This window comes from Pantherophis guttatus, chromosome 1, assembly GCF_059756535.1.
Source record: "Pantherophis guttatus breed Tessera chromosome 1, ASM5975653v1, whole genome shotgun sequence".
Taxonomy (NCBI): domain Eukaryota; kingdom Metazoa; phylum Chordata; class Lepidosauria; order Squamata; family Colubridae; genus Pantherophis; species Pantherophis guttatus.
In genome coordinates, this window is record NC_142063.1 from 20688800 (window position 1) to 20752686 (window position 63887).

At 39.5% G+C, this 63887-nt stretch overlaps 1 protein-coding gene across 3 annotated transcripts; it reads right to left on the bottom strand.

Moving 5' to 3' along the window:
• Positions 1–1592: 1592 nt before the first annotated feature.
• Positions 1593–42684, bottom strand: PTBP1 (polypyrimidine tract binding protein 1). 3 transcript variants are annotated; one of them, XM_034437652.3, is made up of 15 exons: positions 42230–42684; positions 36109–36139; positions 28786–28861; positions 26000–26172; positions 25654–25800; positions 20433–20603; positions 19143–19253; positions 17869–18043; positions 15518–15595; positions 13814–13962; positions 10230–10263; positions 9671–9763; positions 7367–7583; positions 5996–6073; positions 1593–4965 (listed from the first exon to the last, which is right to left on the bottom strand). In XM_034437652.3, the coding sequence occupies exons 1-15, from the start codon at positions 42235–42237 to the stop codon at positions 4833–4835; spliced, it is 1674 nt and encodes a 557-aa protein (XP_034293543.1). In that variant the 5' UTR covers positions 42238–42684; the 3' UTR covers positions 1593–4832. The 3 variants fall into 3 exon arrangements, with proteins under 3 accessions (XP_034293543.1, XP_034293544.1, XP_087750427.1); XM_034437653.3 differs by lacking the exon at positions 28786–28861 and having other exon boundaries at positions 42230–42346; XM_087894301.1 differs by lacking the exons at positions 10230–10263; positions 13814–13962 and having other exon boundaries at positions 42230–42367.
• Between the last annotated feature and the right edge of the window lie 21203 nt (positions 42685–63887).

Here is a 63887-nt window from a genome sequence, read left to right on the forward strand (position 1 = left end):
GCTACCATAGGTAGGGAAGAATGGGATTGTCAGATAATACACCTTTTCTGTAGCTACACCTGCTCTCTTGTGCCACCTGAGGTTCAGCTGACCTCAATTCTGCAAGCCCACACTATTGGTGAATGGTGAATCCAATTTGTATCAACAAGTTGAAAACGGTGTATTTTTAAAAAATGTGTGGTTTGACCAGGGGTGCCTACATTTTTGGATAGAACTGCAAATGTATGAGTGACAATGTAATAGGACTTTTCAGACAAATATCTTTAGTATCTTCTGAAGCTTTCTTTTCTACTGGGTTTCCTAATTTTGGTAAATATTACCTACATAGTTTAGTTTATTGTCAATTGCACATGGTACAATGAAATTAAATGCCATCTTCAGTGTACATTATAAAAATAAAAACATTTTTTTGGGTTAACAAAATTTATTTTCTAGCGAATTTATTTTGTGGCATTTATTTTCCAGCAAAACCCCAAATACCATAAAAAGTCATCAGGATTAGGCATATTATAGAGTACCCGCACTTTCAATTTCTCCATTAAGTTTCTCAATTAAAGAAGATACACCAGAAAATAATCAAAACTAAAAGGGCAGATTATTAAAATTTAATCTTATTCTGTTCAGACTAGAATGAGAAATGAGGCTCAGTCTGAAGGAGTTTGAAAGATTTATACCAGGCAGCAGCAGTAAATGCAATGGGATTGTTCCCCACCCCCAACTCTTCTAGAAATGTCGTTCTTTTTCTCTGTTGTTGTGCTAGGCAACTGGTCAATTTTCCCACTAAGACCCAGACTGCCTTCCTATCTGGGCAGGCTTGTGTCAAATTCCGCACACATATTCAGAAGCCAAGACATGTGTAGACAAAATTCCACCTTAAGAATACACAGAGGAAGCTGCATTTTTAATAGGATGATGTCATTTCATAAATCAAGTTAGAGTGTAAGAAATTCAGTGAGGAGATTTGGGTCTAAAAGAGCTCATGCAGGCAGTCCTTGACTAACCATAATTGACCCTGCAATTTCAGATGTTAAGTTATGATGGTCATAAAATTGGTTACCACAGGACAGAACCTGATTTTATGATCCTATTTTGCCAAGTGGAAGTAAACACCAGCTTCCGAACCAGAAAGCCATACTGCAGCCACATGATGTGGGGCATCGCAAACAGCTATAAATGCAGGCTGGTTGCCAAGCACCCAAAATGCAGTCATGTGACGGGTTTGTGTTGGAACACAGAAACTGGGCAGTAAGTACCTTTCAGGAGGTCCTAAGTGACAGGTTGTAAGTTGAGGACTACCGGTACACATCATCATTGGAAGGGACATAATATAGCTTGCTACAGGTCGCAAAACCATATTTGTTAGAGAGGCTTAGTTCAAATCATCTTATTGGCATTTTTTTGCCATATTCCAAAGGAGGATCTACGTGTTAAGAGTACAGATCCCTACATCACTAGATGTAGACAATGCATACCATATGGGAGAAAAAAGATTGCATAAAATGGGAGGCAGCTAGAGTCACATTACAGGAGGAAGGGGTGTTAAGCCAAAACAAAAATAGCACAATAATATAGGTAGGAAAAAAACAGAAGCAAAGAATACAGAAGACATTTATTGAAAGCCAAAATAAAAAGTAGTACAGATAGGCCATTGACTGCTTTCTACAATCCAAACAAGCAAATAGCTAAACACTACAGAAAAGGGTACTACGTTTTGTTATAAAATACTTTTAATTTCAATTTTTTTTTTGCATTACATTTTTTAAGCCAGGCAATCAAATTTGTGGTGTGTTTGGTAGCCCTCCCATCCCAACCCCAATACTGAACCTTTAATAGTTGGTTATCAAAATATACAATACATTTGTTTTGCTGTAAAAACTCGAGTTCTGCCATCCCCTCATGTCTTACAACAGGTATAAAAAATTATAAATATTTACACCTTTTTTTCTCATTACTCACATTTACATGCAAAAAAAAAAAAAAAACACAGGATCAGGGGGGAAAAAAGATGAAGCCCCTCTTCCCAATTAACTACAATAAGATTTGTGTGCTTCTTGGAAAAACACACAAAGAAAAATCTTAATGTCTTGCCGACTGATTCAAGTGATCGAAGAGGTCAGCAAGGAGCCTGCGTTCTGAGGACAAGAGAGGCTTATGGAACACTTAGAAAGTTAAAGTTCAGACAATTCTAACCAAGGTTCTGCTAGGATCTAGTGTTACTTCTGAGTGCCACTGGTGGCTGAATCATTGTGAAGGCCTAAATCCGAAAGGATCTTTAGCACTTGTCCCTTTAATTTTTAATATTGTTCTGGTGAATGTCAAAAAGTATTAGCTGTGAGCTTGCAGCCACTGGGAAATTATTTTCTGTCCCCCCCCGCCCCCCCTTCTAATGCCCCTCATCCTTGTTCTGGGCATTTAGAATGGAGTTAGATACACAGGAAAGACTCTATTCCTCCACTGCCTGCAAGGCTCTCTAAATCCTCCAAGAATGGCTACTGCCAATCTTGCCTGCCGGCCCAGTACTGCAGAGGGAAATAGAGGCTTTTACTGTCCATTCCCAACAACTGATTTGAAACTATGGCTTAATTGGGGCAAGTTGGCCAAGAACACATTCAACTTTTTACACAGACATAATATTCTCCAACAGCACTGCATAAAGACATCTTAGTGGCAAACTTCTTGCTCTGGGCCAGCCTCTGGCTATCTCTATCTGTGGCTGCAGAGGTTTGGAATGGAGCTGCCCTGTGCATGTGGTCAGACACCCCTCCAAGTTCTGCCATGCTACCCTTTACCCCAAAGTTAGCACCCTCTTATTGTGTGAATCAATATTTGTGATGAGAAACTCTAATAGGGGAATTGTTTAGCAGATAGTGTTATTCTAACTTTCTGAGATGGTACTGTTTGGCCAAAAGAGGACAGTTGTTAAATAGCTCAAATCTGTATTATATGCTGGCAATCCAAGCAGAACCTTACTCAAAATATCACACATTCCTCCAGCATAGTTCGGTTCCCCATAATTTTGGGGAGGATTTTTTTTTTTTTTTAAAGTTAAGACTTTCCCAAAAGCAATGACAAAAGCACATCAACAGCTCATGTGAAACAGCAGGGAACACAGTGACTTGAGACAACATCACATACATTGAAAAAAAATAACTTTGGTCCACAATTTGAGTAAGTAACCCTGATATTAAGTATAAGATTCTGGTTTATCTTTAAAAATCTTACATGAGTTGGAACGCAATGTAAGGCAACACTGGAATACAAAGAAGGTAGATCAGCATGGAAAAGTTGGAGGCCACTAAGGATGGCATTTTAGGTGCTACTCTGAAAAAGATGTTAAGTTTATATTCTTTAAATAAAAGCATGGTTATTAAACTAAAATGACCCTTTAAACGTGGATCTCTTTTTTCAAAACGAGTGGCGGTCGCTACTTTAAATATTGTTCAAAGTATAACATTAATTTTCAGCCATGAAATCACCTTGATAAACTAAATTCCTGCACTAGTTTTCCAGCTTACAAACAAAAATACAAGAGTACAGGATACAAGGGTAATAGAAAAGCAAGTCAGATATATTCATACCATCTTATCTATAAAAGAAAATATACTATTGCCTTTTTATATATGAATTAATTAGAATATTTGGTCAACTGGAAAGTATTGCTAGGCAAAAACAGATCGTATGTAAAAAAAATTATAATAAAAGGAATTAAAACAAGAAGTTGAAGCTATTACTATGAGAGGTCTTGCTGTAAGGGGTGAATCTAGGAGTGGGGTTTAAACGGCATCTTAATCCTTTAAGAGCCCAAAATATATTAATCTCAAACTCAAGTTCATGGAGTTTGATACTCCAAACAGATCTGTTCTTGGATTTCAATTTATGAAGTCTGGGACTACTTGTATCAAACAGAACTTTGAAACTTATTGCAGACAATGAAATGTTGACGAGCAGGATAAGGAAACTTCCCTCTTCCTCCATCCCCCCATCAATCTGAGCTTCAATAGACTAGAAATGAAGGATTTATTTTTAATCAGCCTTCACCATGAGAAACATTGTGGGCATGGAAATTAACACAATCTGCAAGTTAAAGACATTTTAGGCAGAAATGTCTAGATTGCTTAACTGAGAAAGGTATCTGTCTTGTCTCCTCCTCTGTGGAAGACAGTAACCTTCAACTTCCCAGTTATCTACTGTTCCTTCTACCTCAGGTAAAAAAAATTTCTAAGGCACCAGAGGATAATCAATGAAAGGCTGAGGAAAAAGGCATCCCTCTCCCCTTCCCAAGGCATCTGTGTTTGGGGAATAATAAAAAAAGATGCTAAAGCTAACTGCACAGTTTGGGGGTCTCTTCCAGAGCTCATGGATAAAGGCATCACTGTGAAGTTGATAAGCTGTTTGGGGGAGGGGAGGGACTCTTTTGTTTTAAGTATGGGAGAAAAGGTAAAAGACTCCCAGAGAGGCTTCCAAAAAAGAATGTAAACGTTTAAGCTTCTGATTTTTTTTTCCTGGTCAAAGATTGTTATCTCATTCTCTGCAAGAAAGATTATAGCAATGTGAATTAAGATTTACTCATTGTTTTGTTTTGTTTTTTTTTTAAAAAAACAGTAAACTGTTTTCTTCCTTAAAAAAATAAAATCTGTTTAAGGTCACTTCAGTTGCATTCTCTCTCTCTCTTATAAAGTGGCTTCTTTTTGTTTCTGGAATGATGGAAGTTGTCCCACCCCATGCTGGTGGTCCAGCCGTTGAAAAAAAAATGCAAGGCTGAGCCTATTAAGAAGAGTGGTGATTTGTTTTTTTCAGTCAGGTCCATCTTGCTGCATGCTTTCCCAAAGCACTTAAATTGTGGATTTTGAAAAGGAGACACGCAAGTGGTGGTTCTCACCAAGGTCGTGGTTATGGAGGTCGATGAGTGACTGAATGGCTTCTTCCACGGTTCCCATCTGGATGAGAGCCATCTTGCGGTCTCTCCTGCCAAAAACAACTTCGGTCAGAGGAACAAGCAAATGTGTCCTAGACAAAATTAAGTTCATTTCAAACATTAGAGTCTAGCATCAGCCAACTGTCATGGATAGTAATCCCTTACATTCCGATGCGAGGTGATTTCATGGAGAATTTTTTATGAAAAAATAAGCTAACACTTATTTTCAAGGGCTTTAGAGAAATGCTAAATGTCGGATACAAAATCCAACAGATAATCCTCGACCTATGGCCATAATTGGGATTGGAATTTCTGTTGTAACTCCTTGCAGTCATAAGTCGAGTCAGACCTGATTTTGTGACAATTTTTACAGCAGTCATTTAAGGAAATCACTATGGTCATTAAGCAAGTACAATGGGCTTCCCCAATGGGCTTTTTTTTAAACTGAAAATTTGCCAAATTGTTGCGAATTGCAATCACGTGACTGCAGGATGCTGCAACTGGTTATAAATGTGAGCCAACTGCCAAGTGCCCAAATTGCAATTACATGACCATAGGTGAGACCAAAGCGGTTGTAACTTAGAACCAATGTTAAACAGTTGTAAGTTGAGGACTACCTGTACTAATTTATATAGAACCAGTCATTCTTGAATTGTTTGACCTAATTACTCCCTTTCTCAGCCTTGAATATTATTCCGACCAAAAAAGATAAAAAGGCTGCGATTTTGGGGAAGGGAGGGAGAAAGGGGGGGGGGACTCTGTTGTTTGGCACAAACATTTTGGTGGTGGCAGCAGCCCCAAACTGAGTCTTCGGAGAGGGGCGGCATACAAATTGAATTAATAAATAATAATAAACTGTATCCTCAACTCACAAATGAGCAATTATTCACAGGATATACCCAAAGTGCCCCCAGTTTAAGAAAGACTGCTCCACCTATTGCCTATAGAAAGCTAGACGTTCCCACGTAGCAAACAGAAACCTTCAGAGGAACAGGCAATCCTCAAGCATGAAGCAGAAAAGCATTCAAGGAAACCACTGACTGTCCTCCTCCCTTCTCCAGGGAAACTAAGGCCACTTACTGGAAGAATTTGAAGCCTTTCACCATCCCACCGTTGCTTGAGAAGAGCAGCTTGAGATCGTCTTCTATTATTGAAGGCCTGGAGCAGGAGGAACAATTGGGCACAAATTGAACAATGGGAGACTGGGATTTCAGATTCTCTCCCCCCCACCCAATGTGGAATCCTTGCTTCATTTCTGCAAACATCAACAAGTATCATTCCAACATCATTTATTTCTAATCACAATTCTATGATTTATAGAATCATCAGTCATTAACAGAAAAAGGTATCCAATTAATTTTCCCACTCTGATATAGACCAATGATATCGGCAAGCTACATACAAACAAGGCAATTTACCAGTTATCATGACCAAGGAGGAGGTATCTTCCACCTTCCGGTCATATGCCAACTGCTCCAAGGCAAATTCAGAGTGCGATCACCTGGATGTGGTGACCCTGTTCCAAGTGGGACAAGCTCACAGGCATCATGGAGGCCATTAATTTCTGAGCTATCCTGAACTTTGTCACATTGCATTTTTTTTGTAAAGTTTTTTTTTTACTTTTTAAACACACAAACACACATATAATACATCTTTTCTGAACAGAATATTGGCCCGGTCTTAAATTTGTACAAATTTTTGTTCTTCTTTAACACAATTTTATATGTTCCATTTTTATCATAGCATTTATTCTCTCTAATTTTAAAAAACCAAGTACTACCCTTCAGTCACATTGCATTTGAGGTACATGACAAACTCACATAATAAGGATACCCAAAAATAAAAAATACAGGGCTACTTGTTACTTAAGGTATTTAGGTACTATACTAAGCCTGTTTTAATTAAGGAATCTCATTTCCCCTAAATGATCTGTGTGAAGGCTACAGCACTGGGCAAAGCTAGAATACGAAGTATTAACGGCCCATTTCTTCTCTCCTTGTCTCTGAAGCTGACACCTTTCTCTCAAACAGCAAACTATTATAGAAAGATTAGATAATCCTTGCTAGGGGACTGAACTGATTACTTATACATTGCATCTGAAACTGTTGCTCTTGCCCCAAATACAGGGCCTCAGGGATCTGATCTTATCAGCCACCACTGCGTGAGCACAAAATCTCATCTGAGATTCAGTATATCTGAGATCAATGGAAGAGTAGACAAGGGAGAGCTGAATAAATGGAGAACATGTAGGATCTTCTCTGCTGATAGAAATCCACGTATCAAGTTGATATGCTTGAAGCCCTAAAAAAAACGTATTATATGATAAAAGTCATGACATAACTGTGAGTATTGTTGGTATGAGTTGCTCTTAGACCTGAAAACAAACAAGCAAATTAACCGAACTACTGTTACCTTAGGACAGTACTTCTTGAACACAAGAAGACTACTTACGGAATATTGGAGAGGTGAAGAGTGGCAGAAGGGGGAAAGATGTTTTGAAAGTTCTTGGAACCCGGTTTCTTAAAGCGATGAAGAGGGGAGTTGCCATAATCCTTGGTCAGCCCTTGGTCTTCCTGTCCTTCACGGGGCAACTGCACTGTCTGATGTTTTGACAGAGTTATGCGGATGGGCTTCCCGTGAAGCTTTTGACCATTGAGATGGCTCATGGCTGCCAAAAATGGAGAAAAAGGAGAATAACCTATAGTAGTTTGGCTTCCAGTGCAGATTCAAATGCATTATTTAATGGACTTGTACAAAAGTCTCCACCACCAGGTACAAAAGTTCCACTTTCAATACAGCATAGCACTTAATTTGTCAAGAAATAAAACTCTGCTGACTTAAACCTCATTGCATAAGACCTTGGTTCAGACAGTGCCAAAATCCCTTAGCTGTGCTATTCTCATAGGACAGTCAAAGGGTTCTTGAAAGTCATACATAGACACAAAACTTGAGGAATGGGTTTAATAAGAAAATACAAGTTGTCCTTAACTTACAACCATTCACTGAACATCCAAAATTACAGCGGTGCTTATGATTTTTGCAGCTTCCCTAGTCACATGATTAAAATTCAGCTCTTGGCAACTGGCCATGTATTTATATCAGCTGCAATGGCCCAGGGTCATGTGACTGCTGTTTGTGATCTTCCTGGCCAGCTTCTGGCAGGCAAAGTCAATGGGGAAGCCAGATTTGCTTAATAACTGCACAATTCACTTAACAACTACAGTGATTTGCTTAACAACTGTGGCAAAAAAGTCAATTGAATGTGACTCATTTAACAACCACTTTGCTTAGTAACAGAAATTCTAGTCCCAATTGTGGTTATAAGTTAAAGACTACTGTATTCTGTCCACTATAAATGCCCCTTGGAGAAAGAAATTATTTTTAAAAAAATAGCAATAAGGAATGCCATCTTCCCTTTCTGTGGCTTTCACCATATGATTTGGGATCCTTCTGCCCCTCTTTTTTTCTCTTAAAAATCTTTTTTTAAAATATATATTTAGGCAGTAACCTTAAGAATGATTAAGCCATCCTGAGAGCCTATAGTTGAAGAGGAGAAGAATAAAAATGCTTTAGGTAATGAAAAAATTCTAAGTGGTATTCTCTCAAGGATAAGCAATAAGGTTCATTGTTGAATTCAGAGCTAAGTCTATTTTTCTGCCATCAAGACAAGAGGATAAATTGGTACGGATGGAACATAGCTTACGTAGTACACTGCTCTAGGCTAAAAGGATGACATTTTTCGCATGTCGTTATTTGCAGTGTTAACCTGATTCTTGGGGTGGAATAATCAATAGGATTAGATTCCTAGCTGAAAAACCTGTTCATGGAAGAATGAAGAGAATCGGTTCCTACATTTCCATCACTCAACTGAAAGATGTGAGTTTCAAAATGTATGTTAACAAATCTAATTTCTGATCTGGACAGGTAACAGCTTACATAATGCTCTGCAATTCTTAAGACGAAAAAATATATGTTACAGCTATGTATTGCCACAAGGCTTAATGATATAAAAGGCACAGAAAAACCCTGAAAAGCTTCAAAAGGGAAACCTTTCAGGATTATGTGATGCTTTTTATGATTTATGTGCAAGACTGTTGCCAGTCAGATAATGTCAGTACACTAGATTTAATAGAAATTAATTTTCTGTGCTATTACTGTATTTCTTCACTGAGGTGTTATCGCTAATGTTTAAGAAGGTCCAAAGTAAAACACATCCTTTGGACCCAGCTCAGTCAAAGCCTTGCTGTTGCCAGTGGGAACCATGACAGCTTTGCAAGACAAAGAAAAGGCATGACATTTTACAGATGCACCTGACAAACAGGGTGGAGGATGGGAATGTAAGACCAAAGCACTTTCTCACTTTGGTCCTGAATACCTGCACCTCCTTAAATATGCCTGATGCACAAGACTATTTCAACCTCAAAAAACATATGCATGCCAAAACATAGAAAGACTGCAGAATTATTTTGGTCAACTAAGAAAAAAATACCCCACTAACCATAATGCATTAAAGAAAAATATGCATACAAGTGTATCCTCTCTGGGAAAAGTACTTCTTAACTTCTTTAAACATTAAGGTTGATTAAGGAAACACAACATTTAGTTGGAGAAGCATAAAGATTTCTATGTATTATATATAAAATGTATGATAATCTGCTTTTAATAAAATGAGTTTCAGCAAAAACAAAAAACCCACAAAACAATAGATCCACTTTATTCACCACAGGAAAAAATAATTAAAAAGTGTATATTTACCCAGTTGAGATTGATTGCCATCTGCCATTTGAACCAAGGCATTCTCCTTTTTATTGAACAAAATCTTCACTCTTTGTACATCACCATATACCCCTTAGGGAAGTCAGGTCAGAAAAAAAAAAAAAAAAAAGCAAGTATTCAGAAAGAAACTTTACTTATCTCAAATTCATCCAAGACCCATTCAAACCCCAGACTGTTTTCACTTCACTTAAAAGTTGCTTTATTCTGCTGAGGATAAATCTGATCAGCAACAGAAAACTGGAGCAATTCTTTGGAGTACTGTATTTATAAGCATACTGGGGAGCACCCAACGAAATGCCAACTGCCGACAGCAGAGCTGAGATGAACCATTTCACATGCTATCTGTTCCTAAACTGCCCAACTGACATGCAAAGCAATCAAAACCATGCACAACAGGTAAAATGAAACTAAACCAGCACAAATTTCATAACTGGAGCATTCAACTAACGGCAAACCCTCCCTCAACCACACTTGCTTTCCCCAAAGTAAAATCTCAAAATGAAAAAAGGTAATAAAAAAAGTGTGAATGATAACATACCGAAAAGAATAAAGAGGCATTGGGGTGTAACTCTCTTTAGAGAACAGCAGAGCAAGGCAGCGGAGGGACAGGGAAGAGGTAAGGAATCGGAGGGGAGAGTGAAGGTTGCGCAAATCGTCGACAACGAAGGAAAGGTAGAGTCCCCGCAGGAAATGGCGAAATTGGTTGATGGATGATGAAGTTTTCAAGATGGTTAATATTGAAGGGCAAGTTGGTTTCCGAAGAGCAGGAAGGTTTTTTTTTTTTTGAGGGGGGCATTTTTATATATATGTATATATATTTGTTTCAAGCAACAACAGGAAGCAGAAGTACCGTGCAGTCAGTTGGCAAAGAAATTCCGGATCAGGGAGAAGGGGAGGAAAAAAAATATTGAGGGATGGGGTGGAGAGAAAAGAAAAAAAGTAGCAAAAAACAGGTCAGTAAATACATAAAAGAAATATGTCGTGTTCCATCAGTAAAGATTTATAGATTTCTAAAACATACAACACTTTCAACAGAAAAAAAAAACTAGTTAATAGGTTTTTTTTAACCTAGTGGAACACAACAATAAAAGAAGAGCACTTTACTTAAGTAAGATATAACTAAGAAGGAGAGGCAGTATTGCAACAGAGTGACTAAAGGGCATGATGGCAAGGTTCAGGACAGTGCCAAGAAACAGAGGCAGAGGCCCATTTAAAGCTCCGAAGAAAAACCTGCCAAGGACTCCCATCAGCTTTCTAAAGCAGAAGTGTTTACTTAGTTCTACCTTTAAACAACCCTGGAGAGGTTTTCAAGCAACGGGTGAAAGGGTTCTCTCTTCAATCTCAAGTTTTAAGCTTCTCTCCAAAATCTGGTGGGAACTGATTATTGTGAGAAATGTTAAGGCCCCAAGGAGTCATTGGTTTTAAATCTTTATCTTTCTCTTAAGATAATTATCATCTGCTGAAAGTTAAAACAATCTGGCTTTAAATTCAGACTAATCTGGCATCAAATTTATACCAAACTGAAGAAAAATCCAGCTTTAACCTGGGCGAGGGCTGGATTCTTCTTTCCCCACCAGATATTTAGGGTAAAGCTCCAGCTATGACAACGTTGCTGCCGAACTAAATCTAGCCCAATTTCTCCTTGTAGATTCTTCTACCTGAGAAATAGTGTCTCAAGAACACCCTATATTCATAATAAAGTAAATGGGTGGCACAAAGGTGCCTTGAGTGGTCTTTCTAAAACCCAAAGTGTGAAGCAGCATTGTGCACGCTGCATTTGAGATATACAACCTTGATACCCTAAAATGTCGATATACCAACTGACAGGCACACTTTGGTAGCACTTTAGCTTGAGACTGCAGGCAACATTTATAAATCAAGAGTGATCAATAAAAAACCCGACAAAAGTCTGAGAATCCATACTAGTCTACATCTCCTCGGCCACAATAGTTTGCCAGTCTCCTGTCTCTTATATATAGTTTCCAAAACTGGCGAAAGGGGGGGGGGAGGAGAGGGAGAGTATGAGTCCCTCTGGAGAATACTGCCTCTCAACTGTATGCACAGATTAAGTTTCTATAACACTGATTATACAAGCAATGAAAAATAAAAAGTTGAAGTCGTTAGTTCAGCTTCACTAGAGATATTTGTAGCTTCTAGCCCAAAAAAGAAGCTGGATGAATGGGTAAAATAAAACACACAAAGAGGCATGAAATCAGTTGCTCAGCAATACTCACTTAGGCATATCTACTGAGTAAAATAGCCTCAGAATTTTGGTTGTACCATTTCTCAAAGATATACTAACTAAAAAGCGCTACAGAGTATTTTTCATGCAGATCTGAGGTCAGAGGTGCTAAATCTAAGATGCAAAAAGAGATCCAATCAATTTCATAGTAACTTGTATTTTTGGTATGCTCAACCAGTATTCAGCTCTTTAGAATTCAGTTCCAGACATTTATTTTCCCTCTATTTTCAGAAGCACCTGCTTCAGCTATCCTTTTCTAATTTTAAAGAATTTACCTACTCATTTTCTGATCTCTACAAAAGATATTTTTATTAAAACTGTAGAGATATCTGATTGCTAGGACAATATAGGATAGAATATGCTTCCACTCTGTCACAATTTGAGTTAAATCCATAACAAGTTTATTAGGAATTTCCTCCTATTATGTTACTGAACATGAGAAAGGATTGAACAATAGTGTGCCTGATGCTACAGTCTTCACTTAAGTTCATTAATTGCTTACTCACTTCAGGAGACTCTGTAGCCATCAATCAGGTGCTTGAATGCTTAATTTTTATTTTGGAAAGAGGGTAAGAAAATGCTCAGGGAGAATTTAAACATTTTATTACTGCATCCTCCTTTTACTACAATTATCCAAGCCCCCTCTAGGATCTCAAATTAGGGCATTTGCTCTGTAACTGATCATCCATGCCAAATTTTTCCTACTGAAAAAGAGAGATCTGCTGTCAGAATTCTAGCAATTCATAGGATTCCAGAGGGTCCTGGAATGAACTGAGTATTGCTGGCAAAATCTCATGTCCTGAAAAGAATAGTTATAGTGGATAGGTAAAAATAACAAAATGGTTAATTTCCTATTAATTTTCCAATTGATAATTCTTTCATCCATCCCTCTGCAGTAGAGCTCCTTACATAATTAATGTAAGCAGAAATTTAACTTTTAAGCATAGCTTTAAGCACTGGGGTTCAAGCAATAAGCTCACCGCAGAGGCAAAACTGAATGTAATTTCTACTTCTTCAGTAACCCACTTCAAAGTCCAAGTGGATCTATTGAATTACATCCTTTGTGCAGAAGATCGTTTAACATGCCTTCAAGGTCCATTTTAAGGCAGCCAAATGTTTCAATCAAAAAGGGGAGAAAGTTAAATGGAACTGAAAATGTAAAATTATTTAAGAAGTTAAAGAACAGAATAAGGCACACAATTTTAAAGAATTTTGGTAAAGGAAAATGTATCAATGCACGTCAAAGAAAATACATACTTGGCAAAAGATAAAATGAAGCTAAGCTGGCAGGGGAGGCAAAGATCAAGGCACCCATAAAGAGGACAGAATGAACACTGTCACTCCAACTGCAGGGTTTGAAAGTTACAACATGCCAAGGGGAGGACTACAGGGTTTTTGCTGTGGTGAGGAAGACCCAAGTAGAGACAAAACCAATAGGGTAAAAAGTACAGTGGAAAATTTCGCAATGAAATGGTCTTAAAATTTTGCTTTGGGGAGTGAGAGCAGGCCAGCAAACACTTTGGCTCACATCAAGGGAGGAGCAACGATGTTAAGCCTTCCACCCACAGCCCATCAACTATCCAAACGCAGATGAGTGTGCCTACAGCTATTCTGGATGAGAACTTCTAAGGCATACAACTGCCACCATGGTTGAGGGCAAGGTAGCGTAGTCCATGCCCCTTATTTGCTTTTGAATCAGCTGCTGGACTTTGATTTTAGATACTCCATTTCGGGGAGGAAAAAAAATTCAGCATTTGAAGCTTCAGCACAAGATTTTGGGGGGAAGGAATAGTTGAGAGAGAAGCAAGATCAGAAATTGGAAGGAAACAAAAAATAAATGAGATAAGTTGGATAGAAAAGATTACAAGGCTTCCACTAACCTCTGGGTTCAAATTGCTAACCAGCAGAACAGAGTTCCCTGCCCCGGTAAGGCCGGGAATACCAAGCCGTCCTGCGGCAGCTGCGGCTGCTGCGGCTGATGGGATAGCCAAAGGAGCAAGTGCTCCATGTACATTTGGAACTGAGAGGCCTGAAAAAATTAAAAAGTATTAACCAGTAGAGTCCATAGCACATTCCCTGCTATGGCTTGCAGTGGAAATAAGGACCTTTGACCAACATGTTTCTTAAAAGAAGTACTTTAGTGTACATTTTCTTTCATTCAGGGACCCAGAAACCAGATACGCTTGAACATTAATGGGCTGAAGCATCTCCAGTTCTGGCATTGCTCAGGACTCTGCTCTCAGCTTCCTTCAGAGGGAATAAGCCTTGTGGGGCTGCATTTGGCTCTCCTTGGGTGATGTGAGAATCAGACAACTGCTTTTAAACAAGTTCTGCAAAATTTCATAGGCTTATTTAAGCAAAGTCACTGGGGGGGAGGGGAAGCAGGAAGGGAGATGACACACAAAGCAGTGCATTTGTACGTTTTTTTCACCAAGGCATGCTGGAAGTGCCTCATTCTTTTTTATCATGCAGGTATTAAAACCATAATTATGTACATTCCAGTCACTGACAAATGACATCATCCCAATACAAGCATCTAAACACGCGCTTATTCCATTGTATCAAAAGCACATAATCCTGAAGGGCACATAAAAGTCATTTACCTCCTTTGTCCATTAGAACAGGGATTATTGTGTGGGAATATGAATAGTTCTGCCTTATTTGTTTTTTATAGGACCAATGGGAGGAAAAGTATGAATATCTTGCAAGGATTATCAGTGTGTGCTTCAAATAATTTATTTATTTAGTTATTTAGTTCAATTTATATGCCGCCTTTCTCCAGAGACTCAGGGCGGCTATATTCCCTTCCAAGAACTACATCCAGCAAAATTTAACAATAAAAAAATCCATCAAAAGTTATTAACAGAAATTTTACACTTGAGACATTAAAATTATTAGAATTTCTACACTGGCTCGAGGTTGACTCAGCCTTCCATCCTTCCGAGGTGGGTAAAATGAGGACTCAGATTGTTGGGGGCAATATGCTGACTTTGTAAACTGCTTAGAGGGCTGTAAAGCACTGTGAAGCGGTATATAAATCTAATTGCTATTGCAAATCTCAAATCTAAGACTTTTCAGCCTCTTCCCTTCCTATCAACTATAAAATCAACATACCCATGTGCTTTCCTCAAGGTAAAATACATTTTTTTCAGATAGACTGAGATGTTGCCACAGCCTAGCTATCTAAGCAAACTCTTTTTAATTAATGTATTGCCTTTATGGTGTCCATACTGTAAATCAACCTGAATGTTTTTATCTTACTAGGACAAAATGTTCCAAGCAAATGTTGAAACAAAAATGATATATAATGCACATTCTCATTAGGATCTAAGCCACTACATGTAAGAAGACTTTGGGCACATTGAAAACCCACTACTGGAACTAAGGACATATGTTAGTACAATTTCTATGGTGACAAGGATCATCACAGAATATAGGAACCTTATGAACCTGTGGTCATATATTTCTCAAATGGTGCTGATTACTATTCCCAATCTTCTACTAGCATTAGGAGTCCAAAATAAGAGGGAGGAGGAAGGGCAATGGTACAACAAAACCGTGAGCAATGTTTAAAGAAACAGTACCTGCAGCTTGAGGAATTGCAAAAGCAGGAGGGAAGCCAGCTCCTGTATAAGGAGAGGCTGAAATGATCCCTGGAGCACCTACAAAATAGAAAAGATTGGTTAGTTCATTAGACATGACCAACTCCAGTTATCTGTACTAGGGTACATTTTAACCAAGGTATCTCACTGCATCTCTCTCTCTCTGCCTCTCACAATCCCTATTTTGAAAAACATACAAGTCTCACTCCCCTGAACTAACATCCTAGGAGCTGTGGTGGCACAGTGGTTAGAATGCAGTATTGCAGGCTAATTCAACTCACTGCCAGGAGTTCGATCCTCACCCACTCAGCCTTCCATCCTTCAGAGGTCGGTAAAATGAGGACCTAGATTGTTGGGGGCAATTATGCTGACTCTATAAAACTGCTTAGAGAGGGTTGTAAAGCGCTATGAAGTGGTATATAAGTCTAAGTGCTATTGCTATCCTCATCTGGATCAATATTTCAGACTTGTCCCTTCACAAAAAGGTGTGGGCAGATAAAGTTTAATAAACTGTCATTGCCAGCAGGACAACTGGTTTCCAATATTTGTTAATTGACAAGATGGTAACTTCTCTGCACTGCATAAGATTTACAAATTTTCTTAGAGGCAACTGAACTAATTTAACTGTTTTAATTGTTCAAACTGTTCATAGTTTCCTTTTGGATTGGGTATTCTGATAACCGTTCGTGTAAATTATAAATAAAGCTTAATTACCTTTTTCTTCACAGGTATTTGTAAAACTAGAAATGCTAGAATTTCTGTGGGGAATGCCTGGAAAGCTGTATTATAAACAGGTACATTTGACAAGTAAATTTGCTTCATAAGGAGAGAAAAATTAGAAATCTCTGTATCTTTTTTAGAGCAAAATAGAATGCTTGGAACAACTTTTGAATTTTAAATCTGCAAAGTAAATTTCCATGATACAGAGTTCACTCTGCCAATTATTTCCAGTAAAGGCTTCTGCCCACTAATTTTACCTTAAATGTGTCACATGATTTTTTTTACTCTTCATAAACAGTTGTCTCACAGGAAATGAAGGAAATTCCCCAGTCTTTTCTTTCCTGATCAATAGAGCCTCAGGTGCCTCTAGAACACCACTCAACACATGGCTCTAAGAGAACTTGATACATCTTTTACATCAAGGGATTTTTATGTATGCAAAGGAGGAAGACATATGAAAGGCTTAACTGTACTGAGAGTCTATTTATGAATGATAATATAACTTTAAACATTTTATTTCATTTGTTGTTTGCTGTTCTTAGTGATTGATTCCCACAATGTTGAATAATTTACTAAGACTGTTAGTAAATTATTACTATTATAGTAATAATTTTAGTATTTGTACTAAATACTAATTTACTAATGTTAGTAAATTATTACTATTACTAATAATATATTACTATTATTCTTCTCTTCCTTACTAGTATCAATCTCTTCCCACTTATTACTATAACCATTTTGCTTGTATCTTTCAATTTATATTTTTTTATTTGTTTCCTAGTACAATTTGATAGCTTATTAGTAATCTTGACTATCACTAAGTGTTTTATCTTTTTATTCTTGATGAATGTATTTTATTCTCCTTATGTACACTGAGAGCATATACACTAAAGACAAATTCCTTGTGTGTCACACAAGGCCAATAAAGAACTCTATTAAAATTCTATTCTCTTATTAACTATTTAATTGTTGGATTTGGATATTAATATTTTCACCTACTAACAAGTGAAAAAAAATACAACCTTTTACTTAACAGTCACAACTGGGAATTTTAGTAGGTAAGTAATGGTTGTTAAATGAGTTATTGTGTGATTGGACCCATTTTATGACTTCTTTTTAAAAGGGTCATCATGGTCACTAAACAAATTTGGCTTCCCCAATTAACTTTGCCTGTTGGAAGCTGGTTGAGAAGGGCACAAATTGCAATCACTTGACTTTAAGATGCTGCAACTACTATAAATGCAAGCCAGTTGCAAAACACCCAAACACATGGCCATAGGGAGGTGCAATGGTTGTAATTCATTTTTCCTGAGGCCATTGAAACTTTGAACTGTTGGTAAATGAACAGTCGTAAGTTGTGGACTATCTGTACCTAGTTGTTTAGGATAACATAATGCCACAAGCTAGCAGAACATGGAAAGGAAGCTTGTAGCTACATTAGCACTTTGTGTTTGTCATCTTTCTGTCCTTACAAGCACTGTATAAAGTAGGGTGATCTGATAGGAGGAAGAAAAGATGAAGTGGGCTACCTAATTTGCCAGTTAATTATTGCTAAGAAGAAATAAAGATTATCACAGATTTCCCAGTTAAAATTTTCCTGCTCAATCCCTTACCAAAAGCAGCTGCCATGGTCTGATCAAGGGAAGGTTGGTTGTCTCCAGAAGGCAGGTCTGGCCTGGTATAATCTCTGCTCTTATCGTTGTTGTATTTTACATTGAGGCTTGTGAGCTTGGAAAAGTCAATGCGGAGGGTGCAGCAAGCATTGTAGATGTTCTGCCCATCAAGAGACTATAGAAAACCAAAGCAGAGTACATCTAAGTCAAGCAAGTTACTCCACATCCATCCAATGTATAATCTTAAGAGAGGAAGTCTTAAGAGAGTGCCCATACAATTGTTTGCAAAGACTTGACAGTTACATTTAGATGAACATGAAGATTAAATCTTTAAATCTCTGAGTAATGTACATTATAATGTAATACAATGCTGTAGCTAAAGTTTAATCTAGAACAATCCTAGATTAACATGTTTTAGGTCCGGGGTATTTGCAGGACCATCTCCTACCCGCCTCCCACCGTCCTGTTCGATCTCACAGGGCTGCCCTCCTCAGGGTACCGTCAGGCAGACAATGTCAGCTGGCGACATCCAGAGGTAGAGCGTTCTCCGTGGGCGCCCCTGTCCTCTGGAACGAGTTACCCACCGAGCTTCGGACGGCACCTGATCTCTGGTCCTTCCATTGGGACTTAAAGACCTGGCTGTTTCAACAAATGGGTTGACCTTGATCCTTGGGTATTTCTTATTTTGATTGTCGTTTTAACTGGGTTTTAATCATTTTGATCTTTTATTATTTTATGTTTTTAACTTGTGTTCGCCGCCCTGAGTCCTTAGGGAGAAGGGCGGCATATACATTTTTGGTAAATAAATAAATAAATAAATCCTGTATTCCTCTGGAAAGAGTACACAGGAGCAGGCAATGTCTCAGAGGATGGAAATCAGTAGCACTCCTTGTTCTGCTTTTCCAACAATGCCTTTCCCTGCTATGTAGTTTTAGCAAGATTTCCTTCTTACTAGTGTTAAGGGATATGTACTATTCCTTACCTGGTCAAAGTAATTATATTTTTTCAGATTTAAGCCCTTTCAAAATTAACTTCCCAATTAACAACTTAAAACTCTTATGTTTAAAACTTAAGACCTAATTCATAAAATTTGCATGATCTCTTTCATTTTCTAAAACTCACAACATTCCTCTAAGTCACCCAAAATGTCCCAGACAGTACTAGTCATAATGGTTTTAGTTTGGTCCTGCTGCATAGGCTTGCTTCTTGTAATACATTTGTATAATATGTTGAAGACGTTATAGACTGGAAACAAAAACAAGAAAAGAACTCACCAATTTGGCATGCTGGGCACTCACAGGGTCTGCATATTGCAAGAGTGCTTGAAACTGGTTGTTCTTGGTAAATGTGATTATTTTCAGCACTGTCCCAAATTTGGAGAAAATCTGTGTTCGCACAAAACACAAAGAAGTCATAAAGTGATTGCTTCCAAGACTTTTCTGCAAGTGTGAAATAGGTTGGGGAATGATAACAACTTAACACAACAGAATTACACCACAAACTTCCACTTCCAGAGGAAAAAGCCAAAAGATTCCAACACGTAAAGGAGCTACTGACAAATTCTTTTTGAGGAAGAAGTTACATTACGTAAGTCATCTTTGCCCAGTCTCAAGGGGCAGATCACATTTTTTGCAATTCCATCTTGAGTTTAGCAACTCTAGGTGGCACTAGAGATACAGTAAAAAGAAACCTTGTAGGCCTCTTCCCCAAAATTTCCTTCATTTTGCATGCAGTGAACCAATCGCTTCTTCCAGAGCAAAGCCTGCTTGTAAACATTTACAGAAGCATGATCCCCATGCTTTGCTTTCTGATAATATTTTAGAAAGACTGGAGAATTTTTTTTAACATAGCCACACAGTGGTTTGGATTCAATCTACAAAAGATACATCAATACATCTGAAGATTGTTTTTTTGTGATCTAAGCAAAAAACATTAGCTTCCTTAAGGTATTGCAGAGAGGTGCCACATTTGAGACCTTTTATGTTCAAAAACATGTTCCAGGGATTAAATCCAAAGTGTTCCCCAGTCCTTGTGAAACAATGTCTAATATATGTAGCAATGCCATATTAACTGATAAGGACACAGGAACTCTTATTTTCATGGGCACGTGCCAGAGTTTTATCCAAAAGGCGTATCAGAATTTTTCCCTAATGCACCCATAGTGAATAAACATGAATTACACATGGTAACTAGAACAATGTTCCTCAAACTGAAGGTGTCTGTAGTGCAATTCCCAACAAGTCCCAATAAGCATGATAAATGGTAAAAATAGAAGCTAGAATCAATTATTTGGTGGGAGAAAGCAAGGTTAGAGGACCTAGATCTAACACAAAAGCAGCTTTTGGACCTCAAGAATCCAATCTATTTTATAAGGATGGGAATAAAAATAATGCCTTGTAAGTAAGAATATACTGTATATGCTCCTAATCTAAGCAAATGTCAGAAAAAAACAGCGTGAGGGTTAAAGAAAGAAACCATAAGTAGTCATGCCACTTGTGGCACAAGTTATCACAGCTAATTCTCTGCCACATGCTGGCCATTGAAAGCTGGAAGTCACATCTCACCTGATGGAGGACATCTAGAGTAACAGGATAGAAGAGGTTTTCCACAATGATCCTCAGGACTGGGCTCTGACCAGCCATGGCCATACCAGCATCCACAGCTGCAGCAGAAGCAGACAGTGCCAGATTCCCAGACTGGACAGAATTGACTGCTTGCAAGGCGGCTTGAGCACGCTATGGAATCAAACGTTTTAATGCATCAATAAAGTAATAAACAGAAAAAAGCACATATCCATTATCCTATACTAGCAAAATTATTTTCTTTCAAATTCTCTCAAATGTGACATTCAGTTGCTACTTTATGAAGAAAAAAATTCTAGAGATGTTGTCTTGCGATTCTGCCCTTTATAAAAGGATGATTCACAACAAATTATTAGGAAGAAGCTGGGTAATCTGCTCTTCATATAAGATAAAGGGTTTTTCAATGAGTGCAGATATGCAAACATAAAAAGAATCCAGAATACAGCAACAGGTAGTCCTCACTTAACAATGTTCATTAGGACCAGAATTTTCATCACTAAGCAATGCGACATTATGTGATAGCATCACTTAGTGATGGCAATCCAATTCCCATCAGTGAAGATGGCAGGTCATTAAGAGAGGACCTCACATGACCAGGAATTGCAACTTCCTGCCAGCTGCCAACAAGCAAAGTTAATGGAGAAGCCGGAAAGTCCCAGTCACAACAAGCCTGTTCAATGGGTGAACAGTGCTGCGGCATAGCACAAACATAGCCAGGCAACTATGTGTAGACTATAGAGTGTGGGCAGGGATGTGGGTGTGCACTACAGAGTACAAGATCCCTGGGATCTTATTTTGTCTGGTGGGGCTCCTTGGAAGAAAAACCTATGGGAGAGGGAGCAACCTTACCTGCTAGCTTCCCCATTGACTTTGCTTGTGGGAAGTCAGCAGGTAAGATTGTAGATGGTAATCACCAAAGCCACGGGATGCTGTAATCATCGTAAGCCATCATAAGATGGCTGTTTAAACTACTACTCATTCAGTGCTGTCATTGAATGAGCGGTTGTTAACCAAGGACTACCTGTGTTTTGCCTTAGCAATAATTATGAGATTAGCTGCAATACAATGTTTCCATGGTTAATGAATTTTTTAAAAGGCTGTAGTATAGGTCTAGCCCACTAAATCCCATTAAACCTAGGAAAACCTGCAGTCATATACATGTTTATTTAACACAGTAGCTATAAAACAAGACTCCAATCCAAATTATTGCGTCTAGCAAGAATTACTTTATTACAGGGGTTCCCCAACCTGCACGCTGTCGCCCACTACTGGGCTGTGGCCTATTCGCAACTGGGTCACATGAGTGGTGGGCTGGCGCATGCACGAGTGGTGGGCACCAACACTCACAGCCCGATTCATGCCTGCTACTCACAAATGAAGATTGCAAAAGGAAACACTGCTTTTTTTATTAGATATCCCCAGATAAGCTTCTCCCAGCCTGTCATTTTTGTATTAGCAATGTAAGAGTAATATCGACCGTTACTTCCTAACCTCAGAAAAATACTATGCAATTTGTTTTTTAGACCTCTTATGTCAGTATAAATCATAAGTCATTTTTTTTGTTTCACACATAAGTCTCCAAATGATTTCCAGTCAGCGTAAATGTAGATAACAACTTCACATCCAAATAATTTGATAGGACTTTAATTAGTTTTTCTTTAATGTCTTCAGCAGAAACCTCTGGAATAGCTACAAGTCTCAAAGAAAACATCTCAATTACAAGTCAGATTATCTAGTTCTCTTCGCAATTCTGTCTACAACTTCTGTTACTCTTCAAAATTTCCACTTCATCATTAATTTGTGTTATGTCTCCAGCACTTGTTTTACAGTTTCCCATCTTCTAGACTTATGTCATCTCTTCATCTTTACAAATCTTTCATCCATTTTTTTCAAAAGCTGTCAATTTAGTAGCAAGTGACTCAGCTAAACTACTCATTTTATGAAGCAAATCAGATATGATTCCTCTTTCTGCAGGTTGCTATAATGATCCTCCTCTCTCCTCTATTCTTTTGAAGTAGTTGCCATTATGGTATTATAATCCAAAAATAAAAATGTCCCAAACAAGGGAAAACGAAAGGTAAACTTCCCCTCTCCTTTCTCCCTTTTTTTAATCTTCCTGTGCCTTTAATACTTTAGACTCTAATGGTACTCTGTAGCTACAATCAGTATCACAATCCACATCCCCATAGTTACGGTCAACATCACAGCCTGGGTCATGTTATGCTTCTTTTGTAAAATCCACCAAATGTCTGCATTCTTTAATAATAAACAAAACATATTCCCACGAAGGTCGAGTTCGTTTGTCTTATTGAATTCCAATTTATTCAAAAGCACTTTCACTAAAAAAAAAAATCAAAATAACTGTTCCCTTTATCTGTTTCAAACTTTCTTACTTAACTCCTTGTTAAGCTTTTTGCCAGAAATTCTTAAGTCCTTAGCACTTTTTTTTTTTTTTTTTGCTTTGTAATGCAGAAATGACAACTCACCAAATGGAATCTTATTCTGCTGCCCAGAAAATCTCTCTTTAGCTGTAAATTAATTAGATCCAAAAACAATTAAGAAATGTGGTCCAGCTGAACTTTATGTCCGTATAGGCTATATTACAGTTGTGAGCTGAGATGGAATCCCTCAACATGAGCAGCAGCTGTCCAGAGTTCAAAATGGGCGATCACACAATTCTTCCTTTGTCCAGAGAGCCAGCATTCATCCTCTGGCTGCTGTTCTCCACCACAATGTCGTCCCCACTCCTTTAGAGATGCCTAGTTCACCGTGACCCTCACTGGAAGCCTTACCCATATTATTTTGTTTTTCCCAAAATCAAGAACAAAGCATTCACAATGCCAAACTATGGCTGACCTGAAACAATTCAGAATTGAAGCATGATGGTTTGTTTTCAGCGCAAAATACTTTTTCATTTCATACACATCCCCATTAAAGATTCTGTCCTGATCCAATTGTAGTGTATTCACCCAGTGAATCATGCTCCTTGACCAGGCCTGTCAAATTGGTGGCCCATGGGCCGGATACATCATTTGCAGGCCACACCTACCCCAGCTCCGCAAAGACAAAAATGTTGTGATATGTCACGTGACATGATTGAGTTTGACACCTGTGCTCTTATTATTTTACCCCTTGGAGGGTAGAGCCGAGGATTTTGTTCAATATCTGTATGACAAAATCACTCAGATTCGGGAAGATCTGGACTCCAACTGGGTAGTCTCAAGGGGAGGGACTGGGGCAGGTCTTGAGAATGTTATCTGGGATGAGTTTGATCCTGTGACCCCTGAGGACGTGGACAGGATACTGGGTAGACTGAACGCGACCACTTGTTTATTGGACCCGTGTCCCTCCTGGTTAGTGCTGGCTTCTCGGGAGGTGACACGAGGCTGGTTCCAGGGGATTATAAATGCTTCGTTGGGTGAGGGTGTCTTTCCTGCCGCCTTGAAAGAGGCGGTGGTGAGGCCTCTCCTCAAGAAGCCTTCCCTGGACCCGGCAATGTTGGTAAATTATCGTCCGGTCTCCAACCTTCGTTTTGTGGCGAAGGTTGTTGAGAGTGTGGTTGCGCAACAGCTCCCCCAGCACCTGGATGAAATGATGTATCTGGATCCGTTCCAGTTGGGTTTCAGGCCCGGGTACAGCACGGAAACGGCATTGGTCGTGTTGGTTGATGATCTCTGGAGGGCTCGGGACAGGAGGTGCTCCTCTGTCCTGGTCCTGTTAGATCTCTCAGCAGCTTTTGATACCATCGACAATGGTATCATGCTGCACCGGTTGGAAGAGTTAGGGGTGGGAGGCACTGTGTTGCGGTGGTTCTCCTCCTTTCTCTCTGACCGGTCGCAGTCTGTGTTGACAGGGGAACAGAGGTCGACCCCGAGGCCCCTCATATGTGGAGTGCCGCAAGGGTCGGTCCTCTCGCCTCTCCTGTTCAACATTTATGTGAAGCCGCTGGGCGAGGTCATCCGTGGTTTCGGGGTGGAGTACCATCAGTACGTTGACGACACCCAGCTGTACATCTCCACCCCGGATCACCCCAACGATGCCCTTGAAGTGATGTCCCGGTTCCTGGAGGCCGTACGAATCTGGATGGGGAGGAACAGGCTCAGGCTCAACCCATCCAAGACCAAGTGGCTGTGGTTTCCGATGTCCCGATATAGTCAGTTGGCGCCATCACTGACTATTGGGGGCGAATCATTGGCCCCCATGGAGAGGGCTTGCAACTTGGGCGTCCTCCTGGATTCATGGCTGTATTTAGAAGAGCACTTGATGGCCGTGACCGGGAGGATTTTTCATCAGGTTCACCCGATTCGCCAGTTGCGTCCCTTTCTGGATCGGGACTCGTTACGCACGGTCACTCATGCCCTCGTCACCTCCTGCCTGGACTATTGCAATGCTCTCTACATGGGGCTCCCCTTGAGGAGCACCCGGAGGCTCCAACTGGTGCAGAGTGCGGCCGCGCGGGTGGTAATGGGAGCGACATGGCGCTCCCATGTAACACCTCTCCTGCGCGAGCTGCACTGGCTCCCGGTGGTCTTCCGGGTGCGCTTCAAGATTTTGGTTACCACCTTTAAAGCGCTCCATGGCTTACGACCTGGTTATCTACGGGACCGCCTACTACCACCAATAGCCTCCCACCGGCCAGTACGCTCTCATAGAGAGGGACTCCTCCGGGTGCCGTCAGCCAAACAGTGTCGACTGGCGGCCCCTAGGAGTAGAGCCTTCTCTGTGGGGGCACCTACCGTCTGGAATGAGCTCCCCCCGGAGATACGGAGGATCCCAGATCTGCGCACCTTCCGCTGCGCTGTGAAGACCTTTTTATTCCACCAGGCGGGCTTGGCCTAATCTCTTCCCTCTTTTTAATATGTAAATTTTAATCTGTTTTTAAATTATTGGGGTGTTTTAATCTGTCTGGGCCAAAATGATTTAATTTGATTTTATCTTGTTTTTAAATTTTTTGTATCTATGTATTTTATTGTTTGGCTGTTCACCGCCCTGAGTCCTTCGGGAGTAGGGCGGTATACAAATCAAATAAACTAAACTAAACTAAACTTAATTATTCCTTCAAATTTGTTATAGCTGCCTGACTCCAATGGGCTCTATCACATGTCCTATTGACTATTATTTCTTTCCCTGTCCTTACAAATCCAAATTGTGGTATAACATGTTTGAAAGTATAAAATCTGTAATATTATAAATTTTGACTCACTGCCTGGTTTGGAGAATTATCTGTCTTCAATTCTTTGTGATTAGAAAATTGGATGTAGATCTGCTGACTCCGGAGGACAGGAGCAATTGTGGTGTAGTAGCTCACCATAGTATTAGCTGCTTCTTCTGTGTTCATTTCTATAAAAGCCTGGTATTATAAGGAACAAAAAAGATTATATTGCATTTGCACAAAGATTTCTAACCACAATCTGGTAAATCAATTTTTAAAAAACTGTCTCTATTCTCATATAGGCAGATAAGCCTTTAAATACAAAATAGAATCAAAGTTTTGGCATAGCTAAACTAAATTTTATTTAAAAATAAAATAAAATCTGAAAACGGCTTACCTGATTTTTTCCTTTTAACATTAATAGGTTTGTGACCTTCCCAAAGGGCAATCCCAAGGAAATAACCTCAGCTTCTGTCACGTCACTAGGTAATTTACGGATATGGATTACTCGTGATGGAACTCCTGCACTTCTGCTGTCACCTTTGAATTTTTTGCTATCATTTCCATTGGCTACAAAAAGATTACACAAGAATAGGTAGTTTCTGATATAATCAAGACAAATAGTGCATTTATCACAGATTAGAAATTGAACACAAGATGAGAAAAAGTTGGTCACTTCACTGCTTCTGTTCAAAAGACTACTATATAGCAACTTCCCTTTTAAGAAAATCTAGCAAGCCTGATCATATTATAAATTAATTGGCTCCAAACACTGCAGTGCAGTTTGCTAGATTATAGCAGAAATGCACAATCTGATGCCCACCAGTGTATCTGCATACATCTCCCATCAATTTTCTATTTTTAAAAGCCTATACTCACATTTAAAAACTGGTATGGAACATCAAATTAACCATTACAGTAAATACATCTCTCCAAAACAACTATTTCCAAAAGTTCCCCAGGGCTTTATTATTCATAAGATTTACAGGCATCTTTTTAGAAAATAAAATGGCAGGTAGTTGTTTTACTTTGGCATAAAAAGCCAAGTTAAATTACAGTGCTACAGGATATCCTGGAGTCTAATGGAGTCATGGATATTAATTTTGCACACTATTTAGGTTATTCTCCCCAGTGCAGCCATTTTGTAAATGTATACATCAACTCATAATAGCTATGTGATGAAAACTGTATGACACAATTTCAAGTTTCCAAATATGCACATCAGCAAAACTGTTACTTATAGAACAGACTAATTTATTCTAATGAGATTGCTTAATATAGTTAATTATATTGACATGGCCATATAAGTACAGTATATACAAAAGTAATCCAGTAAACTTCTACTTCAGGTTTTGCTACCAGCAGTCACCGTAGTAGCTTGTACACTGTAATAACCTATATACTGATAATCATAAAATTACCTTACCTTACTCATAATTTAAACTCAGATGGGAATTTCACCTCCTACATAGCTTTACCTCCATGTCTGTTTGCTGTACAGCAACTTGCAACCAAGAGTAGCAATTTAAGACTGGCAACCAATGGTGCTTTAGAACTATTACATACAGCTTAAGAACATGTTCACTAGCTAATCACCTAGCCCTAATAACAACTATTTCATAATGCTTCCATAATCACACAGTTGATCAATACAATAGCATTTTTATACTCCAACAGAGTTGGGCATGAGGCACTTAAGCATATGTTGCAATCCAAAAATATCATGATCTAGACAGCGAGGGCAACTTTATAATTTCATTTTACTTTTAATTCAGTCGCCTAGGTTTTTTTTTTTAATTTTAAAACAAACTTTATTCATTCTTAAAAAACATTTAAAACAAATATAAAAAAAACATACAAGTTTCTCTTAATCAAAAACAAAATTACATATACAGTATATATACAGTACTCAACTTTATCTATTGACTACTTTCTATTATTATATATACATATATACATACACACAGTGACTTATTTCCTTTTCTATCTATCTAGTTCTAAAGACTAACACCAGCAAATAGAAAGCAAACAAGCAAAACAAGGCAAGCAAACAAGCAAAAATAAGCAATTTATAACTTAATAAGCTAATTAGTTGATCCAGAATGCAATGGTGCCAGGAGTGATGGGCATGCCCCAGTATGTCCATGTTGCACCACTGCTTCACTATTATCAGGTGGTTTCCAGGTACAGTTCAAGGTCTGGTTATCACTTTTAAAGACCCTTTGGGATACTGCATTGGATTATTTGAAAGACCATCTACTCCCATGGTTTCTGCCTAACTGGCAAGATCAGGCAGTTGGTGAGCTAGATGCCATCCAGTATCTAGATCTAGAAAGGGTGTTCTCTGTCACGAAATCTGCCTTCTGGAACAATTTCCCCCCCCCCCAAATTTCTGTAACCACCTCCCTGATTTTTCAAACTTCTTTCAAAACTTGGTCTTGGGGTCAGGAGGTTGTAGAACTGCTATTGGTTGTATTTTGTATTACTTGATGTGTGCTGTGTCTGGACATGCTTTTTTTGTTTTCTATCCTTTAAGCCGCCCAGTGTTGAGCAATCTATTAAATAAGTAAATTTAAATAAATAAATAATTTAAATAAATAAATAATGCCAGACCAGTAAATATTGACTGGCTTTGTAAAACATGGTTAAATATTCAGAAAAATATCATTCTGCAGCAATAGATTTGCTACATAATGCCCAAAAGCTAGTCTTAAGAAGAAACTCTGATGAAACAAGACTGTAGGCACAACAGTGAAGGTCAGGAGAACAAAACCAAAATAAAAATCTCCAGTACACTTCAAACAAATACTATTCAGTTGCAGACATCGGAAAGTAGTCTTTATACGGTGATCTTACCAGTATGTGTCACATATTCAGAAAATAACCCTTACACAAAGACAAGTCCATTTTGCAATAATTTCCTTTTTTCTGCAAATGGCTGTTACTTGCTCTTCTAAGCTATGCAAAATATTTCATCTGCATTAATCACCTATATAAAACTTGAGACATTATTTCAGGTGTCAGCACTAGGGAACTTAGACTGCTGAAACCCTTTAATAAATGGCAGCAAAAGCTCCTTTGGAGCCAGTTGCTACCTAAGAAGTTCAGGTTGCCTTAGAGGTCAATTTCCCCTGGCAAGTAAATGCTAAAGAAATGTTAAATTCTTGGGGCTATCAGTGTTACCTGCAGAAGCAGAGTTGCTGCTCATGATAAAGGGTCCGTTAGTGACACAAGTAGAAAAAAGTTCGTCAGATCCCCGCTGAAAGAGAAACAGAAAGGGAAAAAAAAGTAAGTTGACAGCACTTTGCTAATTTCTATTCAGGTGCTATGAAAACAAGAATTAAAAGTGGTAGAGAAACTGAGATGGGTGGAGAAAGTAAAAGGAAAGCTTGATATTCCACTCAACCCTACATATAATGGAATCAGCAACAACATGTTAAGAATCATACAAGCAAGGAACAGAGCAACTCCAACAGTGCCCATAACCAAGAGTAAGATTTATATTCTGAAAATATAAGAAAAGAAACAATTTATTTGAATGATTGTTTAGGCTGCAGCCTTCCTCTTTTAAAGCAAAGGAACTACAAAGAGCCATAGCTTGGCTTTGCAACATGAAGGTAAAGTCAAGCCTTGCAATTCAATCCACTTTGAAACAATTTTTATTTGAGTGAATTATTAGTGAAATAGTAGGATACTACTCCCATATGAAAAAGGAAATAGATTCTTAGATGGACAGCAAACCAATTAAAGCGTGTGAAATTGAGTTCTTTCTCAAAATGCATTTTTCAAAAGCAGCATCTTTTGCCCCAAAGGTGACAGGAAAAAGGGGAAGGCATTTATGGGGCACGGTGACTCTTGCTTTATTGATAAGAAGGCCAGGGGGTTAAGTCTTCAGGTGCAAATGAGTCTGGCAACATTTTTTGAGTTCAAGCTTTTTCTCAGGCAGAAAGCTTGGCATTATCCACCTCTTATTGTAAGAGGAATACCTATCTAATTTAGCAGAAATTTGGACAAAGCTTGATATAGTCAATCAGATTGGTGAGATATCTAAATTGCAGCTGAAGCTTAGAGGTTACATGCCACATGTTTGCAAAAATAATATTTCTCTAGACGGTCTTCATTTGAGAAAGCATTGTAGTTAGAAGACAGATAAGGGAAACTAGGGAAAATTCTTGACTAACAGGGTCTGCAGGTTACTAGATATATTGGAGCTTTCTAATCATAGCATCTTTGGATGAGCATGTTGAACGAGTAAATGGCAGGATTCTGCCCATCCTAACTAATTCCCTTTTGCTTTTTCAGTAATAGTGATTTAGTAATGCCTATATAACGAAGCTCTGTAAAACATTGGGTATTTTAAAAAACATTGAAAGTCTTTTTATGTTTTGTTTTGTTTTTAAACATTCAAAATCTTTTTATGTCAACCAGTTTGCCCCATATCCATATCAAACCACAACAGACGTTTATCCAAATTGGGAACTGAATATTATGATCTGAATATATCTGTACCGTATGACGAAGGTGAAAAACACAAGGACTCTGGCAACAACTGAAGGATGTGTACGAAAAACCAGACTTAAGTGTGTCACATCACTTTTCATTCAGCAGGCCCAAGTAAGTTTCTTTTGCTCAGCCATCACATGTCCCAGCATGGTAATATCCTGCCCACCCCCACCCCCCGCCGTGGGCACACTCTGATTTTATATTGAAAAGGTGGCCACTGCTGCTGAAGAAGAGTAGCTTGGAATCAGTTAGTCATGGCAATAATAGAAGACATTGCCTAAAATTATGCAGCCAATACATATTTTCTATTGCTGCCTCAAAAAGAAACAAAAAACAAAGTTTCCAGAGATTGTAACATTTGCACAAAAAACTCGTATCAAAAAATGTAAATTTCTATATGAAAATTCTATTTTAACCCCCCCCAAAAGCAGCATTCCAAAATATAGTTATGCTGTATAATTAATCCACTAAACTAGTGAAATCAGCACTGTGTACAGGTAAGTCCTCGATTTACTACCAAAATTGGGCCAAAAACTTGCATTGCTAAACACAAGAGTTGTTAAGTGAGTTTTGCCTCCATTTTACAACCTTTCTTGCCAGTTGTTGTTAAGCTAGTTACATGCTTATTAAAGTGACTCTAGCTTCCCCATTGACTTTTTTTATCAGAAGGTCGTAAAGGTGATCTCATGACTCAGGGACACTGCAACTATCATAAACACATGCCAATTGTCAAACAGCCAAATTTTGATCACGTGACCACAGGGATGCTGCAATGGCCATTTGTGAAAAAACGTAACTCACTTTTTTCAATGCTGTTGTAACTTCAAATGGTCACTAAACAAATGGCTGTAAGTCAAGACTACCTACCGGTATATCTCTAAAAGGAAACGTTAGAGTTAAAATGGGTTATCTTTATTGGCTGGTGGCAGCTGAGGAGAGACAGGGAAGGTGCTGGGAAGATTGAAGGTGAGGCTAGTGGCATATGCAGCAATGAAATACTACCATTGGCTGAAAAAAGGAAACAAAGATTAAGTGCTAGGAAATTTTGGGGATAGGTGAGCTACCAGTCAGGGCCATGCAGAAAGCAACTCAGATGAGGAAGGGTGCAGAGAGCCTACCAGTCTCTGGATTTTGTTTTATCTGACTCCTAAAAATGATCCAGGTTTCAGTTCTGCCAAGCTAGGGCTGACTCCAGCAGAACTAATGGAATGCAGTGATTTGTTCCAAGTTTGAAACAAAACAATGTTTCCATTCCATGAATACCCCTAGTTATTACAGAAAAGTGCTGATTTACACATTTATTAAATGCTTATAATAGTTTAAAACATTCAACAGCTGGACAAATAAGCTAGAAGCACCTGTCCATGTAGGTACCATTTATTGGCCTGATATTACAAGTCCATACTGCAGTGAAAAAGAAAATATTTCAAATTTTAATAAAAACCTAGGCTAAATTATTTTTATATGAATTTATTTTAGTATCATTTTGTTTTTAAAGCAAAAAATCACAAGAAAAAAAGAATTCTATTATAAATGAAATACTCAATCCTATTATGAATTAATTTTATGATTATAACTTTCCTCAGAAACGTAAGAACGCAAGAAGGCCTCCTTTAACTCAACGTAACTTCATGGACTCATCATGTTGTTTGCTAAACATGATGCGTTTAGCCATTTATTATTGCCTTCTTCCCAAGTTTCCCCTCTCCCTTTTTCCTCTCTAAGCCTGTATCCTTGCCATTTCTTGGTTCCCAACTCCAGTACTAACCATGGCCAATGAAGCTTTTTTTTTATCAGCCACATTGGCTAATGAGGAACAAGATGGCTTAACCACTTTTTAAACCAGAATGAATCTCTCCTTTATTATTCAAAACTATTTTTGTTGGCCTCAGATTTTCAATGTGGGCACAAAAGGAATCCTGGCTAGTTGTACTTCTTTCAAATCTTTCAGCAACTCAAATTTCCTTGTTTTTTATGGCACACAATTAATATTTGAATTAGATTAGAAAACTTGCCTCCAATGATTTTAGATTGTATTATGCGGTCTACTAACTCTAGCTAAGCCATAGAACTGATGCCCTTTATAATATATTAGACCTTTCATACACCCTTATCACTATTGTTGGTGCTTCGGAATTCTGCAATTTTTGTTCAGCAAATCTGGAAGACAATAGGGGTCCTTCCCCACCTCTTCAACTGTTGGTCCTGTTGGGTCCTCAACTGTTAAATCAATTTTTGTCTGTTTCATAAAGGTCTCCTGACTGCTCAAAAGCACAGCTCTCTTCTGCTGTATTACCCTCCTTAGCCTTCTCAGACTTCTTCCAGTTACTATAGAGACAAGTCATAAAATAAACCTCTACTCTGAATGGATCTGAAGGGTGGGGCTGTCAAATGGCTCAGAGTTCTTGAACTCAGAATAATCAAAGTTATGCAGTCTTTCTTGTCTGATATAGAACTCCACACCCAGGTTTACAGCTGCCAACATTTACAAGCGCATTGCACTGCAAGAATCTCATCCAAACCAAGTTTTAATGATTTTATTTCATTACAGGGAACACAGAATCTCTTGACTAAGTTTGCTTACATATTCCTGCACATTTATACAGTTAAAAGTTTACTTAGTTTGTACAAATCAGACTACAAAATATTCAACAAACTATGGCAAAATAAAATGCAACATAGCACAGTGTCTAGTCTAGTTAAGTCTCTCAGTTGAAATTTCCAGCTGTTCCACTGTATAATGTTGGAATTGGAAGCATTGTACTGCAAGGGCCCAAACAGGATGTCTGTTTTGATATGATGTAGGATAGACAAAGATAGATAACTCTTATCTGAACCTTTGAATCAAAAGATTGGCAGTTTAAAATGAAACTATGAACATTAATTTCAGTCTCAAATTGGTTCAATTATGACAACACTCCACCCCAAAATAACTCAACGGAGCAGCAAGGCTCCAGCACAAACACTTGGCCCTGGTCTAATTGTAGAAAGTTCACACAAATATGTTTAGGTTATAAAGATTGCTTCATTAAAAAATAAATAAATTTTCAGGAGTATCAGAACTACTGTTGATTAGAGCATTCCTTGACTTGATACCTGTTTATCTACTCCTAGCTACTTATTGAGACAAAGATACCTTTCTTTAATCCTTGTTAATCTTCAGGGATTTTTATCAGAAATTATCAGATGTGATCCTAGCTGTTGTAGTTAAAACAAGATACAGTCAGTCCTTGTTTAGCAACACAGTTGGGACTGGTAACTCAGCTGTTAAATGAAGTAATTGCTAAATTAAACCCCAACTATTCTTTTGATCTTACTTATCATTCCTTTGCTTTACAGACATGTGGAGTTTGTAAATGTGAGGACTGATGCCAAAGTTATTTTTTCATCACATCTGTAATGCAAAAGTTCACTCTCTGAGGCAACTGTGAAACGAGGACCACCTGTACCCAATTTAACATTTATTGCTGATTGAAACCTATTAGCTTTCCAGAAACTGTTTTCTCCACACTGATAACCATCAATATTTCCTGCCAGAATAGTTATCATGATTTTCATTTTTCAGAATCTGAAACACAAAAATTGTGTTTTAACCCTAACCGTTCAGATTCTGGATGAGAACTATGATTCTAAATGCTCCTTAATTTGCAATACAACAATTGGGTTTAGTACTGAATTAGGCTAGAATAATTTGATTCAGCATTTCATGTGAACTAGCCCACCACATGAAGCCATAAGAGTTATATTCGGGCATAGCACACATGCACACACATTTATGTATCTATGTAAAATTTATATGGCTACGCACCTTACAAATGAAGTCGGGGTGACTATCAAAAACTAAAACCCTCATTAACACCAGCCAGTTAACACAAAGTGGCTCCCTAAAACACAATTCACCAGCAGTTGTTATATGAATACAGCAGTCAAATGTTTAAGCCTAGGTTTAACTTTGTTGTCTTTTCCCCTATCACCTCATTTCTCATTTTATAATTAAATAACCATTTTTAAGCAAGGACAATAATTTACTTCCTACAAGAATTTCATGAATTAAAGGGTTAAATTTTGCAGAAAACTGACCTAAGATGCATACTCTACATGCTTTCCATATTTTCAAACTGAGAAGCATTAGTTAATATTTCTTTGTAAACACATGTGGCTCACATATGTGATAAAGCCTGTTACAGCAAGCCCACCAAGAGCCAGCTTGTAATAGAACTGAAGATGCACATTAAGGCCTGGAATGTCTCCACTGACATTCTTGGCTTGTGGCCTGAAGCCATATTCCCTGTTTCCATGGCAAAGATCCCAGTCTCTGTACAACAGTAGGTCTATCTAGCCTGACAGAGTGAATACTCTCTAACAAGGTCAAGGCAGAGCGTAATGAAGCACATTTATAGAGCCTGCACTACTTCTGTAGTAATACACAGATATTCCAAGTCTATTTATGCGATGAGGGCATAAGCTGATATGAGGCACAACTTTATAACAATATAGTACTTTATCGAAGTATTAGGACCGTAGAATCATAAGACTGGAAGGTCTTCTAGTCCAACCTCCTGCCTAAAGTCTTTACTCTATCTCAGATGGTTGACCAATCTTTTCTTGAAAATCTCCAGCAATGGAACACTCTGGAGGCTGGTCCAATGATTGTTCAATCAGGAAATTTCTCCTTAGTTCCAGGTTGGATCTTCCTCTGAGGAGCTTACATCCATTGTTCCTTGTCCTGCCCTCAGTTGCTTTGAAGAACAAATCAGACCCTCTTCCCTGTAACAACCCTTCCAAGTATTGGAAGATGGCTATCATGTCATCCCAAAACTTTCTCTTCATTAGGCTAAACATAAGTAGTTTCCTTAGTCAATCATTATATGGTTTAGTCTTCAGATCCCTTATCTTTGCTGCTCTTCTCTGCAATCAAAGTTATTATTTCACTTCTTGGATTATCAATACTGTAACAACAATAGCACTTGAGAAATACTTCTTTTTTTGGTAAAACAAGTCTTTCAACAGTTTAAAAAACAGCTGTCTCAAATACAAAAAAACTGAGGCATCTCAAATATTTCAACTATTTCAGACTTCAGTCTTCAACATAACCAGTATAGTGTAATTTTCAAAATTAAGAGTTCTTTTTCTGCACAATTCAGATTTTAATTACATCACCCTTCTCTTCCCGCTTACCAATTTGAATATAATTCTGATAAATTTAATTGACTGGAAATCTTGCTGACTAGAAGATTCACATTTCATAGATAGCAACACATTAAGAAGACTGCAATATTTCATAGCCAAGCGATGTGATGCATTCTCTGAACACCTATTTCTCATTACCGCTGATATGTGTTTACTCATCATTGTCATCTCTATAATTAACGGTGATAAATCTAGGGCCAAAATATCTAGACTGAATAGTCATGTTTTGTTGTATTCAAAGATGTTTGACTAGTTTTTAATTAAGAACCAGTCCTTTCAACAAAGACTTCTCAATAAGCACTGAGGAAACCTGAAAGTTTAAAAAAATTATTTCCCACAAACAGAACTGGTCTAATACTGTTTAGAATATCAAACTGAGTTATCTTCTTTGCACTAATCTATCAAAGACCTCTTGCATATCATCAAATATCCCTGAAGCATTCTAGAGTTCACACAATTCTGGCATGTTCCTCTATAATTTCACTATTACTCTGCATACACTGCAAAGAAAGCAATATTTTCTTTTGGAATTTTTCAGTCCTGAAGATTGGATGAGAGGGGAAGTTGCTTTCCAAAGAAGTCTGTGTATTATTAGCAATCTTCCAAAGATGTCTTCATGGAACCTGTTCCCCTGGAATATAGCAACCCACTCCCAAAAAAAGCATCAGACAACATCAATGTGATAATTACAATGGAAATCTCATTTCATTAACAAAGTCATTCAGAAACCTAAGTCTTAAAATAGCTTAGTTTTCTGAGAATGGTTTTACAACATGTAGTTGCTGAAACAATGAGAGGAATAAAAACACCTACCTTTGTTCCAACTGTTATATCTTGGACAATGCTGTAAAAGAAGAAAGATTACATAGTTAGCCGATTTACATGTATACATCAAAGATATGTGAAATAAAACAAAGCGAAATGAAGGTTAAAATGTGAAATTCCTAGCAGACAATGTATGCTTAAAATAGTGCTGGAATCAAAAAGTAATCAGAAATTTAATTTATAGGAAGATACATATCTCCCAATAAGTCTACTGCAAATACCACAAAAACTGTTCTTCCTAAGAATGCAATACAATTAGACATCAGACTATATTCAAGCCAAATATACAGTATTGCACATACATTTCAATATGTAAAAGCCATATGACGTTTATCTCCATATGCTTAAAACAAGAGGACAAACCAAATGAAACAAATTCTATTGAACTTGAAAAAAGGTACTCCACCCAACTCTATATAGTTCAGAGAAGTAGGCTTTTGAATATGATAATGCCTCCCACATCAAATTAAGCTTTATGGTAGTACAAGGTTAATTGTTCCTGCAGATGTATAACTACATCTAAAACCTGACTTTCAAGACTAAATAACAAGGTTGCACCCTTTGTTTTAAATCTTATGCATCAAGTAAAATTTTTTTTATCCTGGATTTAATGAACTCATCAGCCCTCACTCCAGAGCCTACAACAGTTTCAACACATCCTATGCTCTCTCGGCAGCTAGGGCAGCCCTAAGGGAGCCGACACTGCCCCTGCATGCACATATTACACACCCCTTTCCCAGCATTAGCACTGCATATAAGAATTTCCATGAATGAAGCTGAAGTAGTAGTCACAAGGACAAAGAAATACATGGGAAAAGAACAAAGGCTGCATAAAAGGCTTTAAGTTCTTTCAAGAAATGGCATGATTGTTCTCTTACTGCTTTATTTGCTTTAATCAGCTTGGGTCATTACAGATAATAAACTCAGAAATATATGCTACATAATTGTTATCCCTCTACATAATTTGACAGATGTTTGATTTTCATCTCCCACAGTTCCTGCTCTTATTTAGATTGGATGGATGATGGGTTCATGTTCACCAGGACATGACACCACAGTCATCAGCCCATTATTCAACTGTGTCTGACAAATTTAGTCTTTTCATGATTGATGAATCCCTTCAGAAACACCACCAAAAACAACTGCAAGCTACTGCATATCATCAGTGCATTTTTCTACAGCTTTTCTTGAAAAATAAGGTGTAAAGTGTAATAATGTAAAAAATAAGTCGGCAGCCCCCAACCTTTTGGCACCAGGGACTGGTTTTGTGGAGGTTTTTCCGTAGATTGGAGGGGGTGTGGTTTTGTCTGTTGCCTGCATCCAGTGGATGCGACTTCGCTTGTCTGCCTGGCTTGGTTTCTGGCACGCCACGGCCTGGTGCCAGTCCAGAGACCAAAGATTGGTGACCCCTGTATTAAATCACCAAAATGTTTACTGTATCAGCTTACAACTTAGCTCCAGAAGCTAACTTTAGATAAAAAGCCAATCTGGCAATGTAGACACCATCTAATTTATTATGGCAGAAATTATTTTTTATACTTTCAGAGACAATAATGATTGGCCTGACAGATTAGCTAAAATGAAGAATATGTAGTGTTATATAATGAACAAACATTTGTCCAAAATGGTATTGCATGAGCAAAGGGTTGGACTAGAAGACCTCTAAGGTCCCTTCCAACTCGTTATTTTGTTCTGTTATTCTGAAACAAGACCCGAATTTGAACATAATCTGTAATAATGGCAGTGATACCAAAATGGTGACTCTTATGCTGTGACATAATACAAATGCCATTATACAAGATGACATCACAGTGTATCATTTACCTTTCTTGAGGTCCATGCAAACATTATAACTTCTGCTAAATTTCTATAAATCTTTTATTGTTCCAAGATCACTTTTAAACAACTTAGATAAAAAGCAAAGCTTCCTCTCATCTCCACATATTTAAAAAGCCTGCATGGAAATTCTTCATTCTCATCCAAAATGTAATTTTTATTCTTCTAGGTTTTCAGAAGGAAGAAATGATGCAGTTCTCACCAAGAACATCTACAATTAACTGAAAAGATGTGAAAACCTTTCTTGGCATAAAAACCATTCTAAGAGGACTATAAAGCAAGAATTTACAGTACACTGGCCATGCTAAACTTTTTTTTTTAAGGAAAGTGAAGACTGGCCAAAAATCCAAAAATGGATTGAGAAAAGTTATAGGGAGGGAACTTTTTCTGTAACTATGCTTTGCAAATGAAGAAACAAAGCATAGTACTTATTATCCAATTACCATATCTACATATAATATCATTCAGAGTTTTAACTTTTGTCCAGCTTGTCAAGTCACCAAACAAAAACATTCTACTGAATTTAAAAACTTGACCAGGTTCACAATGAACAGATAAAAATAACAAATGTCTGATATATGAAAAATGGGATGGATGTAGAGCAGTTTCTGCAACTAGTGAAGGTGTCACTAAAATGACAAAACATATAGTATGACATCAAAACAAAAGTTCACTCTTTTATAACTGCTTCTATGAAATAGCTTTAAAGACCTTGTTTAAAGATATCAACAGCAAAGAAGATCACAATTTCTAAATATATTTCAAGTCTAGATTTTGAACTCAGTTACCAGTATGGAGTAAATAAAGAACAGAAGCAAAACCAGAGTATTTGCAATAATATCAGAATAGTCTTGATGGATTAGGCCAAGGTCCATTTTAGTCCTTTTATTTTACAATGTAGCCAAAGAAATATTTACATTAGGAGATGGAGACATATTCCCATCCAATTGCTGTTTCCCTGAAATTTGATTTAGAAGTATGTTGCATCCAAGATAACATGGTAACAAAATAGCATGGAGTATCAAGATTAATGTTCCCTTGAACAATCCTGTAATTTATCTAATCCCCTTTCAACCATTCCAATGCAACAACCATCAAGAACCGAGGTGGCGCAGTGGTTAGAGTGCAGTACTGCAGCTGACTGCTAGTTCAGCAGATCAAATCTCACCAGCTCAAGGTTGACTCAGCCTTCCATCCTTCAGAGGTGGGTAAAATGAGGACCCAGATTGTTGGGGGCAATATGCTATTTAGTATACTGTCTTTGGTGTAAGCCGCCCAGAGTCCTCGGAGAGTGGGCCGCATAGAAATATGACTAATAAATAAATAAATAAATAAATAATCAGGTGATAATAATTTCTATATATTCTATGTAAAGCATTATCTTTTATTTATTCCAAATCTTCTTCCAATTAGTTCTAATTTTTGAGAATAAAAAGAAAAACTTCTATGTCATGCATGTTTTTAAAAACCAGGATCATGTTTCCACTTAGCTGTATGCAAGTATTTTTTTCTTTATAGGAAACATGTTCAATTCCATTGATCTTTGTAGTTGTGTTCTATGCTTTTTCCTATTTTTTAACAGTGGTTAAGAACAAAGGAGAACTAAACTTATAAAGACACTACAATGTTGGAATGTTTTATTTTCAATCCCTTTGACTTTGCTAGCATTAACCTTTTTCACAGCTGCCAGTTTTATATATTGAGCTATCTACCATAAACCCAAAGCTTTGGTTTCTTACAGACAATTCATTATATGTGACTTTTTTTTCTCAATGAACACTATTTTACCCTTAAATACTTAAACTATCTCTGCCGTTTGGTTGACAATTCACCAAATTAAAAAAAAAAATCTTTACAATAAAAATTGGTTCATATCATCCAGATTATTTAGCATTATTTGTGAATTTGGGTTGATAGCTTTACGAACAATTTACGGAAAAGCTTTTGCTCCTATATTAAGATAATTTATGAACAAGTTAAAAAGCACCAGTCTCAACACTGAGCTCTTTTTGCCTGCCACAATCAACACACATCTTATTTCCTTCATTCCTGCCTTCAAAACAGGCTTTTATCTCATGACCACTACAGTTTACTCAAGAGCCCTTAATGAAGAACTTCATCAAAGACTTTGTGAAAATCCAAGTACAGCATATTGAAAAGTGCTGCTGACATGTTCAAATAATGGAACAAAGTTTATCCTTATGGAATCGATATTTGTTCAGTTGTTTAGTTATCCTGCTTCCCCCAAAAGAAGACATCCCCTGATAATAAGCCCAATCGGGCTTTTGAGCGCATGGCAATAAGGCCAAGCACTTATTTCAGGGTTCAAAAAACATAAAGACAGAGTCTTATTTTCGGGGAAGCACGGTATTTTTCTTTTCATTACTAACAATTTGCTTAGCCTTAGAGCTACCCAGTTTATAGTTTTCCAGGTGTCCTACAGGCCTCTTTAAAATACTCTACTATGGGGTCAGAAATTTCACATTTGGGTTTTTAAAAAATTCAATATTTGTTGATTCCATTTGCTTTTGGTTTTCTGCAGCTATTACCTGGTGGATAATGATTCATTAATTATTTGTATCTGAGCTGGTCTTAATAGTACAAACTATATGTGAAGTTGCTTCCCTGCTTTTCTTACTTACAAGAGTCTCATTTTTAAAATGAACTATACTTAAAGGCTGCATTGCAGATCTGTCATATTACAATAATTGATTGCTCTTAAATCTTTTGGCTTAATGAGCAAAATTAAATTCTTTGAATAAACATATGATAGGGAACTGTATTGAAGGGAGAAAGACACTAGATTTCACTCGGATTAGAAAATATTTGAAACAAAACAAATGAAGGCAAAGGACCTTGGATTCAAATGTAACTTTGATGTTTAAAAGACGGGTCATGTCATGGAATAAAAACCAATTAGATGAAAAGAACCTACTCTGAATACAGAACATCACATCACATCATCAGGAATTGCATTACAACCGAACATTCAACAACTAGAAAGGCTTATTAAATTTCTCTTTATCTCCCCCCCCACATCGTTTATCTTCCCCTCCACAACTCTTACTCTTTTAGGCTAAACGGATCTTCCCAACTGTGTCCATCTCAGATCATCCCACCATTTTAAAAAAAAAAAAAATCCCAAACGTATTTTAACTCTTCTTAGATGCCTCCAACTTTTTTGGGAGTCATCGTTCAGCATATATAAACCGCGTAAAAAGGGGACTATACCTTTTATTTTCTTTAATGCACGTGTTTAAGTCTCTTCTCCTCTCCGAAATTATTTTGTCTTTTAAGACGTTAGAGAAGCAAGAGTGGGATTAGGGCGGAGGCAGAAAAGAAAAGCCCTTTAGGCTAATTAATATCCGGGAGACGGAAGGAGGCCAAATGTGGGAAGGGGGCGTGGCCAGAACACGAGCACGAGGCAGCCCGAACCCAGCAGGAACTACCTTGAGAGTTAAATTATTTTTAAAAAAAAATGGAGAAGCGAGGAAAAGGGGCGAGGACGCCCGGGCGCGTTCATATCCGGAATGTTGAGCAAGTCACGCATTTGGGACTTTTTGAGTATAAAGCTCAGGAAGGGAAGGAGGAGATGGGAGCAAAACCGCGGGACAGTTTACTCCAACCCGGCACACACCCCACGAGTTTTCCCCCAACCAAACCACATTCCTGTGAATTATAGAGCAACCGGAGTGAGGGGGGGGAGGGCGCGGGACACCAGATTGGGGGAAAAGCCACCAACCATGTGCCGGAAATGGTTAGGCGGAAAAGGGCAGCGAGACAGAACTCGAGGCGCAGAATATCGGGCAGCCGGATTTAGGTCGCGCGCGGGAAGAGGGGGGGCGCTCGCGCGCGGGTGGTGGATTTTTAGAACGTTCAAGGGAGGGTCGGGAGCGTGCGCGCGCAGCCCGCGAGCGGGGGGAGGGGGGAAAACGATGGCGGCGCAGAACTTTTTTTCAAAAAGGGAGGGCAAATTCCGGTAGAGGAAAGAGAGGGAGGGGGGGATATCGCGGGACGGCTGTACGTGTATCCCAGAGTCTCTTCGATTCTGTTTCCAGAACTCGGCCAAAAGTTTTTGCCATGGTGCGAGTGGCCTAGTTTCCGCCTTCTCTTTGCACACCCGCGTCCAGCGATTTCTCTCACGCCGGGCGGAGAGCGGCCGCTCCCTCGCCTCAGTTATGCGACACGGCCAGGTGGAGCCGTGAGCCTCTCCCGAAACAATATCGCCTCACAAGTGACGCCGTCCTCTCCCCCCGTCCTTGTTATCGCTTACCCGTCCATGGCACACGAAGGCAACCCGAAGGGAAGCGGAGTGCAGGCGCTGGAGTAGCAGGAGCGGATCCAACGGCTACGTGTTATATAGACTCACAAAATGGCGGCTCGGAAAGGCTCCGCCCTCGACTCCTTCCCGACGCTGAAAACTGATTGGCTGCTTGGCCTGTCGCTTGGAAGGGGCAGGCAACGGAACCTCGCCGTTTCGGCTCAGCGCGAGCCGACTGGGATTTCTCATTGGTGGAAACTAAGCGACGGGGGCGAAGTTGGACTCCGGCTCGCGGCTGGATTGTCCGCCGTGGGATTCGCGGGGCCTTCTTGAGCTCTGGCGGTGAAGACGGGGAGCGGCCATCTTAAAAGAGGTGGGAGGGTTGGGATTTTTTTTTTTTTTTTTTTGGTTCCCTCCGCTGTTTAAACCCGGTCTGTCCCGACCGCCATTGTGGCTACGGGCAAATGAATCCAGAGGGCGACTTGCTCTCGAGACGGCCATAGTTGGATAGTTGGCAAACCAGGGGTTGAAGCCTTGGCGGCTCTTTTGAAAGATGGCAGAACAAGAGTCTGCCGGGGAAATCTGTTGAAAGACTTTAAAAAGTTGGCCGAGCAAGTTGAGGAGAAGCAGAAATGATTGTAGCAGTTTGCTAGACTCGTTGATCGTTCTTCGAGTTCTGCCCGTTCTTTGAAAAGAATTTATGTAGTATCTACATAATACATTTCTAATATATTTGAAACCAGCACATGTCCTCCGTTTTATACCCTTTCTGGAGAATTCAAAGCCCAAGTGAATTAAAAAATTGTCCCAAGTGACTTAAAAATCTGACTTTTTGTAAGACTCTTTGTGATATGTAGTCCTTGGTAGTTTTTTTTTTTTAAAGTTACTTAATGTTATATGTCTTTAAACCCCACTCTACCCCAGACCACAATTTGTACCAACCCCTAGCCATGGGTCCTTCAACTGTCTACAAGCTGCCCATTCATGATTTACACAAATGAGAAATACACAAAAGAATATATAATTAGCATATATTCTCCTAGGCTTCCTGGCCTGGATCCACAGGCCGGTCTTAGTGATGGTTCTGACAGAACAGAGAACAGAACAGAACATTTTATTGACCAAGTGTGATTGCAAACACAAGGAATTTGTCTTTGGTGCATATGCTCTCAGTGTACATAAAAAGAAAAGATGCATTCGTCAGGAATCAAGGTACAACACTTAATGATAGTCATAGGGAACAAATAGCAACCAGGAAACAATATCAATATAAAACATAAGGATACAAGCAACAAAGTTACAGTCATGCAGTCATAGGTGGAAGGAGATGGGTGATAGGAACGATGAGAAGATTAATAGTAGTGCAGTCATAGTGAATAGTTTGACAGTGTTGAGGGAATTATTTGTTTAGCAGAGTGATGGCGTTCTGAAAAAATATGTCCTTGTGTCTAGTTGTTCTGGTGTGCAGTGCTCTATAGCGTCATTTTGAGGGTAGGAGTTGAAACAGTTTATGTCCAGGATATGAGGGGTCTATAAATATTTTCACAGCCCTCTTTTTGACTCCTGCAGTATACAGGTCCTCAATGGAAGGCAGGTTGGTAGCAATTGTTTTTTCTGCATTTCTAATTATCCTCTGAAGTCTGTGTCTATCTTGTTGGGTTGCAGAGCCAAACCAGACAGTTATAGAGGTGCAGATGACAGACTCAATAATTCCTCTGTAGAACTGAATCAGCAGCTCCTTGGGCAGTTTGAGCTTCCTGAGTTGGTACAGAAAGAACATTCTTTGTTGTGCTTTTTTGATGACGTTTTTGACATTAGGTGTCCATTTTAGGGCTTGAGATATGATAGAACCTAGAAATTTGAAGGACTCTACTGTTGATACTGTGTTGTCTAGCATTGTAAGAGGTGGTAGTATGGAAAGGTTTCTCCTAAACTCTATAAAATGGAATACCTTATCCCAGAATTATGGGTGGCTGTAACTCTCCTTGCTTATTAGAAAGCCAATTCAATCAATGCTATTCCAGTGAGTCTTTGGTCTTTAGTTTTGTCGATGTTATTATCCAAACTAATATTTTAGCTGTTTGATTTTGCTGTATGTTGCTCTACCCTATTTTGTGCTTCTAAGTCTTGGAATTAGACAGCCTTAACAAATCTAGTCATCATTATCATCTGGGGGAGCTTCATCACTGGAATCTTTCAAGAAGAGACTGGACTGCCATCTGTCAGAAATGGTGTAGGGTCTGCTTGGGTGGGGGTTGGACTAGATAATCTTCCAAATCTATCTGTATCTTAGAAAAATACTTGGTGGATTTGGATTGTGAACATTACATAGAAAATGCTCCAACAGGATTTTCATATCACACTAAGTCACTTAAAACACACACAGACTGTGTGCTGACTACAGTAGAGATCATTCCTTGTGATGGAATGTGCACCTGGAGAAACACTGGAGGGGGAGTCTTGGCATCACAGAGCTTTCCCAGGCAATAGAGAAGCCCAAATTAAGAGACTGCGCAGTCCCAGGGGGAGGGGGGGGGAATGAGGTTCAGGATAGCCATATCTCAGGATATATCTAGTAGGTAAGAAAGTTATAGCAGTTATAGTTATGGCAGTTTTCTGTCCTGTAAGTGTAAGCAATTGGACTCAATCAGATTTCTCTGTGTTGTTTTTGAGCCTGGAATGGCAGTCCTGCACTTGACTTTGAGCACAGTGGAGCCAATTAACTTGTTTCTTAGTTGCTCCTCCAGAACAAATGCTAAGGTGAGGATATTGAAGTGTTACTGTTGAAGTGTTTTGAGTTCACTATGTCCTGCCTCCAGAGAATGGATGAGTCCTGCTGCCCCCACCAAAGATTTTTTTTCCTCCTGTTCATCACCATAAAAAGGAATAAAGGAATAAATACCAGGATGAACAAGGTGCTAGGTTCCTGGTAATTACTGTGTTCCACTTATTGCCCAGTTGGATGGATGAAACATTAGAAGAAAACATTAGAAATGGGCTACCAGATCTAAGCTGCAAAAATCCAAATGACCAGTTAGTGACAACAAAAATACATAAAACAACGTTACTCTGCCATCGTGTTCAGCTGAAATATTGCAGTTGGTTAGAATACTTCAAAGAGGTTCTCTTCACCAGTGCTCTAATCAGGTAAAAATTTTCACAAAAATGGTGTGATTTGCTCAAAACCACCAAGGGCCAGCCAGAATGTAAGACTTAATAACTTAGCCAGCAGACCAGAAAGGGTAAAGAAAAGAATCAACCCCTTACCCAAGACCTTCCTAACTCACTAGTAGTTCAAGTGCCTCATCCTATGTGTTTTTCAGAACAAGGTCTTGGGACAGCTCTCTGGATCAGGTGCCTTCTGGGTCTGATTTCTTCAAGATATCAAAATAGTTGAGCAGCCATTTTTGTGGTTCTTTGGGACAAGTGATCCTCAGATCAAGGCATTCTGGTGGCCACCCAGTCTGGAGAAGCCCTAGCATTAAACAAAATGGGCTACTATCAATAGCAGGTTCCTTTGTTGTCATTGAACCTTATAGTACAAAGTTAAACTTTCCCATGGAATGCTTGAAGTAAGGTTTATTGACTTTATTCTCAGGAAGATGTAGATTAGATAGCAGTGCGGTATTGTTAACCTTAAATAGGGTAAAAAATATGAGAGAACAAAGCCTATAGTTCAGTTTTCTGCACCTTCATTTCAGCTGAGTTGTCCTGTCTCCAGTTTGCCAGATGTCAATAAATTGTGTGTAGGAGCAAAATAACACATGCTATTATATTACTTCACAATATTGAGTTTCACTGAGGAGGGATTTCATTTCACTGTCAGTCTAACTCCCACCACTTTGGATAAAATTAAATAGCTTTTCCTCTTTAACTAGTAAATGTTTGATCAGGATCGTCTCTGTACAGCACCTAAAGCAGTATTTCTCAGCTTCAGCGATTTTAAGACGTGGACTTCAGCTTCCAGAATTTCCTAGTCCATGCATAGGCTGGAGAATTTTGGGAGCTGAAGCCCACACATCTTAAAGTTGTTTAGGCTGAGAAACACTGACCTAAAGCACTAAATTTATACAAGAAATCTAGGTCCTGCTGTTAACGTGAATTGTGCAAAACTATTTTGCTGAAAATGGAAGAACAATTCTAGGAAATCTGTGAATAGGGGATGAAATAAACAATTGTTCCGTTGGTTCCTCTGCTTCCCATTGCTTAGTATTCAGACAGCAATTTTTATAAAATATGGAGGTTCTGTTTAACAAATAGAGACTGAAAACTCTGCCTGTTCCATTAATTTATCTGGTCCTAAGGCAGGGGTTTGCAACCTTAAACCACAGAAGAAGAAGAAAAACACTGGGAGCCACAAAACCCTTCCCGTGCCTAGCATATGTAGTTGTAGTTAAATGTTCTGTTTTCTTCTGAAACTTTTCTTTTCTTGGATTTATCCATGGTTGGCCTACCGGGGGCCGAAAAGCTCAATAAATCACATGCCGGCGGGTGTCGCACATTGGTAATTGTGATACATTTTGAGTGACGGAGCCGCAGAAGAGGGGTGAAAGAGCCACATGCAGCTCCAGAGCCGCAGGTTGCTGACCCCTGTCCTAAGGTGTTTAAAGGTGCTAAAGCAATGCATACAATCACATATTGTGTCAGTAAGTTCCATAAACAGCAAACTGCTCATTAATGTTACTGTGTGATCCTACAATCTAGAAAGAGAAATATTTAATTTTATTTCAGTTTAATGGACTTACAAACTGTTCCATTTGCAAACGTTTCTGTGGCATATGTTCCACTGTTCCTAAATTAAGTTAAAATATAAAAATAAAATACTGAATCATGTTAGCAACAACCTATAACAACACTACTGGGAACATAATCAATTTAGCAGACAAATTCTACTGTCCAAGGGGAAAATATCACAACATTCTGCTCCCAATGCCTGCTGGAAAACCACATTTTAATTCCTTTCCTAAAAGTCAACAGAGCAGGAATTTTCTGGAGAAATGCTGTTCCATAAGGGGAGTCAGCAACTGAGTTGGCTGTGATCCTTGAAGACGGCCTTCCCCGACTGAAGGAATATGGAGGGAAATGTATGCATGGATGTATAGATTTGTTTCATTAAATGTATTATGGCTGGCTATTGTAGTAGACTCTGGGCAGCTTACAAAATCCAAATACACAATTAAAACAGTTAAAGAGATAGAAAACATAAAATAGAACATGACAGGCTGGACTATAAACAGCAATAACAATGAAAACATAATAGGATCCCCATTAATGTATAATACATTAACGCCAGGCCTGGGAACAAAGCTAAATTTTTGATCATTTGTATCTCTAGGGTGGTTGTCCCAGAGGGCAGTAGAAGCAGCAGAGAAAGTATGCTTTTTGAGTCCCATAAGATGGCATGCTTTAATTGAGTAGATCTGGAGCATAGCCATTCTGTCTGAATGAACCCAGCACAAAGATTCAATGGGAGATCAGGGGACCCTAAGCTAACTAGTTCCTATGCCATGAAGAGTTTTTATATAACGATCGGTGCCTGGAAGCCAGATAGCTGCCTCACCTTGACAAATGGGTGTAGGAAGAAGTGACTCTTACTGCTTGCACTGCTGGATTTTGAACCAGCTGTAGCTTCTAGATCAGGGGTGTCAAACTCAATTTCATTGAGGGCCACATCAGGGTTGTGTTTGACCTCATGGGGGAGGGGCAGGGGGGGCATGGCCAGCTCGACGTCACTCATGTCGGGGCGCCTGTGGTGACCTGAGCACTCTACCAGCGAAAATGGGTTCCTGAGCTCTGTTTTCAGTTGCCACGGCCTCCTGGAACCCAGTCAAAATGGAGCTCTGGAAGGCTACCTGCAGTCTTCCCAAGCTCTGTTTTCACTGGTAGAGGCACTGTGGGCTGGTCCTTCGCTGTTTCCAGGGTGGCCCTGCAGGCTGGTTCCGGCCCCCAGGCCTTGAGTTTGACAGCCCTGTTCTAGATGATCTTCAAGGGCAACCCCAGGTAGAACATATTGCAATCAATAAACTAAGAAGCTCTAATTAGACAAGCAGGTAGTATCAGTATTGAGAAGGGGCAGTTGCACAGGTTGTGAGCTATGAAGGACATTACAGGTGACAATTCAGTCCATTGAATTTTAACCAAAAGGAAATTGCTAACCAGTGTAGCTCTCGAGGCAGTGTTACATGGAAAAATAGAGAGGAATAGAAAATGGATATAAAAATATTTTGGAGAAATAGTGGAGAAAGGCATCTTTGTCCTTTCCTAGAACTTTGTCCTAGTTCACAGATCATGATAAGCTATATTTTTATTTGTTTGGCCCTTGGTGTTATGTGAATTCAGCAATTGCAAATTGTAAACAGAAGGAAATTACCAGTGGTGAAATCCAATTTTTTTTACTATCGGTTCTGTGGGCGTGGCTTGGTGGGTGTGGCAGGGGAAGGACTGCAAAATCTCCATTCCCACCTCACTGGGGCCAGCCAGAGGTGGTATTTGCCGGTTCTCCGAACTACTCAAAATTTCCACTACTGGTTCTCCAGAACCTGCTGGATTTCACCCCTGGAAATTACTTTAATCAGTAATTTCCAAACAATTCAGATAATCATAGCTAAAAGTAATGAGATCTATGAATACAGTTACTGGCTCTTTGATTCCCTAGTCTAGCCCTTCTTATCTATTTTTTCTTATTATGTGTATGGTTATTTAAAATGAAACTGTAACCAAATAGATAAATCTAAGCAAAATTCCCATGTGGATTTAAAACATTTTTTTTTCTCTGACCTTCCTAACCTTCCTGACCTTTCTTTTGTAAATGGGCAAATTTATCCCATTACCCTTTCCATGCATTTTCAGCACTTTCTTGCTTTCTGTATTCCTTTAGAATCTTCTGATTACTCATTTCCTTGTATAAGAAACACCAGCCATTTCCTGCCTACCATGCTAAGACATTTTGTTGAAACCACAAAGCCTGGATATCCGAAAGGCATGTCCATCTGTGTATATGTTTAAGGTCCGATTTGGTCAGCTTCCCTTGTACAGAACTGAATTTTAGATGTAAAATTCCAGCGGCTGCCTCCTTACAAAAGGACATAGAGCAATCTTTGCAAAGGAGGCATTTCACCCTCACCAATGGTTAATTGTCCAGTTACAAGCAGTTGGCCTGTGATCGTGAGCATACTTCCACTAAAAGCTTCATTCGGTTCAGTGGGACTTACTTCTGGGTTAAGGTTATTGTGTGAGAACTGCCTAAATGTGATTAAAATTTCATGTAATTACTCTTTAGTCATTACTTCCACATTGCAACTCTCCCACCTTCCCACAAAATAAATACGAAGGGCAGCTTGTCATTCTCCAATATGAATAGAAACTTCCCCTCAGCCGAAAAGCGCTGTTCCACATTTTTTCCCCCTTAAAATATTTCAAGTTTACTGAATTCTTGCTGCTTTACTATTGAGACGGTTGGAGAAGAGAGAAATGTTAAGCTGGGTAAAGGTATTCAAGAGAGGCTTGGGTATTGCAGCTTCTTAGGCTATGAGATCTACTGCTAAATAATTCAATTTCTAGATTATTTATTCATGCAGCAGAGCTCAGATGTCCTCCTTTTCTTTCATCTCTTCTGCATGTCATGGAAAGTTCCTGACAAAATATTGTAAATGGGTCCAGAAGCTGCTACTGTAAGAACAGAGTAAAATCCACCACCCCTTTTTTTCCTGGCCCATTTTCCAGAGGTAAATGTCATTTTATTTGCAAATGTAGAATGTATAAAAAGTCAAAAACTTAAAACCAGCTAAACAGTTTGCAATTGAATTGCTTACCAGTGTGCTAGTAATTTCTAAATGGATTGCATCAATACATTAAATGAGATTAAGTAAAGGATAAGGAAATAATATCAAGATTGCATTTATTGCTATCAGTGAGAGAGCGAAGAAACTTGAAAAATCCATATGTTGTGTTCCATTTCTGATCAAATTCTTACTGCTTTCTGTGAAAATCTGTCATTTAATTAGCCAGCATTTCAACACTACTGTATACCATTACAGTTTTGCCAGGGAGAGGCAATTGGAAATTTAACAACTTTCAAGAGATTTCTGAATATTTGTTTTTGAATTTTTTTTTCTTCAAATTTAATTTGAGAGGCATACAAGCAACATTTTTTTCAATTTGGCATGTGAAATCTTGCGAAGGTTTATCTCTACCACACATGGTCATTAGTTTTTACATTTTGAACATCTTAAAATATGTTAATGCTTTCATTATTTTATATTTTTATTTTAAATTACATAGCATTTGATCTGCGATCTTAATGGTTTTTAATGCTGTATTTCTTTTGCAGATGCATATCCTGACAGCCAACCCAGAAACATTTTGAATAAACAATAAAACATATTCCAACAGCATAAATAAAACTTGAAGAAGAATTGATTTCCAATTTCTTGTGAGAGAAGAGTGAAGAGTATCTGCCTTCCTTTGCTATACCGCCGTTTTAGAATTGATCAATTAAAAACATAGACACAGGAGCAGGCTAGATTCTTCATGATGGGAAAATCAGACGATGTTATTAATCATGTCATCCTTATTTATGTGAGTATTCAAAACATCTTTCTTCAAAACATTAAGATGCTGCACATTATTTTATATATGTACAAAAAGAGGAATCCCCTGACTTTGTTCCATTAGATCAGGGCAGTGGTGAAATCCTCCCCGGTTTGCCACCGGTTTGCTACTGGCACATGTGTGCCAAGCACATGCTCTGCGCATGCATGCACAGTGCACACCAAACATGCACAGGTGCAGTGTGCACAAGTACATGCGCAGTGCATGAAATGCATGCTGTGCGCGCATAAGCAGTACGCACCAAATGCATGCTTCGCATGGAAAAAGGGTTGTGAAGGTAAGTAGAACAGCGAGGGGGGGAACAGCTGTGCTGGGCAATTTAGATTCACTAGAAAGCAGGATTTCTTGATTCATCCAGGTTTGGCTGAACCAGTAGCTTTTTTTTACTGCCGGTTTGCCCAAACCGGTAGTTTTTATCACTACCGGTTCGCCTGAACTGGTGTGAACCGGTAGCATTTCACCGCTGGATCAGGAGTGTCAAACTGGATTTCTTCGAGGGCCAGGTCAGCATTGTTGTTCTCCTCCATGGGCCAGCCGGGAGGTGGGGGAGAGAGGATGGATGCCTCCTGAAGCACCCTGCCGGCCAAAATGGAGCATGGTGCCTGTTTTCGGCCTGGACGGCCTCCTGCAGCACTCTGCCAGCCAAAGGGGGCGCAGGGGGCCCTCGCACAGTCCCCTGTGCCCCATTTTGGCTGCCAGAGACATCGTGGGCTGGTCCTTTGCTCTTTCCAGACCAGCACCGCAGGCCAGATTTAAGCACCCCACCCCATGGGCCTCGAGTTTGACACCCTTGCATTATAGCCCATGTTCACAGCATTCCTGTGTCCTATTTCCCCCTAACAACAGGCATCTTGTTGGATAAGTTAGGCTGTGAGACCTTATTGAGTTTTGTGGACTTAATTCCTGTAGGTTTCAATCTGTTTCACCAGCTGCATCCTATGAAATGGTGGACTTGCCTTGTGAACTGCCTTAGGATTTATGTATACTGTACATTATGTATTCACCAGCTTACATGCCTGGGACGTCCTCCTTCCCATGGGAACAGGGGCTGGTGACTTATACGTCATAATATTTTAACAAAGCATTTGCTAAGTTAGGAATCTAGAGCTAGGATTCTCCAGGGTTTGTGGCCAAATAAACAAAGGTGGGTGGAATTCATATCTTCAGGCAGCTGCCCAAGTGCCAGCATTCATGCAGAGGGCTCCATTGTCCCCAGCAGTCCTTTTCACCCTGTTGCTCTGATTCAGTCAAAGTTGGGCAGACGTTTGGGAAACTGTCTTTAAAAAAAAAATCACAGAATGAATGGTGCATAGCACTGATGCCAACAGGCAGGAGCTCCTTTGTTTATTTCCCAGTTCTGCTTGACTGATGCAGCACCATTGTGGCAAAGCAGTTTAACAGTTTGATTGCAATATTGTCGCTGTCAAGAAAACCCACAGGTCTAGAGGAGATGCTGCTATGGGGATGGGATGTATGTGTGTGTGTGTGTATTTTCAATGATTTCAGAAGTAGTTCACCATTGCCCACTTTGTTTTATTTTTATTTATTTATTTATATCCCACCTTTACTATTTTTACAAACGTACGGCAGCAAACATATCCAACAAATCTTCCTCCTCCTATTTTCCTCACAACGATAACCTTGTGAGGTGAGTTGGGCTGAGAGAGCATGACTGGCCCAAAGTCACCCAGTTGGCTTACATGGCTAAGGCAGATTAGAACTCATGGCTTCCCAGTTTCTAGATTAGTGCCTTAACCACTAGACCAGTGATAGCTAACCTTTTTGCCATCGCATGCCAAAAGCGAGGGGAGCGCGCGGGGTGGTGGTGGTGTCACATGCACGTGTCCCCACATCCATAATTTTATGTGCCTCCCCATGGTCCCCCTGCTTCTGGCACGCGATGGCACCATTTTTTGCTCTCCCCAGGCTCCAGAGCCTTTCTAGGAGCCTGGGGAGGGCAAAAACAGCCTTTCCCACCCTCCCTAGAGGCCCTCTGGAGGCCGGAAACAGCATGTTTCCTGACTTCTGGTGGGCCCAGAAGGCCCGAAAATCAACTGACCAGCGCACGCATGTGTGCCGGAGCTGAGCTCACGTGCCCACCGATATGGCTCCATGTGCCACCTGTGGCATCCGTGCCATAGGTTCGCCATCATGGCACTAGATAAACTGGCTTTCAGTGTGTGTGTACCTGTGCACACGTGTACATGCACATATACACATATTTTCGTTCTGAGGAAGGTCTTTGTGATTAGTAAGGGTTGACAACAAGTGGACAGCACATAACCACCCCCATGCATCCCCGTACCCGTGTATGTTTTATACACAGAGAGAGAGGGAGAGAAAGACACAAAGAGAGACAGAGTAGACTAGAAGAAGGTGATTTCTGGAAAATTGAAACCTGTAAGTAGAAGGGCTGAACATGATAAATAGGGACAAAACGTCCTATTTTGCCACATTTTAAAGAAGATTACCCATTAACTTTTCAGGGAGAGACAGGGAAGTTCAGAAACAGCTTTCTTCCTCTGCTGATATGCACAAACCTTTTTCTTAGGCCATCCTCCTAAAACCAGTTTTGCCCCTTACTTTGGCCTCCACTTTAGTAAATGGGTCATCCCCTGCAGCTGCATGCTTTTCATTCCACGCTATCAAGGATGAATATATATTGAGACAAATAGGCCCATTCCTTTGCAGATTCCCCCCCACCCCCAATTTTCTCTGCACTGGACTCTTTTGAAGTCTGATAGGTACAACTTGGCTTTGCTTTCTTGTATTTTTCCATCCTTCCCCTTTTATGTTGGTGTAATGCAGTCTTACTAGCCATGACACTTTAGCATTTCCCAGAATTTCTGTAAACTTATCCAATATTGGAAATTATAATTGCCATTCAGACATCTGTAGGGCCACAGGTCATTTTCCCATCCCATCAGGATCCCAAAATTAGAGCCTCGAGGCCAGAGATAACTGTATTGTGATTCTGATTGTTGGGTCCTGCATTTTTTTCCTGTCATGTTTTAACAATTGCTTTAAAAGTTTTAAAGACAATGTTATTTAAATTCTCCTGATTAGGATATGACTTCTTTTGCATTTTTCAGTGGTGAATGTCCTGCTGTAATATGTAATTAATCTCTCTGACACTGTACATGGGTTTTGCTAGGAAAATGTCCAACCGAAATTCTACTCCAGGATATTCATTCAAGAAATTTAAAATAAATATTCAAGAACTCTGAGAACAGTTGAGAAGTAGAAACCTTTTTTTGAGAAATTACAAGGCAGATTTGGAGATGCTATTCTGTACTCTGGTTGAAACATTAAATAATAGAAGTAGATGAAAAACTGTTTGCACAAGAGATCTGATTCAACCCCAAGGAAAATGCTTTCCATAAAACAACTCTATTATATCCAGGGGCACCAAACACATTAATTTCTGTTTCTGTTTCAGATCCAGATCCTCTCTTAGTTTTCGTCTTCTAGACCAGAAGAAATATTTCTGCTGGAAAGCTTCATAGGGTGTATCTTTGCAACATCAACGTATAGACTCTGACGTAAACAATTAAAATTCTAATAGACACCAAAACTCCAGGCAGAACACAATTGTATTGTTTTCTGTTGTACAGATTTTCTAACTTTAGGCTATAAACACAATGGACACATTTCCTTTGATAAATGACTTGCAAAATTTTCCAGTACTGTACTGGGCAATTAGTGAAGAGTTCAATGGGAATATTGGAAAAAAAGGAGGGAGGGAGAGGGGGAGGAAGGAAGGAAGGAAGGAAGGAAGGAAGGAAGGAAGGAAGGAAGGAAGGAAGGAAGGTTCCAAATGAGATTCACTGATGAAAAATGAGGATAGAAAGCCATTTTAAGGGTGGCAAACTATTGTAAGCTGCCCAGAGTCACTCTGGATAGTGAGGAGGGCAACATATAAATTTAATAAATAAAGTAAATATCACTCTCAACATGACTGGGAAAAGGCTGTGATGAAGTCACATTTGTATGAAAAATGTATAAGAGCAACCAGCCAACTGGATACAGTAGCTATCTGAGTCAAGACCTTGGAGAATTGCAAGTTCAAAATTCATACATAATTTCTTTCTCTTTCCACTGCTGGGCATGTGGAGAGCTTTGCCTCACATCTGGCTCTTGGCCCATTACGCATCTCCACAGTGAGTGTTGCCAAGGGACTAACTTTCTTATTCACTGTTTTAGTCTAATTTCGCTCAAACACCCCCAAACCTGGAGCAACTCCAAATTCTCCACGACCAGTGCCTTGCCCTAGTTTCCTTATTTTCCATTACCTGCTGCCCAAAGCCTTTTTTTTTTAATTCCACTCCTCCCTGAGCCAGCCACAGATCCCTTACTCTGTTTAAATGCTTTATTTCTATTTTTCCTCTTGCCCTGTGTGAAGCACCACCCTTTAAATTGCAGCCTTGGTATACTCTGCTGCTCAATCCTGCCCAAATCCCTCAATAAACGTTATTTTCGCACTCCTGCACACACTGAAGCCTCTTGGATATTTAATCTAAAATGCCCTGCAGGCCTATTAAAGGATCCTGCCTGCTGTGCCTGCCACTTTTCACCCTGTTCATCACAAAAGCAGTGTTGCAATGTCACTCTGCAAGCTCCTCCTCCCCTTTGGGCATGTATGTGACAGCATGATATATATGTAGAATAGGGCCAAGACTTGAATACCATGAAAACGCTTTCTCTAGCCCAGTGATGGAGAACCTTTTCGGCACCAAGTGCCCAAACTGAAAATTGTGTGCATGTTGTGTGCATGTGCGCACACCAGAGCACTCGAAACCCGAAGACAGCTGGCCAGCACATGCATGCCCAAAGAACCGTTTTTTGGCTGGTTCTTTGGGCCATTTTCAGGCTGTTTTTCTGGCCTGTTTTGGGGGCGTTTTTGGGGCGTTTTTTGAGCCATTTTCAGGCCATTTTCAGGCCATTTCCCGGGCTGTTTTCTGGTGCTCTGCCACCTGTGAAGACCAGCTGGCCGGCGTGCACGTGCACGCCAGAAACCAGAAGAGCAGCTGGCAACGGCACGCGTGCCCACAGAGAGGACTCTGCATGCCACCATTGCAGGGGTGAAATGCTCCCGGTTCAGACCGGATCGTTCGATCTGGTAGCGATGGTGGCAGGTGGTTCGGAGAACCAGTAGCAAAAATCTGTGCGCCCCCCCCCACCATGCCCAGCTGAGTCGCACAATCATCAGAGGCTTTTTTTTTTTTACTTTTAAAAGCATTTTTTCTACAACCTCTTCCGACGAAAAAAATGCTTTTAAAAGTAAAAAAAAAAAAGCTTCTGATGATCGCACAGCTCATCTGGGATCATCAGAGGCTTTTCAAAGCATTTTTTCCTGCAACCTCTTGGCTGAAGAGGGGAAAAAAAATGCTTTGAAAAGTCTCTGACGATCCCAGCTGAGTTGCCTGATCGGCAGAGGCTTTTCAAAGCATTAGAAAAAAATGCTTTGAAAAGTTAAAAAAAAAAAAGTTGGCCACACCCATCCAGTCACATTACCCACCACCACCACCAAGCTACGCTCACAGAACCAGTAGTAACAAATTTTACATTTCACCCCTGCACCAATGGCATGCATGCCATAAATTTGCCATCACGACACTAGCCTCTCCCACTCTGTGCATCAAGATAACCAGGAGTCCGGGCAGGATAGTTTGAATTTTAAAAAAAACACAAATTTTATCTTAACAAAATGTAACACATCAGATGAGATATATACAAAGATACTGCTTCCTTGATGATTTAAACATTATTAAAGGTGGTGTGGATTTTTGAGATAATATGTAATGACAAACTGCCGGACCAGAATCTAGCCATATTAACATGGTCAAAAAAGTAAATCAGATTGTTTTAATGTTTGGCACATTCCTCTTTCTGACCTCAACATTTCAATAAACCTACAGCCTTTGGAACCAAAGGTGGATTTTCACCTTCTGTTAAACAAAGTAGATTCTAAAAGCAGAAATCTGTTCCTAGGATGCCATCTGTTCTAGATTTCAAAAGTTTCTTCTTATTTAGAAGTTCACTTTTTTCAAATGAATAATGAGAACATTTTTTCTTCTTCTTCTGTCCTTTCTAGACAGAGACAAAACTTTTATTTTGCTTGTCATCTGTACCATCTGGTTGAGATTATTGTTCTGACCCAGCTCCCCAAACATGACAAACCCTCTGAAGTTAACTCAAAGACTCCTTTATTATTTTTCCGGGGCAGCGCTAGCAGCCCCAGCAAAAAGTTTCTCTCTCACCGCAGGCTAACAAGTCCGTCCGGCAGGGAGATGAATAGTTGTCTGCCACATCTATTCATCTCCGCCCCCTGCCTTTTATCCCCAGAGTTAGGGTGGGACTTTGCTAGCAGCGGTGGCTCTTCCTTCCCAAGGATCAGCCCATGGATTTCCATTGCTCTCCTCTCCTCTGCCTTCTGCGCATCCGCACATCAGGCACTGGACCCAGCTGTTCCTCCTCTTCCTCATCAGCCACCTCCAGACCCGGGGGCTGTTGACTCTCCAGGCTCTGCTTCTGTCTCTCTCTCTGCCAGCTCCATTTCCTCTTCCCCCTCGGAGCTCTCAGGTTGCCTTGATGCTGACCCTGACTCCAACACCTCCTCCTCCTCCTCTGATTCAGCTGCTGGATGGGCACCGACTTAAAGTGGTGAACATACCTAATACTCTTTTCTCCTCCTATTTTCCCTATAACAAGGAGAGGGTGGGTTGGGCTGAGTGAGAGTGACTGGCCCAGTTGGTTTTCAAGCCTAAGGTGGGACCAAAACTCAGTCACCTGGTGATTGGCCCAAAGTCACTCATTTGGCTTTCATGTCAAAGGTGGAACTAGAATTCACAGTCTCCTGGTTTCTGTCCTAGTGCCTTAACTACTAGACCAAACTAGCTGTTAACCTATTAATAAACTATTATGTAAACCATAGTTAAACAAAAATGATTTAATGCAGTGAGAGTCTTTGGATTGGGACAGGTGAAAAATAAATAAATAAATAAATAAATAAATAAATAAATAAATAAATAAATAAATAAATAAATAAATATAGATAGATGATAGATAGATAGATAGATAGATAGATAGATAGATTGATGATAAATAGATAGATGATTGATTGATTGATTGATAGATGATTGATAGATGATGATAGATGATAAATAGATGATAGATGATAGATAGATAGATGATTGATTGATAGATGATAGATATAGATAGATAGAAGATAGATAGATAGATGATAGATAGATGATAGATGATAAATAGATAGATAGATGATTGATTGATAGATGATAGATAGATGATAGATAGATAGATGATTGATAGATTGATAGATGATAGATATAGATAGATAGATAGAAGATAGATAGATGATAGATGATAGATGATAGATAGATAGATGATAGATAGATAGATAGATAGATAGATAAATAGATGATATAGATAGATGATTGATAGATGATAGATAGATGATAAATAGATGATAGATGATAGATAGATAGATAGATGATAGATGATAGATGATAGATAGATAAATGATTGATAGATAGATGATAGATATAGATAGATAGATGATACAGATAGATAGATGATAGATAGATGATAGATGATAGATAGATAGATGATAGTTAGATAGATAGGTAAATAATGATAGATAGATGATTGATTGATAGATAGATAGATGATAGATAGATAGTTGATTGATTGATAGATAGATAGATGATAAATAGATGATAGATGATAGATAGATAGATGATTGATTGATAGATAGATGATAGATAGATGATAGATGATTGATTGATAGATGATAAATAGATAGATGATTGATTGATTGATAGATGATAGATATAGATAGATAGAAGATAGATAGATGATAAATAGATGATAGATAGATAGATAGATAGATGATAGATGATAGATAGATAAATGATTGATTGATAGATAGATGATAGTTAGATAGGTAAATAATGATAGATAGATGATTGATAGATGATAGATAGATAGATAGATAGATAGATAGATGATAGATAAATGATTGATAGATAGATGATAGATATAGATAGATGATACAGATAGATAGATGATAGATAGATATAGATGATAGATAGATAGATAGATGATAGTTAGATAGATAGGTAAATAATGATAGATAGATAGATGATTGATAGATAGATGATAGATAGATAGTTGATTGATTGATTGATAGATGATAAATAGATGATAGATGATAGATGATAGATAGATAGATGATTGATTGATAGATAGATGATAGATAGATGATAGATAGATGATAGATGATTGATTGATTGATAGATGATAGATATAGATAGAAGATAGATAGATAGATGATAGATAGATGATAGATGATTGATTGATTGATAGATGATAGATATAGATAGAAGATAGATAGATAGATGATAGATAGATGATAGATGATTGATTGATAGATGATAGATAGATAGATAGATGATTGATTGATTGATAGATGATAGATATAGATAGATAGAAGATAGATAGATGATAAATAGATGATAGATAGATAGATAGATGATTGATTGATAGATGATTGATAGATAGATGATTGATAGATGATAGATAAATAGATGATAGATGATAGATGATAGATGATAGATAGATGATAGATAGATGATTGATAGATAGATAGATGATAGATAGATGATAGATAGATGATAGATAGATGATGGATTGATTGATAGATAGATGATAGATATCGATAGATAGAAGATAGATAGATGATAGATGATTGATTGATTGATTGATTGATACATGATAGATGATAGATAGATAGATAGATAGATAGATGATTGATTGATTGATTGATAGATGATAGATATAGATAGATAGAAGATAGATAGATAGATGCTCCTGGAAGCACGAAGCCGAGAACACCAGCCTGAAGATGATGAATGAGACTTCGTCGAAACGTCGCCAAGACACTTCCAATTTTATGTTGGAGAAGACCCGAATAACCAAAGACCTACATAGATAGATAGATAGATAGATAGATAGATAGATAGATAGATAGAAAGATAGATAGGTGAAGCCCACTAAAAGTGATCTTTTAGCCATGGCCCTTTAATAGCGACAGATGCTGTCTGTCCCTTGGTGAGAGGAAACAAATGATTTGTTCAGGAGAGGAATCAGGAAGTTGGATCTGCTCCTAATAAAGTGGGAACATTTGGGACCCATCAGTGAAAGGAAAAATAAAATGAGTGTCATGTTCCTACTATCCACTTTGGCTTTCCTCCATTGTTTGCTTAGGTTCAGGAAGGAACAAAAACAAAGCAGTCTGTTTATTTTGGGGGGGGGGGGGAGGCCCTCGCAAAATTCTATACACCAACAAGCTGATCCAGCCAAACATATGATTTTCTGGTTTTAGAAAAGGATAGTATCCAAAGCTGTCGTGTTTGGGGCAAAGGTCACCTTGCGTCTGATTTTTTACACTCTGTAAATTGGCACGAGAAAGTGCAATCACACAGGAGAGGAAGTGACCCGTGTGGATTGGCTATGCCCCCCACCTCCCCCAAGCTCAGCTTGCCAAAAAGAAGAGAGAGATCAGGCATACCAAAAGTCTCTGCAATGGGAGGACCAGGAAGGGGGCTGTCTTTGCTGGTTGCTGCTGGGCTTCCCTTTAATCTTCCTGCTTGCAAACAGACATGTTTCAAGGACGCTGAAAGGACACTGGAAAGGTAGCGGAAATAACAAAACGCTGGGTTCAAAATCCCTAGTGTAATCCACACTAGCTGCTGTTGAACTGTTCTTCAGGTGACCCTCCACCACCATCCCGGCTTCAGGATTTATTTATTTATTAAATTTATATGCCGCCTGTCTCACCGATAAGGTGACTCTGGGGCAGCTTGATTATTCAAAGGCTTTGCACTGTGCCAGTGACATCAAGCCATGGAATGTGCGGGGGTGGGCTTCAAAAATTTAAACAACGGGTTCTCTGCCCTGTTGCTGGGTGGACGTGGCCACGGTGGGCATGGCCTAGTTGGCCTCCTGTACCATGGCGGGGAGGGGGGGTTTCGTTTTCACCTTCCCCAGGCTCCGGAGGCTTTCCTCGAACCTCTGGGAGGGCTAAAACTGTCTCGCCCAGGCTCTGGAGGTCCTCTGGAGACCGGAAACAGGCCTGTTTTTGGACTTCCGGAACTTCCGGGAGGTCTGTTTTTCCCCCTCCCCGAGCCTCCACGTGGGCCCTGCACTTACCTTGCATCCAAAATGGGCCTCATGGAGACTCCTGGGAGGGGAGGGTGGGGTGGGAAGAGCCAGCCAGGGGTGGGATTTGGAGGTTCTCCAAACCAGCTATAACGTTAGCTACAGGTTCTCCCGAACCTGGGTGAATCCGCAGCAGCCCACCCTTGAATGTGCTCAGAAAAATGGAAATCTCAGAACATCCCATTGCTCTTACGAGAGAAAGCTATGTAAAAATCGGTGAGCCACAATGTTTACAGAACAAGGTGGAAGAGACTGATTCAAACAGACTGGCTGAAGGTTGGCAAAGAAGTATGACAAGGTTGTCACAAGAACTGAGGTGTCCTCAACGGGAAATCATCTTTCTCCCTTTCTGCCCAAGCTTTGAACAGCTACTTTGCCAATTTATCCAGTGGATTATCACAGCGCACACAAAATGTGGGGTTAATGTTAATGGTTATTTGTTTGTGATTCTCTTTTTTAGCAGGAATCAACAACTTTTGCTGGCTCCCAGGTGCTATCCTAGGATTTTCCACCACGTAGTTTCATGCGATGAAGGTTTTATCAGGTTTTATCTTGGGCCAATAAATTATCTATGCCGTGCATAATTTGTGTGATTTTGAGAGCAGTATACAATAAGTTAAGCATGAGGCAGCAATGCGCTACTGCTGGTGAAAAGGCATTAAATCAGTGGCCCCCAACCTTTTGGGCATCAGGGATCGGTTCCGTGAGGAGATGTTTTTCCGCGGACTGGAGGGGCGTGGTTTCATGTGTTGCCTGGATCCTGCGGATGGGGCTTCACTTGTTTGCACGGCCTGGTTTCTGGCATGTCGCAGTCTGGTGCTGATCTGTGAACTGGGGTTTGGGAACCCCTGCATTAGAAGACCATAGAATCCCAATTATGGGAAGCAATTAGTTTATACTCTGCCCTGAAGTATTGTATTTTGGGTGTCGGTTCTAACAGGCCAGTGACATATTTGAGTCACTTGGAACGGAGTTTCCAAGCTGGTGAAGGATGTGGAATGCAAAGCTTACCAGGAACAATTAAAGGATCTGGGTATGTTTACCCTACAAAAAATAAAAGTAAAGGGAAATATTATTACCAGCTTCCAAGCATTTGAAGCTTGTTACGCAAAAAAGAGAGTGAGCTAACTTATTGCTCCAGAAGAGAGGTCTAGATCCAATGGCTTAAAATTACTAGGGGGGCAGGGGGAGGAATTCAGGCTAGACTTCAGGAGCAACTTCTTAACTGTATGAACTATCAGCTACTCCAGGAATTTTTTTTTAATCAGGCCATGGAACATGTTAATTAAAAACATCCCAGGAGCCCCCAGTGGCTTAAGGGGCAGAAAAAGAAGTTCACAAGACACCAAGCAGTTAAAGGTGGCAGTGGGAACTTTGTACTTTCAGACTTGCAAGATTGCTGTCTGCCCTCCCGAGTAAAGCAGACAGGAGACATAGACTAGAGCAGTGATGGCTAACCTTTTCCGGACCGAGTGCCCAAAGCGCGTACACTAGTAGTGAGTTCCACTTACCTTCGCTACTGGTTCAGAACCGGGAGCACGTGCGCATGCGCAGAGCGTCTGTGATGCCGTCCAGATGGGTCGGCAGAGCCTCCCGCTGCCGCCACTACTGGTTCGCTGAACTGGGGCAAACTGGTAGAAACCCACCACTGGCGCATGCGCAAATGCACACGTGCGCAAACCCCCAAAATGCAATGTGCCCCCGCATGCAGCCCCCACATGCAGCCCATCCCAATGCATGCACACACGGCCCCCGCATGTGCCCCACCCCCGCACATGCATGTGGGCCACTGCATGCAAGCACGACCCCCGCATGCGTCCCACCCCCCGCAAGGGTCCCAACCCCCCACATGCACCCCGCCCCTGGGCATGCACGCACAGCCCCCACATGCGCCTCACCCCCTGGACATGCATGGTAGAGATCTGAAGACCAACTGGCTGGCGAGAGGCATGTGCACATGCGTGGCGGAGCTGAGCTGGGCCGAGGGCTCGCATGCCCATAGAGAGGGAGCTGCGTGCCACCTCTGGCACTCATGCCATAGGTTCGCCATCATGGGACTAGATGAACTAATTCTTATTTTATTGTAAGGCTTACATTAACAGAATCTTGCAAGTCTAAAAGTACAAACTTCTCATTGCCACTTTTAACTTGCTTGATCCTTCCTAAGTTTCTTTCTCTGACCATTAAGCCACTGGGAGCTCCTGAGTCCTGCCTCTCTTGTCTGATGGTTTCCGAGGCAGCACCTCCTTCCCTCCCCAAGGAAGGTCATGCACACATTCTATTACACCAGGCTACATTTTTTTAAAAAATTTGATTTATATGCCGCCCTTCTCCGGAGACTCAGGGCGGCTTACAATGCGTTAAGCAATAGCCTTCATACTTTTGTATATTTATACAAAGTCAGCTTATTGCCCCCACAAACTGGGTCCTCAATTTACCTACCTTAGAAAGGATGGAAGGCCTGGTGAGATTCGAACTTTCAGTAATTGCAGACAGCTGGTGTTAATCACAATGCTATCAGTCTGCTGAGCCACCAGGCCCTTCTTTACATTCAAGTAAACTTTCCCCTTTTCCCCTGCAGTTCTCTTATGAAACCTAATCAAGGGTTTCTCGGAAATTGTTTGAAACATCCTTCCTTAAAGCATCAGTTAGTATGTTTTGCTATGAATGTACTCCTCTCACATACTTTGTTTACCTTTCCTCCATGTTCCAACAACTTCTCTTGATCCTTCAGCCCCAAACATCTACTGAAGAAACAATAACACTAAGAATAGTGGAAAGCTGTAGCAGGCTGATATTTTATTTTGGTTGGGGGAAAAGG

Excerpts from the sequence above, each read along its gene's own strand:
- PTBP1 (XM_034437652.3), bottom strand. Across the intron at positions 19,254-20,432 it reads CTCTAGATGTCCTCCATCAG|ATTTTCTCCAAATTTGGGAC; the intron begins GTGAGATGTGAC and ends GTGCGAACACAG. Across the intron at positions 4,966-5,995 it reads AAAGGCTTCAAATTCTTCCA|GAGAGACCGCAAGATGGCTC; the intron begins GTAAGTGGCCTT and ends TGTTTTTGGCAG.